General features: G+C 38.8%; 1 protein-coding gene across 1 annotated transcript; it reads left to right on the top strand.

Moving 5' to 3' along the window:
- The first annotated feature begins 5,206 nt into the window (after positions 1 to 5,206).
- On the top strand, positions 5,207 to 30,592 carry lrrc3b (leucine rich repeat containing 3B). The gene is made up of 2 exons (XM_084739047.1): positions 5,207 to 5,355; positions 28,843 to 30,592. Exon 2 carries the CDS (start codon positions 28,989 to 28,991, stop codon positions 29,769 to 29,771), a length of 783 nt encoding a protein of 260 aa, XP_084595173.1. The 5' UTR covers positions 5,207 to 5,355; positions 28,843 to 28,988; the 3' UTR covers positions 29,772 to 30,592.
- The last annotated feature ends 30,356 nt before the right edge of the window (positions 30,593 to 60,948 follow it).

Below are 60,948 nucleotides of genomic sequence, written 5' to 3'. Positions count from 1 at the left end.
GTTGAGCTCAGTGGAAAAGACTACTAGACTGTAAGACACACAGTGTCTATTTCTGTTCACTTGTTATTAATGAAGCTGCCTGTGTTCTCTGCCACAGAGCAGTCATTCAGAAGTGAGAGACAGCCAACTGAAACTAACAACTACGTAACTGATGTTTTTTTCCCTTTAAAGACCTGTAACATTAGCTAACAATTCTAGCTGACATATAACATTACTGGAATGCAAGATGCTGCTTATTGGTGCAACAGTTAAATCAACCTCTGAAAAAAAGATGCTTTTGGGTAACAAAGGGTATAATCATCATCATCATAATCATTTAAACAGTAATTATCATTTCGTTTCCAGTTATACACAAAAATTGTACAACAGCAGAACTGCTGTATACATGAGTCTTGCAGTGATAGATTTGACTGAGGGTGAAGACAGCCGCAGCCTGGATTGGTAAGAATGCGTGGCACTGTGACCTGGTTCTGTTTGGGTCACTGTGACTCGTGGAAACAGCAAGACAATTTAATGAGCAAATACCACTCAGAACTTTAATACTCCACAACACAGTTTCATATTCAGCTACAGGAATACAGCTCAGATCTTCTACTTACCAAAAATGACTCTGTTGTACTAACAAAATCTATCTATCTATCTATCTATCTATCTATCTATCTATCTATCTATCTATCTATGATGGTGAAATGAAATTCATTGTCATTAATGCATGTTTGCCTAATGATGACTTTCCATTCATTCAGTCTGCTCTCTACATGTTGAGCACCACAGTTGCATCAAGCCGCTGCTGTTATCCACAATAATACCAGGAAATCAGCTGATTCTGCTTTCAAAATAAAAGCAGACCATTTGCTACTTTGCAGACCATTTTTACCACTGTTTATCAAATAAACAGCCACCAAGCTACTATAGGACAAGGCAGCTGTCATTGACGGGGCTAATCCAAAAATAATAAAATTTGCTTTCAATGATTGTGTGTCAGTGATGGTATAAGAAGGGAACAGCAGCATGCAAAGTCTGTGGCATGACCACCACAGCATGAAGCCTCTGGTTTAAACAGTTGGCGAAGAGTACTGTAATAGTCAGAGTTAGCTAAAAGTAATGGTTAAAGGTTGGTAAATGTTAAAGGTTTTAAACTGTTAGCTAAACAAACAGATAAACGTTTGAAACACCTAACTATTAATAATGGATAAATAGTTAGATCAGTTAGCTTAAAGTATTGACTAACTGTTTTAAACTGTTAGCTAAACATAAATGGTTGAAACACTTAGCTAGAACTAATGGATAGATTTAAAACAATGACAGTTAAAGTGTATGAAAAATAAGTATTGTAACAATATACACTTTTATATAGGAATAGTGTTAAAAATAACATCCCATTTCATATAAATTCAAATTATTAAACAGACATAAAAGTCAGCAGATACTTCACTAAATTCATCAATACTTTCCCCCAGCTTTTACATGACTGTCAGTTATTAATATGTTAAATGTAATTATGGTCAGATGAGAAAAGACATGATGCATAATGACATCTGTACAGTTGTGATTAGATGTACAATTCATGAAAATAAATGGCACTTTTCTGTCTGAAAGGAGCAGCATACAAAATATTCAAGCATCCAGATATTGTGTGTTTCAGTATTTTAAAGTCAGACAGGAGAATGAGTCTGTGAAGGAGCTCACAGCTCTCATGGACAATCTGTCTGTCAAAGGATGGAGTGCTTACCCTCATGGGGGACCTCTCCCTCCATACACTCCAGGGTTGTTGAACGTGGACAGACTGGTGCTCTCGAATGGCTCAGTGACACAGAGGATGTCCTCGTGGAGGACCTCTCCTGCCAAAAGGCTCCTCCCTCTAACCACTCCAGGGCTGTGGATGATGAGTCAGTGGGGAATCCACCGAAGGCCCAATGAAAAGGAAGCTGGACGCTGTCACTGCAGCGAGCAGCAGCAGGTAGATGTCACACTGTATCACTTCTCTGTTGATGATTTACTCTGAGAAGAATTTATTTAGTCTTCACAAAAGCCCAGACAGGAAGAAAAGAAACTTTCACCTGGAGGCCAACAAAGAGGTGTGCCCTGTGTCTAGGAAGGACTGCAAGAGGACAGACAAAGTGGGAAGGACACAAGCTCAGGTAGGTTCTCTAATGGCAACACTTAGGGCATCTTCACACCTACCTTGGTGTTGGACTTTCAGACTTTTCAGTTTGATCCAGACCAAAATAACAGGTGTGAAAACTCCCTCAGACCATGGTTTGAACCAAAAAGCCAGACTTTGGTTCTGTGAAAAGAGGTGGTCTTGGTCTGGATCATACTAAACTATAGTTTGGTTTGTTTCTAGTGTGAAAACATTCTTTGGATGGTTTAGACTCATGGACCAATTACAGGAAATTACAACAGGATAAAGACAAAATAAGTCGCAGGAGTATGTGGGAACAGGAGGAGACCAGATGTTTAATTGACATCTGCTTGCTTTAGAGCACAGACCAGTCCAAGTTGAGAAGAGAGGAGAAGAGAGGACAGAGACAAAAGAAGAGGCACAGACAGGAACGTGCCAAGAGGAGAACAGACAGACTTGTAGAAACTGCCACCACGGCATCACATTCAACTTCAGCACGGAGGTGAAAGAACCAAATGTAAGAGGAACTACAGACCCAAATGGTCGCAGCAGATGTCTGCACACCTGAGAGCCTGGTTCTGCTTGAGATCTCTCCCTCATGAAATACAGTTTTTCCTCACCACTGTCCCGTCAGTGCTTGCTCTTGGTTGGAATCACTGGGTCTGTTAGTACAGTCTAGATCTGCTCCACATATAAAGTGCCCTGAGAGAATTACTGTTATATCATGCATCTTGGGATCACACCAGCCCGTCCACATGCTGGCATTAATCACTCCCGTCTTCAAACTCAGCTTTCATTTTGATCTCAGCTAAACACCTGTGAAGTTTCAGACTGTGTATTGCATGGTTGTAACTTTATCACCTTGACAGAATTTGTCCACAGATAAAAAGGCAAATATATAGGACCCTGTGGCCTGGTGGTTGCAGCTCATACCATAACTCTAACATCCCTGGTTTGATTTCATCCGGGGACCTTAATTGCATCTCACTGGTGCAGCAAAAGTGTCCACCTGGATACCCGTATGGAGCGTCCTCACATAGGAGGTCTTTGTATACTTCATATCAAAAGCTTAAAGATACAATAGAAACATTCAGTTTTATACAGTATGTCTCATGTCATACAGAGTCTTGCATCATCAGGTCACTAGAATGAAGGGCGCTACATTGCATAAGCAACAATGTCAATGTCACAAAAGCAGTTTGGACTTTATCCAAGGCTCAAGATATGTGTGTAGCAGACAGGCTGGCACTCCTAAAACAAATTATGAAACACTCTAACCTGAAGGGCACTGAGGCCTCTCAGGTCAGCAGGTCACAGGCTTACTTATACTTACACTCAAATAGGTATTAAAAGTTGTCTGATATTGACCAACCCTGGGTCCCTCAAAGTCAAGTTTAAGTTTTAAGACTTTTTCTTTAAACTAAGAAAGCAGTGGATATGATTGACTGCACTTCAAAAAGCTAAAGCTGTAGAATATGGTCCTTATTCTTAAATAAAGTTGTGCTCAACCAAATTACCATAACCTAAATGATTCTTTTGTGTGTCGGGTCGTGGAGCTTATATGGTGTCAGGGCACTGAGTCACTGAGCCATGTTTCAGGTCCCCTCAAAAAATCCTGAACACAGAAATCATCAACAACAGTTTAACGGTCAAACTCCATGATTCAGTCCTACATAGTCCTCAGTCTTCTTACATTTTCAGCAACTAAGTTCTAATATGTATAATGCATTTAGAAGGAAAACTCTGCTAACACCTGAAATACAGGACAGATTGGAACAGGACTGGCACTTAAAAAGGAAAACATCATGTTTTTATAACCTTTGGAGGGGCTCTCAGCGACCCAGTTTTGAAGTCCTTAAGGGATGCTGGGAGAGGGATATCGGTGAAGAGATAACTAGTGGAATATGGAGGGAAATTATTGAATCATGGTTTAAAGTATCAAGAGAAATGCAGGCACGCCTGATTAATTATAAAATTATCAATAGGATTTATTGGACCCCAAGTAAAATGGCGTGGTTAGGACTTATAAACTCTGATTTGTGTTAGAGATGTCACACCGCTGCTTGTGGCACCCTCTTACATATGTTGTACTCATGCCCCATCATAGATCTTTTATGATTTAAGATTACGTCCTTCATCAATACAGTGATGTCCTCTGCACTCATACAGATGCCAATGCTTTGTCTATTAGGTGTGCTGCCGAGAGGAAGTGGTTTTAGTACTCATCAAATCTCATGGTGCTGGATAGCACTTATCACTGGATGCAGGAGAGCGCTGCGACATTGGAAAACTAAAGGAGATAAATCAGTGAAGGAGTGGTTTGACAAAATGGCTAAAATCTCCTCCTATGAAAGACTATGTTACAAGTTGATGAGATCCGAGGTGTTAGCTGGTCTACATAATATGATGTACAGTTTGATATTTATGTATCTTGACCTGCTTTGTTGTAGTTTGTTGTGATTTTTTGATTCATTGATTGTCTCAGTGTGTTTTTTCTTTTGTTTATTTGTTTGAAAAAAGAAAATTATATATATATATTTTTTTTTTGGAAAAGAAGGAAAACTGGATTCCTTTTACAGCAACTTTAACACAGGAGAGCATCGCAACAAAGCTGGTGGCAATTTTATGCTATATTTTTAGAAAAACAAATATTTAACAACGAAAATTTCTTACATTATTTAACTGCATCTGCCCCAAACATCCAGTACTGGTCGGCCCACACAGAAGTCTCATAAGACAAGGAAAACACAACCATTCTTATTTTCAAGTGACCATACTATAATGAATACATAGTTGTGACTATTTCCATTTCTGACAAATTCTGATAAGAAATCTGTGTAAATCCTACACACTGGATCTTCCTTTTTCAGTTGGCTATTGTTTTAATTTTAAATCATGATTCTGACAAACATGACTAAATCGATTTTTTAAATTACATTTGTATTCGTGAGGACCAACTTAATATTAATAAGGTTTTATACTGAAGGTTGAAACAGGAAGTGGTGTCGCCCTGGTTACCCGGTGACTTCACACAGAGAACCCCTCCCTTTCTCCTCATTCACTCCTGTGCAGTGTTATATACTGAAAGGTAAAAGATGCGAATTCACACTGCGACTTGTGCATCAGTGAGCGGATACTCCAGCAGGCAGGCTGTCCTCTCAGTCTGTCTCTGCCGCTGCTTCATGTGATATGAACGTGTTCACTTGTGCAGCCAAGGACCGTGTCTGCAGGTGAGGAGACTTGTGTCGCCTGTTGCTCCTGCTGTCTGCTGTATTATGTTTGTGCGGTGTGTCTGCTGTGCCCGCTGCCTTGAACTGTTGCTTTGAGCAATTGTGTTTGAGACGTCCAGAATTCAGATATTAGATGACTGTGTATGTGTACTTGTGTTTGGCATTTTGCATTTTGTCACAATGAGAGAACATTCAGCTTTGATTTGGTGTCGGCAGCTCAGGTGGGCTGGTGCGTGATGTTTTCACAGGGAACCTCCTGCCAGACGCCATTTAAAAAATTCTATTTAATGTTTCTTTGCTTGTGACACAAGATATAAAATAGAACTAAATGTGAATTCTGAGTGTTTAAAGCCACGCATTAATTCGGCTTATTAAGAACCCTCAATCAGCTCTTAATTAATAGAGAAATTCCAACTTTATTCCGGCTTCTCCTGCAGTTTCTGGCGATCTTTTTCCAATAAAATGCACAGCGGAGGGCGGTAGCGACCAGTGCCAACCATTTTTAAAAGTTAAAATGATACATAAATAATTGCTGCTTGGTGTGTCCTGCGTGTGCCGAACTATAGTGTCTCTCCTGTAGATTCAGAATATGTTTAAAATTTTCCAATAAGTCTAACTGTTGATTGTCAATTAAGGGTGATATGTTAAATCACTAAATTTTTAAATGGGGTTTTGCGTGACGTTCTTATCATTTATAAGGCGCAGTTTATTCAGGCAGCGTTGGGTTTATTGGACTGGGGACGTGATAACATTATTATTTGTGGAGCTAATTGTTATGTTATCCGCTGTTTGCTCAGGTCATAGAAACGCCAGGCTGTGTTTGCAGAGCCGTGTCTGTCATATGAGAACACTGCTTTAAATGGATCGCATGCATGCGGCAATTAAATAGTTGTGTGGCAGGCAGGGAGACGGGATTTCCACATGTGAGGCAACAGCTGGATTGTTCAGGGATTCTCGGTGATTCCCTGCTGGACATGCAGACAAGATGTGGTGATTCCATCCAGCCTGTCAGTCACAGTCTCAAGGCGGCAACCAGACTCCTCACTGACGAGGTAAACCCCGCAACAGTTATGGAGTCCAGCTGTCTCAGATACAGAGAGGGTGATCAGACAAACTCAGTCCAAATCATTCAACCCTTTCCATGTTTTATTGATGAGGAGTGTCAGTGTATTCAGACCCAAATAGGTTAGCACTAAGTTTCAGAAATGTCTTTTTTTTTTCTTATGGACCCTGGTGTTGGTGAGATCATGGAATAACAGGGACAGATTATAAAATCCTGAACTGAAGAGGTTAAATCTTGAGCATGTTTTTCAGTCCCTGCTCAATATCTCAGCCTCTTCACCTCTATGATACAGTTTGTGCAGTGACATGTTCATGGCAGAATTGTTAATCTGCTTATTTGCAGGAGACTTATGATCACAGTTAGTTGTTTGGTCTACAAATTTGATTTGATTTCTAATAGACTTGGGCGGTATCTGTTTTTTCATATCTTAATACCTTCTGGACATTTCACCGGGGTGCATGGTATGTGGTGGTATTTGTGTGGAAAAAAACAAATTATTAAAAGCTGCTAATAGAAGTCAGTGTAGCATATATGACATTGTCTAGCTTACAGTGCTTTGTGTCTAATATGCAATTAACCTTCTTAGACAAATCTTACCGGGTTTAAATATATATGGCCCAAAGGCCAATGAATACACAGAAAATAAGTGTCTTTATTCCATAGATTCATGCTAAAGGACTTGATGACACTTGTTGCCGTGGATACCAACAAATTATGTCTGAACGGAGATGATTTATAGATATATCATACGGCTAATCCACTGCTTTTATAGTTGGAAGAAGTCATGTCAAAATTAAGGTGTATGTGACAATATTTTAATGATTCCTTATCTAGTTATATTTAATTAATTAGCAGGGAGACTGAGCCTATAGAGCAGAAATGACCAGCCAATTATTCATTTTCTACTTCCTAATAATTCATTCACAATGACAGTATTGTAAATCAAATCTTCTGGATTTCTAAATACCCTGGTATACAGAAATACCTTGATACCACCAAAGCCTTATATATAACATATATAAAATAGATACATATACAGGATACTTGGGGCCACTGCCAACTGATATAAAGATATAAGGGGTTCATGTTATTTGGTGCAACCAATAACAGCTATAGCTTTGTTGAATTCAAAATAAAAATGTGTTATATCTGTGGCTAGAATATTAATCACTCATACAGTACACTTAAGTGAATGCTATTTTTAAAAGTTTTCTGTCAGTGTTATATGATTCACAGGAAAAATAAGCATATCAGCTATAATTTAGAGGTGATATGACTTTATAAAACAAAAACACAAAAGAAATGCAACTACTTAGTTTCTAACACTTAAATATTACTGAGAACTTGAAATGAAAATGTTAAGGAAAGGAATTAATTTTAAGATAAATCACGGTCGGACCACATGACATTATAAGGCCAGGTCCGATTCATCTAGGTGAAAAACCACTAAAATCACTGAAATTCTAATATGAATTTATATGTACACAACATTCTTAGATGTGTATTAGATGTATTTACAGTGTGTGTATTTACCAACCTAATAGGGTTAGACAGATCTATCGCTTATCAACAATAAGGCAGAAACGATCGTCTGTTGGATTTTTTGGGCGATTTTGAGCCCCGCTCTGCACGCGATGAATGAAGGATTTATTAGGACAAAACAGAGCTGGTGGTTGTTGGGACAGTGGGCAGACTAACAAAGACAGTTTGGGTGAGTTTTACATGTTTTCCTGTCGAGTTTGAGCGATGTGTGTTTAACAAGGAGTTAACGAGCAAGTTAAGCTTGTCTTAGTTCGGTAAAAGAGAGAAACTTGATTTCAGAAGGTGTACGGTTATATTTCTCTGTTTTAAAAGGAAAATAGTTGTGATATTTAATTTCTTGACACTTTATGAATATTTTTATACTGGACGTAGTGAAGGTACGCAGTTTATGCAACATAGTGAATTCCCCGCTTACACACATGTCCCAGCTGACACTCAGGGGGACGGGAGGAGGTGGGAGTGGGGGATGAAGATATCACCAGTCACCAATAGATGGGCTGATGATGGTTGGCTGGAAAACTTTAACATATGTATGTGTATGTTAAAGTCCTGGGAATGAGACTCAATGATCAGTTATCTTCCTGGCACAAATTCTGCATATTCTACCTTTAATTAACAGTTGTCTGGCAGACGTAAAATATCTGTCCACTCACCAGTTATTCACCAACTTAAAGGACCAGTGTGTAGGATTTAGTGACCTCTAGAGGTGAGCTTGCAGATTGTAAATGCCTCCTTTTACTCTCTGCTTCCAAGCATGAAGGAAAACCTACAGTGGCTGTGAAAAACGCGAAAGGCTGCGTCTAAAGACAGTGTTTGGTTTGTCCACTCTGGGCTACTTTAACAGACTCCATACAAGAGGACCCACACCCTCTGTAGCTATGAAAAGCTCATTCAAAAGCAATGAAACAAATCAATTCTTATTATCAGGTGATTAAACACTAATGAAGACATATTTATGAATCTTATATTCACTTTCTTCCATATTCTGCAGACTGATCTCTGCAAATCTTCCACACTGGACCTTTAATGTTCCTCTTCTGTTGGGTGCTGAGCAGGTTGTGTGCAGTTATTTCATATAAGCAGCTACCTGCTAATCAGACTGAACCATCTAAAGCCTAAAAACTGGGCTGCTTGTGACACTGTTGTGATCTTTTTGCAATTTCTGACCTTAATAACTGCCTTATGATTAAGCTTATCAGTCTTTTCCTTAAATGCTGCAATCACCAGCGGAGTCACAGGTATCAGCTGATATTTTAGCCTGTTAGCTGGTGCACAGCATGTTATCCCTCATTCTCGCGGGCGAGGTGATCTGACCTTTCACGATCCAACCTGCAAAAGCAGTGGAGCAGCTCTGCTGTGAGGTTTTAGAGGTTGTAGTGCGTCTGTCCTTCCAGCTTTTCCTTGTGCTTTGTCCTGCTGAAAGAGCAGTACCGAGCAGAGGGACAGAACCCGCTTCTCACCGGCAGGCTAATGATTCTCTGATTGCGAGTTCCTCCTTTTGCAGAAAAAGCACAAACAGTCTGATTGCAGTCAACTACCCAGTGGCAGAATGCCTGAATGAACAGTGTGTATGAATAGTCAGACCTGTATATTGGTTTTATTTTGAGCTTGTTCTCATGTCATCACCATGTTGTCGGAATCATTATGCATGGTTTGAGTTTAAGGGTTTTCCAATAACTCAAAGGCTAAATCAGATTTTATTTTATTGTTACAATTAGGGCCGGCAACTAATGATTATTTCCAGTTGATTAATCTGTCGATTATTTTGTGGATTAATCGGTCAGGAAATGGTGAAAAATGTTGATTAGTGTCTCAAAGGCAAAAATGACTTCCATAAATGTCTTGTCTTGTTCAGTTTACTATCATAAAGGAGCAGAGAAACCAGAGAATATTCATACTGGAATCTTTTTCTTAAAATATGACTCTTTAATAATTGATTATTCAATCAATCGTTGCAGCTCAAGATACGATAATGTTGAGTGTGCGTGCATGAATGCATTAATTCATTTTATCACCTATTATCAATGGCACCTTTTTTCAGTACTTTACACTCTCTATGAGAACAAAAATGTCATTTATTTTGTAAAAAATAAGTTCAAACTTCTCAATTTCAAATGTGTTATTTCTTACAAATATTATGTTATTTATTTAGAGCAGTCTGCACACCACACGAAGTAGAAAGCCTCCCTACCTTTCTGTCCACAAACCCGTCACTGCAGCCTGCAGCCTGTCAGCCAGTCTGAGGAAGCACAGGGGATCTTCTCCCTGTTATGTTCTTGTCATCACCACCACTGTGTTTGCATGCTGTCAGATTTCCCAGTTAACAGTCTGTAATTCATGACTATTGGCTTCATACTAGGATTTCAGATTTTCAGAGTTGCTCGCCTGGCGCATAAGATGAAAAAGTTTTCTATCTCCCAGGTTTACTTCCTGGTTATACGGCCCACAGAGTATGTGCAGTAGTGTTTCCTCCCTTGCCCCTGCTCGCTCGTTCCCACTCAGCTCGTAGACTTTACATTATGACACTGTAGATTTGTAAATTGCATTTTAAGTCTTGAAGAAAGTTTTGCAAAATCTAAAATCTACATGGATCAAAAACTCATCATAGAAGTATCAGAGTCTTAAGACATCATAGAGTCTTAACTGAGCTTGTTTGCAGTTCGAGGTGTCCTATCAGTGTGATCAGTTTTCAAACATTAAAAAACAAGAAAATAAAAACACAAAATCCTCCATACTGCTCGTCTGGTGTAAGACAAGTCTTCTAAAGCCCCAGCATGTGTTTAGCCTGAATCTTCACTGTAGATCTTTAGCTTGGAGCCATGTTCATGTACATATGCACACTGTCTGAACTGTGTGTTATGATGGTGTGCAAATAGCATGTCAAGACTTTAGGAGACTTGGATTATGCCACACAAGCAGTATGGAGGCATTTTATGTTGTTTTTTTCCCCAGTTGTTTTTTATGTTTGAAAACTGGTCACCATTCACTTCCGTTGTTTGTGAGATCCTGCAGCACTGTCCTCCTGTCAAACTCCAGCAGTGTTTTGTGGACTAACAAAATAAACCTGACCCTCAATCAGCATGAGGGTGAGCAGACAATCACTGAATTTTCATTTTTGGGTGAACTATCCCTTTAATCATATAAAATGACAAAGCAAAATTGTATCAATTCCAACATTTTATTAAAAAAACAAAACAAAACAAACAAAAAAACACATACACAGACTAAGGTCTTTATTTGAAAAACAAAAAGCTAATATATGCTACATCGAGTACAAAAAATGTTTTAATAAAGTGCATACAGCAGGTCTTGTTACATTTTATCTCCAAACAAAAATCTGTTCAGGCCTTCATTTTAAACAAGCTGAACAGTTTAAATAACACTCGTCCATACACCAGTTGTGAGAGCAATTTTGCTGTTGACTTTTATGGCAGTCTTCACTCTCTGGAATGTCTCCTTGGACTTGGACTCCATCAGCTTGGTGAAGTGGGTCCTTGAGGGAAGAGTGTAACCAGTGTCCCTATTTGGCCTCAGCAGCATGTTCAGGATACCTTCAGTCAGAACAGCTGCTCGCTGTGGTGAGCAGATCTCCCTCAGAACACAGTCACTTATGTTGCTTTGAGACAACGTGAGCATAGTAGCAGAATTTACATGTAACTCCATACATGGCTTGATGTTTTAGTTAAAATTGCTGGTGTAAAAGGCAAATACAGACAAAGCCAGTGCTAAAAAAAGAAATTAAATCAATGCACATGGGAGATGCAGCCATGCACTGCAACTTGCACAAGTTTCTGCTGCAAAGATATACAGGATTCACTGTCTGTTAAAACTTCTTTTATGTTGTTTATTAAATTGGAACCTGTATCTGCATTGTTCCATCAAAATAGGCACAAATCTGCCAGCGACACACAACATCAGGCTCGTACAACAAATGAATACACCTCATTGAAAAATAATTAGAAACAGATGGACAGTAGATGGACGGACACAATGGACTAATGTACTAATTCACCAAAAGTCCCCTTCACCCATGGCTCATGACTGCATGCTCACACAGTGCTGTGCTGCAGCGCCATGCAAGATCAGTTTTGCACATTTTGCAACTATCATTCTTCTTTGAAGGCTTTAAAGTAAAGTGAGCCCATACTTCAGACGACATGGGTTGTACACTTTTCTCCACTGTCCAAGTTAGCCTTTGCCTTCTCACTTTTCTCCACGGTAACGGATAATAACTTTAGCCTCTGCACTTCTCCCTGCTATAACATTAGCCTCTGCCTCTGCAGTTTTCTCCACTATAACAGTGTTAGCCTCTGCACTTTTCTCTGCTATAACAATGATAGCTTCTGCCTCTGTAACTTTCTGCACTATAACATGTTAGCCTCTGCACCTTTCTGCAGTTTAACAACATTAGCCTCTGCCCTTTCTGTGCTATAACAATGTTAGCCTCCGCACTTCCTCTATTATAACAACCTTAGCCTCTGCCAGTGCACTTTTCTCTGCTATAACCAGGTTAGCCTCTGCCAGTGCACTTTTCTGCACTATTATAAAGTTAGCCTCTGCACTTTTCTGTGCTATAACAATGTTAGCTTCTGCACTTCTGCAGTATAACAACGTTCGTCTCTGCACTTTTCTCTGCTATGACGAGGTTAGCCTTTGCCTCCACACTTTTCTGTTCCATAACAATGGTAGTCTCTGTCTCTGCACTTTTCTCCAGTGTGTCCGTAGTTTCCGCCTCTGTCATTTTTCAATTTTTCTTTCTCCAGAATCAAAGGAGACGGCATTATTTCCTGTAATTTATCATGTGACCTACACAAGAGATAGCATTGGTTGATGTGTGCAGTGCATCATTATATACATCAATCGCTAATCAGTCATGAAACTGTTATTAATTTTAATCAATCAGCTGTTGTAGCCCGAACACCAGTGGTGGGATCAAGGGGCACTGTGTCCAACGATCTCTGTGACTTTATGAAAAAAAAACAAAAAACAAAAACAGTCTTGTTGGATGCCCACTTCATTCACAAGTTCTCCTCTTTTCATTCATCACACAACTACTTCCATACTTCCATCACTTTTGTGGCCCAGCTGAGTGCGAATGTGCACCGTTATCCCCATCTGTTCAAACCATCCAACCATGTCTCCTAGAAAGTATGCTCACTCCTGATTTGTTTTGCCAAATCATTTTTGAGGGAAGCGCAACTTCTGCCTAGAATATTCACTGGCAACAGTTTTTGAAGTAGCAGATCTGTGCCCTCGTGCTGTACCACAGGGGAGGCGTAGGGAGGTGTTGGGGTGGGTGAGTACACAAAACACAGGACTTCAGAGGCCGTTGTTCACTCCTTGAGTCCCCAGTGTGGAAAGGTTTAGGCCAGAAAAAATCTTTGGTTAAGTTGAAGCAAAGACTGTGGGTTTGGTTACTGTAAATACTGACTTGGTAAATCTGTCCTGTGTCATGCTCAGAATATCAGTACTTATTCCGGTTCTTTGCCAAGATAAACATGTATGACATGTACACATAACCATTACAATGTTCATCACAGTAGATTATAGCTGAGCTGAGTGAATATTGTTGACAAAACTAATGAAATACATTGTAATTTAACATTCTGAAAATGTGTTTTTCTTTGTTTAATATTCATTAAAAATGTTCCCTTATTGTGATGGGGACAAAAGTATTTGAAGCAGGATTACGTTACTCTTAAAGCAGTGCTGTTGCAGATTAGTTGTATACAACTGTGATATCTAGAACACAGAGGTTACTGATTACATCAGAAAGAGGTGATTTTATTTTTTTCACCTTCGTCACCTTCCCAGAGCTGATCATTATAGTGACGCTGTTAATTCACTGGCAACCTCAAACCTAAACTGTACATTTACTGCCAGACAGACAACTTCACTGCTCACCTTTGCCTCCGCTCAGTGTGTATTCTCCATCACTGTCTGCCACCATAGACAGTAATTCGTCTACCACGTTCCCTCAGTCATGCTCACTAAAGTTACACACTCACTACAACACTCTGTAGGGCTGCACAATCCTTCACAATCCTAATAAAATCGCAGTATGGCCAAGTATAATTGCAGAACCAGAACCAAATCGGAATTGTTTGAAAAAGGGAAAATGTGTGAGAATAGAGCATTATAATGAAGTACTGTAATGCTACAGAGATGACTTGACCTAAAAGTCTTTTTCTCCAGATAAAAGAAAACATGTTTGTTTGGTACAGACCTCAATAAATATTACATCATGGTCCCCCAACACTATATAAGCCCCATGGACCAACACATGAACGACACCAACTCCCCTTCCTCTCCCCTAACAGTCAGTTATAAACGTCCCTTCAGTGACTCTCTCAGTCCAAATAAGTCCAGCAGTTCACTTCAGCTCACTTCAGTTCCAACAACCCGACACAGAAGGAAAAAAATACCATCCTGTCACCGTCCTCTGGCTCTGGTGGCACAGACATGTTGGAGCGTCCATGTTTCAGGTTTTCAGGTCGTAGTGGTGTTTGACACTGAGACAGCAGAGCAGACACGCTCCCAGTGTTTCAGAGCAAACTGCTCATTTTATATAATTTGCGACACAATATTTTGTATTAATTTTTTCATTTGAAACATAAAGCACCTTGAATTGCCCTGTGTATGAATGGTGCTATATAAATAAAATTGCCTTGCCTTGCCTTACTGTGCCCTTAAGACAGGGACACTCCACTTGCTTTGTCTGATATTTATCAGATAAAATGAAAAACATTAAAAGGTCCATAACTCATCTGAAATCCTTTCTTTTCAAATGAACTAAACTTAGCAAGTTATTTAACTTATTTAACTTGGTGTAAGGAAATCAGATATTTGGCTACAATTAAAAGTTCTGATAACATTTGAAAGAGTTTATAGAAAATTAAACATGGCTGGAACGTCTTCCATTATATGATCCCCTAAATATTGGAATGATCCAGAGTAGGGATGCAACCAACAATAATTTTCATCATTGATTTATCTGTCTCAATTAATCAGTTATTAATTGATTAGTGGTTTGGTCTGTAAAATGTCAGAAAATGGTGAAAAATGGTGTTTTCCAAAACCCAAGCTGTCGTCCTCCAGTGTTTTGTTATGTCCAAAACACAAAGATATTCAGTTTATTGTCATAGGTGGAGTAAAGAAACTGAAATAGCTGAACAAACTGAAATCAGATTTTTTTAATTTAAAAAATGACTCAAAATGATTAATCAATAATTAAAATAGTTGGCAATTAATTTGATGATAGAGTAATAATCAATTAATCATTGTAGCTATAATCCAGAAACATAAATCATAATCATAAACAAAGAGTATATTTTCATTTATATTCATTTTATGTATTATGGGTCATATTCTAGTCATATTTTAGCTGTTTTAGTGTGAACTTCACATGTAAGGGATCAAAGTTATCAGTTCTCATTTGTGGCTTTTGTTCCTCCTCAGCTAAAAGTCGTCTTCTTCGGCTCACCATCTGATTTTTCTGCACTAATTTATCCCATCATACAAATCTGTCATATCTGTTCTTCATCTCTGGACAGAAAACAGTGTGAATCAATTCAGTTTCATTGTGAATTATAAAACGGTGGTAGGTGAGATGTAAGATGTAAGGTAGACGTCTAAAAACATCCTAATTTAATGCAGATTTAACCAAAATGTTGAGACGTCTTTTGTCCTGCAAATCACCAAACCAGAGCTTACTAATGAGCAGCCTTTATGCATATACAGTATATAATCTCTTTATTATGACCGTGCATTTGCTGCCAAATCTCATACATTAAAAGACGTTCACATAATGTGTGTGTAGGAGTCCCAGTGGATGTTTCACACCTCCAGCAGTCTGTATCATCTTGAAGTCAGGGTCTATCTAACATTCATGGAATCCAGCAAAAACAATTAAAATCTTAAACTGAGTACGTGGAGTTGTGACATCCCTTGGTAGCTTTTTTAATTATCCTCAGCAGCATTGTTCTGTCTCTGTGAATGGGACGTTGAATTGTTTTTCCCATGCCAGCTTTGAATCATTAGGCGCCTTAATTGACTGGTACATATTCAATGAATTACAGTGGGAGGTTTCATAACCCAGGCCAAGAATCCTCGAAATACTGGGAAGAGAAATTGAACTCTTGAGGAGGCGTTGCTCGAGAATCTCTGACCTGACACCGGAGATATCTTGGTTGCACGCACCGCTTGAAATTCTGTGTAGGAACACCGATTTCGTCCTACCTTTCAAAAACTTAAAAATTCACAGTATTATACAAATCCCTGTGTGTGAGGAGTCTGCTGCTAACCCTCCTGTAGTCAATTTGGGGCTCACCCAAAGGCTAGATGGAAGATTTTAGATACTGAAACATGGATTAGTTTTACACACAGCAGACGTTTGAGCTCGTCCAGCCTGTACACGAGATGAGATGGGGTGAGACAGTGGTTCACAAGGTTACACGAAATCATGCCTCTCGGGGAGGAAAGGGAGAGAGCAGAGCGTTCTGTCTCAAATGAGGGACGGGCCTCTCTCAGCTGGCACGGCCCAGTATTTTTAATGTCTAATATGAAATGCAGAGTGATAGAACAGAGGTTGTGGAGGTCACACTCCCCGACACTGGGCTGGGTTTGGAAGTTTCCTCATCTGCATCCTTCCTGTTCCACAGCAGGGTGGCTGGAATCTCTCATTCTTGAGAACTAGGACAAATCGTGTCTTACCAAAATAAATGAGTAAAATATTAATACCAACACTCTTAATTCAAATTTTTGGTGGAAATCTATCCTTTAAGGATTTACTGTATGTAATTAGGGCTGAACTAGAAAAAGATTTAATTGCTGTTATTTTGATTGATTTGTGAGTTTGAAATTCTGATTAATTGTGCAGCCCTATATGTAATATGTCATTTAAACTTGCTCCATGCCAGAAAACAGCCTTGTCCCAGACAAGCATTCACAGCTTCACACAGTTTAAAAATGTGTTTAAAGTCTTCAAAATCTAAAACTACCAATACCTGCTGATAAGACAGGTATAAAAATGTGCTATCATGATCATCTTTGTTTTAAAATATAATTTCTATGAAAATGTTGGCCCTTTAAAGTTGTGTTCCAGATTTCCATCAACTCAGAATTTTACAAAAATATGATTTAATCACGCTTAAAAAGGGTTAGCTACACTCTGAGGACCCCTGTCTCACTTCCTGGTTTAAAAAAGGCAGGAATACTGCTCAAACACTGGTAAACTTTCTATTTTTTGACAGATTCATTCATTTTAAATCAAAGCTAAATAAGAATTATGGTTTAAAAATCTGTATTTTGATTAGTATTAAGAGAACTCTGAGACACTTTAAAAAATAAAATGTTTGCTGACTATGACTATACTACGAAATGAACAAATGTAACATTGTGTCAACTCCATCAGATTTTCTCTCTGACTGGGCTGATTTCTACATTTAATGAAATATTAAATCATTAGCAGGCATTATTGTAGAGTAAAAATCAAACCTCCCTCAAAATACATTTTTGTCCTTATATTCAAGAATGAGTACATACAGTACAGTGCATACAGGTATGTCGTAAAGTATCTGGTAAAGCTTCTAGTGTCATTTCTGGCGGCCCTCTAGCATTATGTTTTGACATGGCTTTTGTATAACTTATATGACTTACTTACATAACAAACAAATTTTAATCCAAACCATGATATTTCCCTAAACCTGCCTAAACCTACTTAAGTAGTTTTGTGCCTTTATTTTGAAAGTCTACCTGGTTGTTGCATATTTGTTATCACTAACTTAACTGCGGAACCAAGCACGTGCAAAGCTGATGCCAGAGTGGTACCTTTAATGTTGTAGTTTATAGCGTACAGGACCACTGACCAAGCTGCCATATTTGACAAGTTGGGAGTGAGTGTTTGATTGGTTGATTCTAACAAATGGTTAGCTTAGCTTAGCATAAATACCTGAAGAAGGGGTGGAACAGCTAGCCTAGCCTAGCCTTGTCCATAATGAAGAAAGGCCATAACAACACCTAAGCTGACATTTTGTAACTGATTTGTTTAACCCAATAGCAAACAGCAATCTAACAGCAATTTCTGGTTTTCAAGGGAGTTACTGTTTATTAGTTAACAGTCTAACACAGTCACTGAATGCAGCTCCTCACAGTTTTTCCTCGCCACAGTCGCCTCAGTGCTTGCTCTTGGTGGGTTTGTGTTTATAAAGAGTATGGTATATTTGTAAAACGCCCTGAGTTAACTTTGTTATGATTTGGTGCTATTCAACTACAATTTAATTTACCTGAATCAAAAGTTTCCCAGTTTGGTACCATCTCTTTTGTCCCCCTGCTTTGAGTCTTTATGCTAAGCTAGGCTAACCACACCCTGACTCCAGCTCTGTACTTAATACACAGATGCTAGTTTGCTATCAGTCATTTCCTCTCACGTTTGGAAATCCTCATCTTGACTAAAATGCTGAATTTTTCCTTTAAGCATTTAAACAAAGTGTCCTGGTGACAATGACTTTAAAGAAAGACAATTCTAAAGCAACAAAGGCTGGTGTGGTTTCTAAGGACGTTCAGGTTAACTGTGTTGACTCCTCTCAAGTTATAGCTAAAAGTTTTAGTAGAGGCTCAAGGCAAACTATAGCAATTAAAGTAGCATTTGGGCTTTATATAAACTGCTGATATACTCTTTACTTTTCTCCTGAACAGCAACATTTAAGGCCTCATTAATGTTTATGACACCCATTTTTGGGTACCATTTCACAATGTTAGATAGTAGTTAATAGAGATTTGAAATTTGTTAAATCCTGCGGCACTCAGCCTCAAGCCCACTGAAGATGGAAATTCTTGGGTCACGAATGCAACATTCAAATAAAACTAGTTTCTTTCTTCTTTTTTTTAAGCAAGGCTGAGTAATATCTTAAAACAGCTGCCGTGTGTAGTTTTTGTCAAACATTAATCAAACAGAGAGAAATAGTGCATTTGTTTGGGACTATTTTCAGCGGTGGATTAATCTACACTTAGTGAGTATTTGGGCAGCAGGACGGTGTATGTGGGACACAGTGTGTTTGTTTATGGTAATGAAGGAACATTGATGGGTTTTCAGTAGTATAATGGAATTCAGTGGCACAGAGGAATACGACGTGTCAGCCTTTAATGCAGGGGCAGATCTAGAGGGGTGGCCTGGGGTGGCAGTTGCCACCCCTAAAAGATGCCTTGCCACCCCAGCTGCCACCCCAGTTTTAGACTGTTCTTGTTCAGAATATATCTACATGAAAAGTTGTGGCTAGATGGAAATTTACCAAGACTGAAACTCTGAAACCTGAGTGCAAGTGAATGCAGCAGGAGATGACGCTCTAACACATATAATTTAATGACCTATTCTGGCCACATCACCAGGCCAGGTGATGAACTTATGTTCAATTAAAAACAGACATGTGTGGAAAAATCTTTAAAGATATGAAAATTAAATTAGCATTTTTTACTATTTGCCACCTCTTAAAGTCTCCATGCCACCTTCTTTTCACCCCATGAATCTCTCCCTAGATCTGCCCCAGCTTTGATGCAAATGCAATACTTGTGCTGGTTTGGGTCTTTTCATGACTTTTTTTTCACAGTAAGAAAAATATCACCAGACTTATCCTTTCAAACATATATTGTCCAAGAGTATGCTACACATGAGTACACTAAAAACTAAAATAAGAAAGGTTTTAAAACTACATGTTGGCAAAAGGCCCATCTACAATCCCAGGGCTGTGGACCTTATTGTAGAGCAGAGCTGTTGGTTAAACAGACAGAAATAAGACTTCACACAGAAGCATATTCGTGTCATTTGAAAGGCCCCTCAAGCTAATGGCTTCAAATTCCATTTGACAGCTCAGTTTTTTTAGTCTTGCTGGCTGTGTGGCTTTAGGGATGGAAATGTTTTGTCATCCCTCAACCCTCCATCACTGGTCCAGACTGAAATATCTCAACAGCTACCGCATGGCTTCCCCTGACATTTTGTACACACATTTATTGTAGCCTGAAGGTGAATCTTAATGAATTTGGTGATTGCCTGACTTTTTCTGTAGCGCTACCAGTAGGTATAAAAAATTAATATTTATGTGATGTACTGACACAGTATTCTTTACAGACATTCACTGTTTCAGGATGAATCCTGATGACTTTGGTGACCTTCCCCCTGGTACCATGAGGTTAGCATCTGTAGTTGAATGTGAATTGTCTCAATATCTAGCAGAAGGTTTATCATGAAATTTATGTTCCTGTCAGGATGAATTGTAATACATTTATTGGTCCTCAGACTTTTTATCAAGTGGAATCATCAGGTCAGAATTTCAGTTCGACCAATACTTTTTACGACCAAATTCCTACAAAAGTAACGAAATTCCCATCAGCGTACTTGTCAACTTTGAGTCCTTGAAAACGGGGAGGATTTTCAAACCAAAGTCACAGGTGTGGGGTAGAGCTGCAACAATTAATTGATTATTAATTGATCATTCAAGTAATCATCAACAAGAAAAAATCAAAATTCTGATTTCTGCTTCTTAAAGTGAATATTTTTTGGTTTCTTTCTCTCTGACAGGAAACTAAATATCTTTGGGTTGTGTATGAAACAAAACATTTGAGGACGTCATCTCAGGTTCTGGTAAACACTGATTGATGTTTTTCATTTCAATTTTCTGACATTTTAAAACAAACAACTGTTAATCAATTAATCGAGAAAATAATTCACCAATTAATTGGCTATGAAATGAATCATTAGTTGCAGTCTTAGAATCTGAGTTTCATAGACTTTAGTTTTTGCATTCTGGTGACTTTAAAAATAACAAAATAATAAATACACATTTTGGCAAAGAAGTGCCTGCAAATAAGCTGAAACTGACACTGTACTGAAAAACATAATGTGATAACAAGATTCAACCTTACCTCGTCTAATTTTAAATTAGATTACAATAACAAATATTTTTGTCAGAGCATGTTAGTTAGGCCACTCTAAGAAAAAATGAACTCTTTTCCTTTAAAACTTTCTTTCTGAATGTCTGAAGTCTGCTCTCTTTCTTTTAGTACTCTCCATTCCTCTGTCCATCACTCACTCACGGTCATGTCTAGAAAGGAACACCAGACCCATGGAAGATCTTGGGAGAGTGACCATTTTTAACCCAAACCACATGATCTTTCTTTGTTTCCTGTCCATAAACTTATCCAGATTTTAAACACAGTGATGTCACATTATAAAATATAATAAGTTAAAGGAATAACTGTATAGCGCCAGAAATTTGTCATAAATAGGGAGAAATATCAGAAAATCTTGGGGGTTAGTAAGTCTACCCAGCAGCTTCAGCTGTAGCTTTGTGTTTACCGCCAATATGTAGGGCTGCAACAGAGGCTCTGTGTGGACACACACATACCCCCAATTTGTAGTGCGTGCAGACTTATCCATGTGGCTTCTTCAGACATTGATCCACTGCTCATGTGTTGACAGTGTCCTTCAAGCGGACTCCAGAAAGTAGTGTAAACAGACCTAATAGGCGTCTCTGGTGGTGGCACACGTCTGTTTATATGTCCACTTGAGAGTATAATCCAGCCCTATATGGTTTCAGTCATGGATGATTTGGCAACACCCCTGGTTACCATGGTAATATCAATCAATCGATCCCAATTATTATTAAAGACCACGCAACCAAGGTCGGTGGAATTAACTTTCGGTACAGCATTGTATGTGAGCTTAACACAGCAGTGTCAGGAACATTCAACACAGGCAGACATCAATATCACAACAAACAATATGCACAGATCACCACACACAAAAACGATTTACAAGTATTGTTTAGTTCTACAGGTCTCAGAGCAGAAAACTCTCTTTGAGCGGCCGCTTTGTCAGGAATCCAACAGAAGAACTATTGACTGACCCGTTCACACTGCAACCAAACAAACATGTTGTTTTAATAGAGAAGTCAGCCAATAATTGCCACAGCAATCAGATTTCATGCTGCACTCAGCGCCAGGAGTTTTCCACACAGCAGCAGGACACAGAAAAAGATGTTTACTTTGCTGAGTTGAGCAGTCTGTTGCCTGCAGCTCTTCATCTAACATCTCACTGTGGCTGCTTTTTATTCCATTACTCCCTGACATCTGCTGAGGAAAAATAAAAATAAAAATGAACATTGTTTTGGAGACATTTCTTATCATTATTTTCATGAAATAAATACAGAATCCAGTAAATGTCAGTGAAATTAGAGCATTGTATAAAGAACATAAATATAAGAATAAACTAAAGTTAAGTATGTGATAAAGTATAAGATATTAAGAATAATAGAATAGATGATTTGATGTACACAGCAAGTGAAAGCACAAGTGTGTTGCTGTGAGTGTGAGAACAAAGATGTGGTTTGCCTGACCTCCTCTGGGAAGGCGTTCCAGAAGGATGCGGCCCTGATAGCAAAGGTCTGGTTGCCGATAGTTTTCAGTCTGGTTCTTGGAATCACCAAAAGGGACCAACCAGAGGATCTCAGGCTACATATGGAATTCAACAGTCATTGATATACTCAGGGGCCGGACTCATCCATGCCTTAAAAGTGATAATTAAAATCTTAAAATAGTCTTTTGTTTGAATGTCCTGTCCAAATAAAGGCACAGAAAACCATCAAAAAGTGATTACTTGTGGTTTTTGGCCTTATGATAATGACTTAATTTGTTTGTGTTAAGTTGAAGGAAATTATTCAACAAAAGAACCCATTTTTATCTTAATTTAGGCATCCCCTAAAAGTAATTAATTGGTTGCTACTGGTTGGGTGGAAAGAGAAATAAAGCTGTGAGACATCAGCAAAAAACCCTAATATTGTTTCTGCAGATTATGTGTCCTAGTGGTAACCTAAATGGAGAAAAGCAAAGGGCCGAGGACTGACCCCTTAAGTTTTCCACAAAGCAAAGATCATGTGGAAGATCTGCTATCACCAATAGCAACATTAAAATAAAAGTGATAATTAAAATCTTAAAAGTGATTCTGAAACACACAGGTCCCCAGTGTGGTAGGCTAAAACTGGGCTTATATGTATTCTTTTGTCTGAATTAGTGAGGAGTCTAGCAGCAGCATTTTGAATTAAATTAAGTTTGGAAAGGTTGTATTTGCATAAAACATGAGTAGACTGAGTTACAGTGGTCTAGACGGGGTGTGATGAATACATGAATTACAATTTGCAGGTTCTTGGGAGACAGGACCAGACCTTAGATCTTAGAAGACTGTGCAAAGCTCAGTTACTGACTGTCAGTCCTCTGGAGCAGCCGTGGGTTCGATCTCCGGCTGTGACCCTTTGCTGCGTGCCCTTTGCTGTTGTACCTTTTGCCATCCTGTCCAAATAACGTCACAAAAAGCACACACAGAGTAATTGGTGGTTACTGGTGGGGTTGAAAGAGAAATAAAGCTGTGTCATCCGTGAAAAAAATGGATTATGTGCCTTACAGGTAATGTAAATGGAGAAAGGCAAAGGGCCGAGGATTGACCCTTGTGGTACTCCACAAAGCAAAGATTCTGAAGATAATCTGCTAGCACCAATAGCAACACTATAAATTGTATTTTGGAGATATGAATTAAACAAGTCTAACAGAGTGCCAGAGATGCCAACTAACTTTTTAAGACAATTAAAATTCAGCCCCCACTCTCTCCCCCATCTTGTCATACACTCTGCTATCCAGTGTAAATAAAGGCACAAAAGGGCCCCTTTCTCCCAAACAAGAAAACAACACCAAGATTTGATGAACCAAATTGTAGTGAGACGTGATTATGTGTGGTGTCTGAGCCCATGTTAATGACTTGATTTGTGTGTATTAAGTTGAAGGAAATTATTCAACAAAACAGACTTCAGTATTTAGTATCTGTTTGGCTGCTACTGGTGTGGTCGAAATAAAAGTAAAACTAACATTGTTTCTTCGGATTATGTGTCCAAATGGTATTGTAAATGGAGAAAAGCGGGGGGCCATGGATTGACCCCTGAGGTACTCCACAAAGCAAAGATTATGTTGCTATTGGTGATCTGCTATCACTAATAGCAACGCTACAAGTCCCATTTTGGACATATGAATAAAACCAGTCTAACACGGTGCTATAGATGCCAACCCATGTTTAAGATGCTAAATTAAAATCAAATCATCTACAGTATCAAGGGCATGTTGCATTAGTTACTATGAACAAGCAGCAATAGGAAATGCTGAGTTTGAATCAGCAGTAATCTATTAACATGAATTGATTATACTTTTAAAAACATTATGCATTGATTCCTTTGTATCCCTCGTGCATGTGAGAGCAATCTGAAGTCTTAACAAAAACCAATTAGCATTTAATATTTGAATGGTGAGATATTATTGAAGATATTGTGGCTGTTAGCCACTCCCTGTGGATCCACTTACAGCCTTTGTTATTCCCATTGTGGCGTGACTCCCCCTGATGAACAAACCAGTAACGTGAGGTGATTTATGAGGGGGTTTTGATGAACAGTAATAAGGAGGCCACATGTCTGAAAATCAGGCCTCCCATCCACAGTGCAGCTGTAATACATCCAGCACAAAGCCCATTTCCATTCAACAACAGGTTTCGCCTCTCGTGGCAGAGCAGCAGCTGGATAAACAGCTTGATGTGGGCCTGGAAGATGTAACTGGTCCTCTCTGTGCTGCAGAAAACAGATGATCCCTCGCCTCTCCACTTGCTCATAGGCTGTTGTTAGACATTACAGCATTGTCCTGTGCCAAGACAGAGAAATGGAAGATGCCTGTATGAGCAGTAAACAGCCTTTTCACAATCTATTTGCGGGAATGTGGTTAAAAGAAAGAGAGCAGCAATCTAGCTTTAATACTTCACATCTTTTCATCAGTGGAGGAAGAAGTACTCATCATTCATTTAGATCACTTACTTAGTAAAAATACAAAATAAAACAGAAAATATACTCTGTGGCAAGATGTGACAAAATTATTTGCATGAAAATATACCAAGATAGGGTCACCAGGTAAATCTGGGGGTCACTTTTTTTCACTTTTAGATCTTTTCTCTAATCTTAGATTTTTTCTGAGATATTGGATGATTTTATCTTTTGGGTCCCAAACAGTTATTTAAATGAAATTATGAGAGGTTTACAAGTTGGTACTGCTAACAACTAATGGACATCTGAAATGTATGGGGCTCCATGCACTAGGGCTGCTCCGACTAGAGATTTTCCTAGTCGACTATTAGTCATTAGTTAAAGCCAATAGTCAACAAGTCATCAGGTGCTCATTAATTATATTTTAGAGGCTTAATTTCTCTCAGAAGAATCTTCTAGGATATTTTCCGTCTTTCCACTTGTTTTGATTATTATCATTATTTTCATTTTTTGGTTCCAACCAACAGTCAAAAACCCAAAGACCCTTCATTTACAGTCATGAATGATGAAGGAAAGCAGCAAATCCTCACACTGAAGAAGCTGAAACCACAAATGTTTATCATTTTGCTTGAAAAATGACTGAGACCATTAATCAAATATCAAAATAGTTAGAGATGCACCGATTGCATCTTTCTTATCTGATTCTGATTTTCAATTTCTTCATAGGTGTGACCTGCTGCTTCCGATTTTAGCCACTTCAGATTTTCAGTATTTCTAAGAACTATACTTGACAGAATACACAAGCACTATTGTAAAGATGCAATGTAAATGTAAATTTGGTTCCATAATAAAACACTGAATATGAAATAACTTAAATTTCCTCCAGAAGTGCTCCAGGTTACAGCCTTATTATGTTATTATATTAAAATCATGTACCAGAACAACAAACAAAACAAACCACAGATTGATGCGGTGCAACATTTTTCTGTAGATTAGTAAAGCTTTTCAGTGAGAAAAACAGAAGCAGAAATGAAACATATCTGGATGAAAAAATGTTTGGGGAGATGTGTTAACACAGGTTGTTTGTTCTGTGGGTGGCTGTGGCTCAGTGATAGATTTTGATCGTCCACTAATTGGAAGACTGTCGTTTCAATCCCTAGAAGTATCCTTGGGAAAGATACTAAACCCCAAATTGCCCCCAAAGGCATAGCTATAAGTGTATGAATGTGTGTGACTGGTTACTTTCTGAGGAGCGGAGGCACCTTGCATGGCAGCCGCTGCAATTAGTGTATGAATGTGCATGTGAATGGGTAAATATGACAAGTGTTGTAAAGTGCTTTGAATGGGCGGAAGACTAGAAAAGCACTTTATGAATGCAGCCATTCATCCTTTAATTATTCTTCAGCCAGTAATGGAGGTAAGATTTGTGAGCAGCAGTCTGCTGCTGGCTACCATTCGCTGTTGTTCGGCGACACTGCCAGCTGCGCCATCTCTTTGTAGACTGTCTGTCTTCTCTGTATCCGGTTCTTGGAATCTATCGCTGACACAGACCTCATCCAAACATGTGTCTGAGAGTGTGTGCGGCTGTGAGCAGCGCTGTTGTGGCTGTGACGTTGCTGTCTGTGTCACTGCATGCGTGACGTGACCATCGTGTGGAACATACGTGTGAATTTGATCGGTACAGAATCGGATGTGTGGCGTTGACTGGCCGGTCACTCCTCAGGGCCAGTCACACTGAAAACCCTCCAGTACCAGTCTCTGTTCAGTTGATAGATGCATCCCCCAAAAAATAGTTGCCAAATACTGTTCTTTTGATCAGTTAATTGATTAATTAACTAATTGTTCTAGCACTAAAAGAGTGTTCTTCAGCTCAGCTCCTATGTATTCCAAACAAACTCACACTGCAAAACGTGTCATGTACACGTCACTTTCATGCTTCACATCCAATCTGACACGTGACGTTATGGCAAATTTTTTGCAACTCTTTGGGATTTTATTTTCGCACAATTCTTTTGTCTTTATACAACATTTGCACAGTCAGTATTTCCACAACTCATTTTTTTTTTCATATTAAACAATGTACATACATATACATAGATTTAGGGCTGTACTAGTGGAAATGATCAGTTTTGCAGTACAATGTTCACTGGAAAAAAAAAGAATCACAATGATGTCATACTTATTGAGATCTGTACCAAACAAACATTGTCTTTCATCTGGAGAAGAGGATTTTTAGCCCTGGTCATCTATGCAGTACTACAGTACTTACATACATTTTTCCTTTTTCAAAAATTTTGCAGTTTGGTTCTGGTTCTTTCATTTGGACATTGCACATGGTCACATTGTGAGACGTGTTTTATTGCAGTTATGATTAATTGTGCAGCCCTACATAGATTTTACATATTTGAATTGTTAATGTATATTTAAAATTAATGTCTCATGACCTATGCAGTACTTATTTCTTTCCTCTTTTGTTTAATTGTGGCCATTATGCAGCTTAACACCAAGGCAATGAGTTGAATGTGAAAACCTACTTGGCAATAAACCTGATCGTGTTTCTTATTCTGGAGTCACTCTCTGTTCACCAGTACATTTGTCTTGGAAAAGATCTAAGATGCTTATAGAACAGTCATTTGTAAAGCTTTCACTGAACAACTAAATGTTGAAACCTTGCACAATACAAGAACACATGAAAAGAAGAGCTGAACACATACATTACATGCTTGTCTTTATGAATGGTGGTACGAAGAACAATGCCGTGTTTGTGCTGAATGTGAACACCTCAGGTTATAGAGCTGTCGTCTCTTTGTGCTGTCTTGTGATCTGCTGTAAGAATGTGACTCACTCCTAACAGTAAGATGTGTCTGAGATCAGTGTGAGATGGCTGATGTGGAATTAGTCACCTTGGTTAACAACCTATCATAAAACATGTTATTTTCCTCCTTACAAATGATTATTAAGTGCATGAATGTGGAAATACAATCTGCAGGTGTTATGAATATAAACTAGACTTAAATTACCTTACCCATACCTTTCATAGATGGATGGTTACGATCGTTTTTTTTATCTAGTATTCATGATATACAAATGCATCATGGGCAGATGGTCACCGAGGGCACCAGCAGCTGGAGGGGCACCAAAAGGAAGGAATTTTATGCAATTAATTTCAAACACCTATTCTTTTTTCAAAGCTATTTCCCACTGATGTCTCTGCACACATTACATAGATAAGTAAAGCTAATGGTCACACTGCAATATACACCTGATATTGGTGCAGACAGACTCAGATGTTTGCTGTTATATTATTAAAGTCTGTTAAGTCTTTTCAATACATTGTTCATGTTAGAACTAAGTAGTACTGAATAATAGAGTAAAATGTTAAACTGTTGTTCATGATTTCTGTGTTCTGTGTTAACCGTAACCCAATACTAAATAAGTCCCACGTACCAATACAGCAACAATACCGCTTTCCCCTTCCCTTGCCCTTCCTTATGGTCAGTTACAAACATACCTTCAGTGACTCTCTCATTCCAAATCAGTCCAGCTGTTCACTTCAGTTCCAACAAACTGTCACGGAAGAAAAAAAGACTCCATCCTGTCAACGTCCTCTGGCTCTGGTGGCTTAAACATGTCTGGACATGTCCAATAAAGCTGCTCAACGTGAGCGTCCATGTTTCACATGGTTTCCGGTCGTAGTGGTGTTTAATGCTGAGACTGCAGAGCAGACACACCCCCAGTGTTGAGACATTTTTTTTAATCATCATTCAAATTTGGCTGGGTGGTTCATAACACATTTCTGTGGCATGACAAACTCAGAATACACATTTATAGTTGCTTTACATGACCTCTGAATGACTCTGACAGGGCCAAAATAACTTGATCGTGACATGCCTAGAAAAATGTGTTCCTGCCAGTTTGTCAGCAGTCACATAAAGATAACACAAGTATCCAAATTTGAAGTGCCTGCGATGGTGATATGTCACACTAGATAATATGTAGGAAACGTATTTGTTCACCCTGTCTCTCTTTTTGATCTTGTTTCAGGCCTCAAGGCAGCATGATAACATCTGTTCACACTCTATTATCTTCAGTGGACGGACAGTGAGGACCCGTCGTCACAATGCAATGTGTGTAAGGGACCAGTGGCGGTGTTGTGGCCCCAGGCGGGATGCTGCTGACGGCCAGTCAGTATGACTCTGCTGGACTTGTGGCTGTCGCGCTCCATCCCCATGTGCCTGCTCCTCCAGAGCCTTGTCCTCATGGCCCTGTGCTTCCCCTCGGCCAGCATGTGTCCAAAGGGCTGCATCTGCCAACGCGACCCCCACCTCCACGGCCTCAATGTTTCCTGCAGTCAGTCCCGCCTCAAAGAGATCCCTCCCAGCCTCCCGGTAGACACCGTCCTGCTGAGGCTGGACCACAACCAGATAGGCGCCGTGCCCGATCAAGCCTTCCATGGACTCAGGCTTTTGAGGGAGCTCAACCTTTCGTACAATGCGGTGGAGACATTAGGGGAAGGTGCCTTCAGTGGCATAGAGGCGACGTTACAGGTGCTGGACCTCTCCCACAACCGCATCACTAGCGTACACAAGGATGCCTTTGCTCGGCTCAAGGCCCGTGTCATTGTGGATGATAACCCCTGGCATTGTGACTGCGCCCTCCAGCAGGCCATCGGTGGAATGGCCCACAACCATGAGGCTGCCACCCGGGTTCTCTGCAGGAGCTCGGAGCTTCATGACCAGGAGGGACGACCTTTCTTGGCAGTGGATATGGACCTCTGTAATCTGGCCAAAAGGACCACAGACTACGCTATGCTGGTGACCATGTTCGGCTGGTTTGCCATGGTCATTTCATATGTGGTGTATTATGTCCGTCAGAACCAGGAGGATGCCCGACGCCACCTGGAGTACCTCAAGTCTCTCCCCAGCAAGCCCAAGAAACCCGACGAGGCTGACGACATAAGCACTGTGGTCTGACGGCAGTGTCAAAGTGACTGTGTCCTACACAACCCTAATGAACACCAAAATGTTTATGTAACAGGACCCAACTTTATAGTGTTTACTATTTTAAACTTTTAGGTGATGTGAGCATCAAATCTGCTGAGAATTCTTTGTATTATGGAAATTTTGTCGTATGTCCTTACCAGGGTTTGTTCATGACTGATCTGAGATGAGTTGAGAGGGGAGGCCACAGAGACTAAAAGTCAGCACCAACATTGTCTTTTCTACACAAATTGCATATGGAGTTTTAAAAAATTGAATCTCAGGTTTAAATATTGACATGATAATTGCTTTTTTAGATTAAAATTTGGAATATCTGATAAAAAGAAATATATTTGTAAGAGGTAACACCCTAAACTTCATTTCCCAGAGCCCTCATTTTGGTATCTCAAAGCCCCCAAGATTAAGTTTTGCAAACACTAAATCAACTACATCTTCCATACTTCTTGAAATTAAATGTAAAGTCCTACTGACAGTTTTGCACAGAAGTTTCAACATTTTGAATCCATGGCCTGCTTATGGAGATGATTTGATCTATATATTCTGTAATATTTTAGACCATAAAAGCTTGGAAGCCTGTGGTATACAGATATGAGATCTAAAGTACTCCTATCTTCCTATTAGTCTTGAGCTGTGGTGGCTTGTTTTTAAATGAACAAATCACAGTTAAGACAAATTTGATAGAGATGGGTAGACAATATTTCACCAAAATGGAGGACACAGTTAAGAAATAGTAAAACAAAATCATAGCTAACTTAAGCTAGCTTGTCAGTGGGACATGGCCATTATGAGCCAGGTTAGCTTAGAACCAGTGGTCTCCCAACCAGCGTTGAGAGTTGCAGTTTTGGCAATGTATTGGCATAAAACCCACCCAAAACTGACAAAACTACAATTATTAAAACTGTTGTGATAGTGATAGGAAGGCAAGATATCACTTAAAACATTAAGCAGTTTAAACCATGCCGCATTGCAGCTATGGAGGATACTGGAATCTATGGAGGTCCATTTCTGACAAAAAAAGAAATGAATAAAAGATTAGAAATAACAAAATTAAGAGATAGTAAAACAAAATCATAGCTAGTTTAAGCTAGTTTGTCAATGCTACGTCAACATTACGAGCTAGGTTAAATTAGCTTAGAACTAGTGGTTTCTTAAATATGGTTCAGGGTCACCATTCTGGCATAGTATTAGTATAAAGCACCAAAGAAGAATGGAAAACAACAGTTATTATAACTTTAGGCTATAACTTGTAGATTAACTCAGTGTTAAATTCATTTAACATGTGGTGCACTGAGGCAGATATTGAGATGGAATCAGCACATTAAGTATAAGAAGTGATTTCAGATCTTACAAGGCTAATCCTTGTTGGAGTAGTAATGTTCATTACAAGGTTGACAAAGACTGTACCATTACAAATTTTACATTTAAAGAATGTAATCCCCAGAATTCGAAGAAAACAGTTATATTTTAATCATCCTGTGGCCATGGTATAAGCAGGATAATACACTCCAACTTGTACAGATATTAAACAATAATGAACTCTGTTGAGGAAGATTTGGGTACATATATTAGGGTCGTTATGTGCTGACAGTTCAGTAAAGATTTACATGCCCTGCTTGCCCCATATGCACAAGGTTGTCCTGGCATACAAAATATTAACAATATAGCAAAATTTGCAGGCCAGAAATCTTCTAGTAGATATATGTAAATTATGTGCAGGGAAAGTATTTGATTTTGCAGCATATCGAGATTAATGTTTATTCATATTAGATTTATCTGCCTTGCAATGATAAACCTTTTCACTAACTTAACTTAAATGTATCAAAATTAATGTTATGTTTATCAAATGTAGAATATGTTACATGATGTAATTATTGACAATATATACACAGACCGAATTCTACAAAAAGCATCCATACAGGGTTGCATGTTTTAAATCTATGCCTGTGTTTAACCTTATTTTAACCTTTGAAGTACTTCAATTCCACCAAATATGCTCGTACAATGCAGAAATGTTTGAAATTGTAAAATTGGTATGTCCTTGTGTTGGAACCAGAATGGTACATTTGATATGACTTTATTTCATGGTGCTATGTATAGCAATTTACCATCGCTTTATTGTCAGTATGGCATTTCCCCCTTCTCTCTTTACAGTTGGTCTGAAAACTTGATAGTCTACAGTCAGCGCCTCGAATCCTTCCCAGTGACAGCTGGACTGCAGAAGTAAATTTGGTTCTTCAAAAAAAAACTAAATAAGTAAATATTAGCCCCTGAAAATCTTGTTTCTGCTGATCTCCAGCGGTTCAACTTTTCACCTTGCTGTTATTTAATTTAACACCAGGCTGAAAAGCAGTTTCCACTGCTCTGTCTAGTTGTAACTGTCAAGCCTGTTTCACCTCTGACCACACTCAGCATCACTGATGGGTATTAAATTAAATAACACTCCACGCCAAATAGACTTTTGCGCAGAGATGACAAAAAATAAAAGTACCATTGCAGTGTCCAACCCTAGTATCAGTCTCCTCTTGATTCTGCAGTTCAAGACCAAATATGTCATTGTGGGTCAACAAGGCATGGGCCATTCGAAAGATTCCTCCAAGAGTTTTTTTGGTAAAGTTACATGCAAGCAAATGGTGTCCAATGTATCCATGTATTTTGAATGGGAATTCTGGCTACTTAAATTACTATGGCAGAAAACTACAGTATATGCTTGGTGAAGGACTGTAATTGATGAATACCAAATGTGCTAAGGGTCACTCTTGACCTTGGGAATAGTGGTCTCACGATACCAGACAATCTGAGTTCTTGCCGCCCACTGATTGTTTGGGGATTGCTAAAAACAAGGCAGCTGCTGGAACGGCGGCGAGAACAGCCGCTAACAAACCTACGCCCCTTACATTTTTGTAATGACCCCCCACACCCACACCCCCGCCCCCATTAACCTCAGTAGTAAGCACATGACTTTGCCATGTGACTGCCCCAATATGAAGGGCCACGCTAAAGACTTAGCAAAGAAAGCTGGGGGATTGTCCTCAGTCTCCATTGAGTGAAGTGTTTAGAGACTGTCTTATTATGAGGGCATAGTAGTAGTAATCTTAACTCATGATCCAGTTGCTAGCTTTTTCCAGAACTTTTGATCTAATCTCTAGTCGTAATCAGCAAATAGAGTTGGCTTAATCGTCTCAATCTTGTGACGATCATGCAGTGGGCTGGTCACAGTGGTATTTACAAGGAGTGAATGATGACATTTCCTCCATAAGACCAGGATGCACACTGCTAAACTAATGGGGACTGCAAGAGGCATCACAGTGGGACCTGGGCTGCTGGAACATCCACTCAGTGTCGTAAAGTCACAGAGAGTCAGCACTTACCACAAACCCATCTGTTCCCCTAGATCTCTGGTGATACACCCTTAAGACAGGACTTGTATGGCATCCCAAGCAACAGTTACACTACACTGGTATAAGAGCAAGGACCTTTGGGCAGAACACTGAAGATGAACATCAATATCCAAAACTAGTCACAGTATTGACTGGGAAGGGGCCAAAGCCATTGACCAGGAGTCAGTAAAAGAGAGAGAGAGAGATTTAAGAGGACATTCATCCAATGCCAAAAAATCTTTGAACCAGCCCAGTACCCTAGATATTATTCCTACATTTGATTTCCCATACATTTCGACTGACATCCAACATAAACACTCACTGCCAGTTCAGGAAGTAGTGTGCCCTTTAGGTAGGTCAAGATGATGGATGGTTGATGCAGGAAAGGAGAGTTTGCGACCTACAGTCTTTGTCCATTTTCAAGCAGAACACAAAATGTCGGCTGCCTTGTCACAGTCGTTCTCATAGTACAGCTAAACAGTACACTAAAATGCATTTCTGAAAACATTTAAGGTGAAAAATAGGCATTGTAGTAACAGAATCTTGATCCATGTGATCAGCACTGCCTAATTTGACAGTTGTACCTGAGTTTCAGGAGCCTTTGTTTGAAAGCAAGACACAAAATGGTGGCTGCCTGGTGCCAACCTTTCTCATATTACAGGTAAACAGTACACTAAAATCAGTTTCTGAAAACATTTCAGATAAGAAACAGAACAGAACCTTGATTCATATTTAGTCTTCACTGCCTATTTTGACTGTTTCATGAGCCTGAGGCATTGCCTCTGGACGCAATTGGATAGACCTACAACCAATCAGAGCAATGAAATGTGCGACGTGACTTTTCAAATGTGAACCGGTCCCTCTCCTCTGTCAGTCATCTTATGGAACCCACCCCATGTCAAATAAACAGTTGTGATTGGCCCGACCAGATCCAAGGCTGGTGGAATTGCCAGTGCAAATGAAGACATGATCTTGGAAGGTTCCCAGGCTAGTTCCTTAGGTCACACAATGAGAAACAGAACTGACAACTGAGCAAAGTCCCTCTGCAGATGAAGACTGTGAGATTAACTGAAAACTCTGGAAAAGGCTAGAAAGCAGACATTGATTTGAGATTATTTTGTCAAAGAACCTGTGTGGCTAGGAGTGTCTTATTTGATGTTCTGGAATCTAAGGTTTGTGGTAATGGTTTAACTGTCGACAGACTGTTCCTGTGTCGTACTGTACATTTCTGCCTTCAGTTTGTGAAGTCTACGTTTGTTCCTGTTGTCTTTAGTCAGCTGGTGTCAATCAGAGTCAGTCTTTGTATATCTGTACTGATCAGAAGTAAGCACAAGACTATATGTCAGTTTCAGTGGACTCTTCTTGTTGGTGTTTTGTGATGACCCCAGTCCTTCAGAGTCAATGCTGTTACTGGTAATTGTTACAGTTTGCCTTTGCTCCGTTTTGTTCTTATCACGTCCTTTCAAGGGGAGGACAGATTTCTCAAATGCGGGGATGGCCCACTATACGATCAACTCAGTCATGACAAATCAACACAAACATCCCCATTCAAGCCTAGCTGCCGATGCATGCATCATTTCCCTTTAATAACACTGTGTACAGTAATGTCCCCGGCAGCGGGTGAAGAGAAAATTGATGCTGTCATTTTCTCAAATGGCTTCCCTGCCATCGCAGCTGCTGGAGCTCACTCAAACATAGGAGCAGAGGAAGCCAATGAAAAACCCACATGAAAGATGAGATTCATATGTAAAGGTCCAGGAAATTAGATTCGCACCAAAAAAACTCATTTCATTAATCACCCATTCTTGAGAATTGAGACCAATCACACCATATCAAAAAACTATTCTTTAAGGATTAATATATATGAAATATATGTAATTTACAAAATGTTTTTTTTATTTCTGAACTTGCTCTGTGCCAGAAAACACCCTAGTCCCAAACAAGAATTTGCAACTTCAAACAATTGAAAAATGTGTTAAAAGCCTTCAAAATCTAAAACTAACGATATCCACTGATAACATAGGTGTAAAAATGTGCCATTATAATCAAATTTGTTTTAAAATTGATTTTTTAATGAAAATGTTGGGCCTTTCAAGTTGTGTCCCAGATTTCTGTAACCTTCCTTAACAGAAGTCATCCTTAGAAACAGTTTGGAAAAGGGCAGGCACTTAAAAAAATGCTTGTAGGTGGTTGGATGAACCATCTGTCTTATCATATCTAACACAGGCTAACTTCAACCAGTCAGATCCAACACTTCCATGGATGCTACTTCCTGTCGTCACATGTCATGTAGCTGCCAGTAGTCCGTCCTAGGACGATGATTGGCTGCACCACAAACAGATAAATTGAAGCTTGGCAAGATGGATTCTCATGTCCAGGTTCCTCATAGGAGTAAAGCTTTCCATCAACTCTGTCAAATTTTTATAAAAACATTAAAAAGGGTTAGCTATATCCTTAAGAGCCCAGGCTCACTTCCTGGTTTAAAAGAAGGCAGAAATACTTTTTCTAATTAATTCAATAATATTATTATTAGATGTGTCTCAATCATCACTTGTCAACTCTGTAACCCTGCTAAATAAGCTAAGGTAAGCTAATAAGCTAAAAATGTGTATTTTAATTAACATTAAGAGAACTCTGAGTCACTTTAAAAAATGCTCTGCAGGACATCAGATTTCCCATCTCACAGAGCTGACATCTACATGTAATAAAAAAATTTAATCACAAGGTGGCTGGCCTCTTGCATGGTTTGATAGCCAAGAGTTTGATCTTTTAAAATATTTTTTCCAGCATAATTGAAGAATAAAAATCAAACCCCCCTCAAAACACAGCATTGTCCCAATTCTCAAGAATGAGTGCAGTACTACCTACTAAAATAATAACCTAAAGAAATCCTGGTGACATGTTGGATAGGTGACATTTTGTGAAATTTCCTTTCAGTTCATGTTTTAATTGTTTGTCACAGAATTTGTACAATAATGGTTGTTAAAATGACATCTTAGGGGATATGCAATGAGAATACGTAGGTAGAGAACACTAGGATCACATGTAAATAGGAACGTTGATGTTGTGTGAAATACTTGAAATCCCTTTAATTAGTTGTTTTTGAATGTGCTACACCCCTTAGCCTTGTATTGTAGAGGCAACCTCATACTCCTCATGACAGAATCAGGATAGGGTACAAGATGCATGAACAATGTAATGAAGCACAGTGTAGCCAAGGACTCGAGAGTATTTCTAAGTGCCTGAATACTTCTCTCACCATTTTATTTTTTTATTTACGTCTTCTTTCTCCACCTCTGGTCTTTGTTCTGAACACATAAGCCTCTCTTATAGGATTCTCACTGTTTAGTGGATTTAGTCAATTTAGGTTCATTTTGCAAGTTAGAAAAAAGAAAACGAATCAACCATGCTGATGTAAAGAGCTGTTAAACTAAATTATACTGTACCATATCACAGTTTTCCATGCACAGACAGGGTGTGACTAACTTGCACAGTTGAGACTGAAAATGTTAGCACTGACTATCATGGTTGTGTTGTAACGGCATGACATACAGAAAATGAAATAAAGGAGGTATGCTTTGGTTCATGGTATATTTTCTGTCTCTGTTGATTCAAAAATACACAGCTTTGAGCCGTAATGAGTAATGCAGTACAATGGTGTGATAGCTTTTTTTCAGGGATGGGTAGTGTAACACAAACACAGCATGCATGAAGCGTAGGTGAACTTTGTGTCTACACAGCCTGTGTCTTTCAGATGTGTTTTGTTTGAAGAAAGTTCACAGCTTCCAAGAGCAACATCCTGAATATCTTTTTTCAGAAATACCACAAGAAACAACTTTTATCAGTCGGTAGGAAGTAATAGTAAGTGAGTTAGAAGGTACCTGAGGTCAAGTACCATCTAAAAAGCCTTTCAAGTCTTTGAGATGCGAAGAAGCAGTATCGCTTTATTTGAAGGGGTGTGGATAACTCTGACATGATGCCGTCATAACCATGACATGCCACAGTCATTACCATGACATGAGTCTTTATGAATGTTAAAGACTGTTGTCACTGACAGTCATTTTTTATTTTTAATGTCACATTGTCATTGTTTGAGATACCTTTGTTATGATAACTTGACATTAACCAAGACAACAATGTCTTTGTTATGACCACTCAACATTAATCAAGACAACAATGTCTTTTTTATGACAACTTGACATTAACAATGACAGCAATATCTTTGTTTTGACCACTCAGCATTAATTAAGACATCTTTGTTATGACAACTTGACATTAAACAAGACAACATAGCCTAGCAATGTATTTGCTATGACAACTTGACATGACACCAAGATATCAATGTCATTGTAATAATTGTCTGACATTAACTAAGACAACATAACATGTTAATGTCTTTATGACAGCTTGACATTAACAAACACATCAAAGTGTCGTAACCATTCAATATTGGACCCAAAAATACGAGCACAGCCTGGAGACAGAGAAAGGTTTAGACAGTTCGTACTGTTGTGATTTAACTAGTTGGAGGACCCAAATGCAGACAACTGGAGAAGTTCTAGTTCAAAAAGGTTTAATTAAATAAAACAACAAAACAAAGAAACAAAGGCTTACACTGAAAAGCAGGGGGGTCAAAATCCAGAGTCCAGGGAAAACAGAATCCACAAAAGGCAACTCAAAAACCGTCCAGGGGAAAAAACACAGAAGGGAAACAAATGGGAGACACACAGAACGCAGACTGACATACATGGAAAACAAGCACGAACTGACAAAGACACAGAGAAACACAGGGACTAAGTAGGGAGAACTAACAAGACACAGGTGGGCAAACAGGTGAAACACATGACAATTACAAAGGCGGGAAACAGACAAAGACAGGAAGTAAAAACAGGAGACATGAGGGAGGACCAAAAACTACCAAAATAAAAGGAAAATAGGAAAATAACCAAAATCCCAAACCACGACACAAAGTCTTTGTTAATGCCATATGTGGTTGATTTTGACATTGGTCATGACACCATTATAACTGTGTAATGAATATTCTCCTTGATCTGAGCTACAGTTGTATATTATGAACTTGACATAAAGATGTTTTTAAGTGTTACACCTTTAAATGCTTTAATAACCATGTCATGAATAAATTCCTTAACCTCAACTACAGTGGATAAAATGTCAATTAATGACATCAGTCATTCATAAAAACCCCTTCATGTTCATGACAGGGGTCATGTCAGTCTTATGCATACCCTTTCAAATAAAGTGTTAGTGCTTCTTCTTACGTCAAAGACAGGCTTTTTAGAAGGCGTTGGACCTTCACCCTTTCAAACACAGTGTTACCAAAGAGCACAATGTCTGGTTAAAGGGTGACTGTAGCAGAATGGTCCTCAGTGAGTCAGACAGTGTTAATGGAGGAATGGGTTTGCATTAGGTTGAATGAAATGTTTCCACAGCCCATTACAACAACATTTCATTCATGAACATCAGTGTTGTATCACAGGCAGGGCAGACGGTCACACTGCCACCCAGAGCATCAACAAACATTTCTTAGCTGACACAAGGCAATAGTTTATAAATCATCTGTGAGCCAATGTGAGGTTGTTTTAAAGGGACTTTTACATGCACATAAAATTTATAATGTTCTCAACTTTTCAGCACTGAGTCACACAGTCGCTTTTCAGTGTGACAACTTCTGCTACAGAGCATGTGAGAGAGGGGAAATTGATCATGTCGTGATAGTTTAGGTAGAGGTAGGTTACTTTTCTTGAGAAGCTGGTGCTCCACAGATGTTTTGTCTGACACACGTCTGATTAGCCCAGGGATCTGCCTTTATTCTCAAAAGAGCCATTTTTGGCCAGAAAAATCTGTCAGGAGCCAAAGTTATTTCAATATTTTCCCCCTTAAGAGTACTTTCTCTCTTTTTTCTTTTGTTTTTGAAAATTGGAATTCATAACTGGCAAATGAAGAGGAAAAGACACCAAACCGGAGATGCAGGCTATGACGCACTTTGTAGTTGATGAAATATGAGTCCAAGAAGAGCTCTTTTTGATACACACATTTTTATAATTGGAGAACAGCAATGATGAATGAAAATCTAAATGTTAAAAAATATTCCTAATTTATTTAGATAAAATATCTTGTCAAAGCCATAGGGAGCCACTGGAGAGGGGCAACAGAGCCGCATGTGGCTCCAGAGTGGCAAGTTGCAGCCCCCTGGATTAACCCCTTACTCTCTCAGTACCACTAGCTGCCTGATATTACTTGACATGTTGCTACAGGTCAAGTTTGTTTACTGTGACATTCATTCCCTATAATGGAAGGGCATTGTCACACAAACTTGACAAATACTTGCTTCCCATTCACTTCCATTCTATGTGAGTAAAAAGGTGAATAAAACATTTGCTTTCGATGACAGAACAAAAACTGAAAATAACAGTAATGTATTGAGTGTCACTTTTTCTGTTAAAGAGTGTTGGGCAAGTTACTTTAACTTATCACTGCTTTAAAAGGTAATAATATTAATTTACTTATCAAAAGTAATATGTTATTTTATTATATTACTATTTTACTTTTGTTCCTTGTTGCACTCCAAAGTTGAAGTTAGTTTAGTTTTTCTGTTTACATGTCCCACATATTTACTGCAGTGATTATTACTGCACACATTGAAACAAAACTGAAAGCAGCCTCTCTGATCATTAGTAAAGAGTTAAAGAAAACACTCAGACATCAATGCAACACACAACAAAGAAATCACCTGGAAAGCTCACATTGCTTGACATCATTTAAAAGTTACTACAGCCTTCAGTGACGCACTGCTACTTGGATTAGTAATTGTAATATAATTACTGCTTCAAAAATTTTTATCTCTCATGGCCAGTAGACACTATATGCTTGAACAGCATGTGTGCCTGTTGGTTTTTATTTCAGCATTATTATTATTCTTTTCAGTTTCATTGTCTATATTTGTAGAATATGCCAATGATATGAAAAAATCCTGGCAGGGGAGCCTTCTTCTTCTCCCTCCCTTCCTGTATGAATGAGGATGACAATCACCAACTGCCTTTTTAAATTCAGTGTTACCACCAGACACTGCTGTTGAATAACAAGTAATCTCAGTACTTTTTCAACAAGTAAGAAGTACTGTGTAACTTATTAAATTTTTCAAGTAACTTGCAAACACTGGAAATGTATGTTGTTAAAAAACATAAATGACTTTCTTATATTTGTAGATTACTTCTTACTTTACTGACCTCTAAGCTATTTGCACAAAGCTGCTCTAATAGCAGTTTAGCAGCTCAGTTCTAATTGTATCTGAATCACACGTTTCCTTGGAGGCAAATAGTTTTCTCTGAGGAGTGAGACGTCTCCTCAGACATCTCCAAATGCAAAGTATCACATCATGAATAAAGGATGTGCTGATGAAGACGACGTTAATCAGTCCTGCATCTCAATGAGGACAATGGTGTCTGAAGTGAAGACAAGTGGACTCTTATCAGAGACTTCACTGATGTGGCGGCCCCACCTGCAGACACGCAACTGGATGTCTGGAACCTTGATGTACACACACACACACACACACACACACACACACACACACACTAGTTTTCTCTATAGTTTACATTTTATGTGTGGTATGGAAGACAGCTTGTGTTTTGTACTGGGTTGAGTAACTGGCCCCTTTCAGCATGCAGGGGACCATCTGTAATGATGATGCCATTTGTTACGGGGGGCCCATGGATGCAAAGATTTATAAGTGTGGGTTCAGAAGCAAAGCTGGGGCAATGGTAACTTCAAACAGATAAATCTGACATAAATCTAGATGAATCTGCTGATTTATGCCACCCACTGTACTTACGAGTTGGAGATGCTACTGGACAGCGAGGGACCAGAGGCCTCGTGGGCTGCAGCCAGAAGCTAAAACAGGACTGCTTTTTCCTGGGCTAGACCTTTACTTGGTGGTATATTACTCCTTCTACAGGACTTGAACTTTTTAACTTGAGTTTTTAAATCTTCTTTTTTAGTCAAAATAATGGCATATTTAACATCGAAATTGGAGTAATTGTAGACACACAAAGTCCTTGATTCTTTAGAGAAGTAAACAAAAGAATCTTCTCATTTCTAGCTGATGATGGTTAAAATAATGACTCACAAGCAGATTTCATAAGCGTAGCTAATGTAAGCTAACACTAACTCCTTGAGTAAGCTGAGAAATCTCCAGCTGATGTTTTAATGTTTCCATCTGACATGTCTTAAAACAAGAACGCTGTGAAAGTGTATTAAACATGTAAAGGTACCTAGCAGCTGCGTACATGATATAACGTTAATGCTAACAGACTGAGGCTAAAGCTAGCTTACATCTCAGCAATCATTGGTCAGATGGTAAAATACAGCAGGTATATCTACATGATAGATGACAGAAATACACTCATTAATGTGGGAAAAGGAAGCAAAGGAACTCGATCAGTGCAGGGGACCTTGAGATGGGTCACCCAACCAGACCAGCCGGGTTAAGAGCTAAGCTAACTCAGCTTAGACCTGAGACAGCGAGCCAGAGAGAGATGCATCAGCCCACTTTGATTCTGCATCAGCCCACATCCTCCTCCTCAAACCCCCACAGAACAAATTCAGATGCAGTGGGATCTAACAAGTTTGGCTGGAGGTAAAGTTACTGCACCTAGTAAGCTAGCATTAGTTAGCTGGACATGCTAACATTTGCGGCTTATGTCAGAGCGGATGAAGACAGATTTTAGTCTCATGCTGTCGTGTTTAACATCTTTGAGAGACTACAAGAAAGACGTCAACGTCCAGACTCATGAAACGTGAAACACTGATTATCGCTCTTCTCAGAGCCTCCTACACACCTTCAACATGTAGAGAAATGCAAAGTTTCACATTTAGAGAGCGGGACCAGGTGTGTAAATGGGTGCAGCAGTCAGGTGATGTAGAAAAGGAGGGAAAGTCGAAGGGAATCTAATGGACTGATGGAAAATCAGTCACAAAAGCAGACTGTGACAGAATTTTAATGAAACATATTTACAGTCTGGAACATAATTATGATCAGTTAACACAGTGCATGCTCTTTATTTGATCCACTGTGCACATCACACCATTTAAATAACAAGCTGCCTTTTAATTGAAATGCCCATCAAAAGGCAAAAACAGAACATTTTTATCCCCATCAAGGAAGACATGTTTTCAGCGCTGTCTATTTGTCAATGTGTTTTTCTATCAGCAGGATTAAAACTACTGGCCTGATTTTCAAGAAATTTCGTGGAAGGGTGTTAAATGAGCTGAGGAAGAACCCATTAAATTAACTAACTCACTAACAGGGAATGCTGGCAGGGACTGGTATCACAATGTCAAGCAACAACAGAATGGACCCAAGTGCAGACATGTAACAAGCTGAGGTGAAAATCCAGGGTTTATTGGAATACAAAAAACATACAAAACCAGCAGATCAGCAAACATGGCAAACCAAATCCATGTACAAGTTGGAGTCCAATAAACAGTCCAAAAAAAAACAAAACAAAGAGAAACAAAGAAAACTGTGAGTCCTGACCACAAAAATGAAGTTGAACTAGCAGCTGAAGAGGGGACAGACACGAGGTGATCAGGCACGGGTGAAAATAATCAGATGTCAAAAAGGTGTGAAAACAGACAAAGACAGGAAGAGAAGGCAACAAAGACACACAAGAAAATGAACTACAAAACCCAAAACCAACGGGCACAAGGCAAGTGGACAAAGTAACCAGGCTCAGCAGCAGATAACTCTACTACTGACTGTTGTCTGCACTCATGTTATTATAACAATACAGAGTGAAAATGATTTTGCCATTATTCATTGAAAGCATTTTCATTCAATGAATGTCCAAGTCATACATGATGGAAACATGGTATACTGTGTAATGTAGTGGCTATAGGAGACCTGGGTTGACCCATGACTTTATACTGAGACACAGCAGGGTTGGACGCAGACTTTGGGCCGGCTGGCCAGCTTCTAGACACAGATAATATAGAAATTAGGCTTGAGCGGTATTTATTTTGTCATACCTTCATACCTTCCTGACATTTCACTGGGGTATACGGTATATGAGTCATTCCCAAAGACTGGGTTGTGAGCCACAGGTGGGTCTCAGGAGATTTTATCTGAGTCCCCTAAAAATAAGATTATGGAAGAAATTCTGCAAAATTTTAGATTTTATATAAACATTTAAAATATGAATATTGTGACAGAAAAAACAAGAGCCTGTTAATTGTGCCTAAATGCACTTATTTAGTCTCATATACAAAGGAAGTTTAAGTTTTGAGCCCAACTCAAGCTGAAAAAAGTTTTACCAACTAGTAATGTTTTGCTGAGATAATATACATTTCTTCTTCAGATAAACTGAGTTTAAGAGCCCACCCAAAAAATTGTATTTCAAAAACTGAGTAAAGTGTTTAGGCGAGCTGCCATGAAGTTTTGAGTTATCTCAACTATTTTTCTGATATATTTTCTTGGTGAAGGGAAAAAACGATTTCAATGTCCTGCTATCTCAGCCTAAATGCATTTATTTTTATCTATTAAATATCTGTATGTGCGTCAAGATAATATAAGGTGATATGGAAATGTTAGTAAAAATGATCAGAAACATTCATTAATACACAAATTAACTTGATAAGGCTTGTTGTGAACTCTGTAACTATGGTTTATTGTTTTTAAAAATTGGGGAAAAAAGTTTGGGAAACACTGCAGTATATGACAGTATTTTTGCAAAAAACAAACTAACTTCAACATAAAAACTGAGCTGCTGGTGACAGGAGTCATTGTAACATGTATGACACTGTCTGACCTACAATCCTCTGTGTCTTAATATGATATTAGCCGACTTAGCAAAGTCTTCCTGGGTTTAAATGCTTATGGCCCACAGAGTAATGAATAAATAGGAAATAATTACACTTTGTCATGGCATTTAGTGACACATTAGTGGGATAAAGGGAAATTACATGCAGTTGGTGGTGGCCGACTAATTGAATGAAACCATGTGGCTAATAAACTGCTGAAAACTGTTAGAAGAAGTTATATGTGGTAATATTTCCATAACTTATAATTAATTGATTAGCTTGGAGATCTACAGAGCAGAAATGAACAGACAATTATAGTTTTTTTTAATTATAGCTTGGAGGAAATCTATTCAATATAAGTTAATACATAGATTTCATTTTACTCCTTCTAAGTTCTACAGGATGGGCTCATTGGCCAGTGATTTATGTTGGAAATGTCAGGCACAAATGGGAATATTTCCATGTGTAATCTGGGAATGTAAACTTGTTTACCCATTTTGGGAAAAAGTTCTAGAACACAGGGAAGTGACTAGGCACCACAGAACCTAAATCACCAAGACTGCATGATGCCAAACATGCCAAATATATCAAAATATGATTTGGCAGTGATAAATGTGGAGATCCTCAGATTTTGGAAAAGTACAGACTTTAAAAAAATAGATCAAATCTATGTTAGAAATAGTACCATAGGAACAAATGTTAGCTAGAGTTAGTGAACTTTAAGAGGTCATCAGACCAGTTCTTTTGCTCATAGTTCTGCAGGGTCACTGTGATTATCTGACTGTACTGCTGTGGTTGTTAAATTATTTGGATATAAATATCTGTATTCACCATATTTTACTGCCTATTAATCATGCTGTTTTGTATATTTAAATAAATAAAAACTTAAATTACAAAAAAGTCATTTTATAGTATATTCAAGGGGTTATGATCTATGTGGAGAAAGCTGGAAGAGAAAATCAAACCTTTTTTTCTCATTCTGTGTAGATGATAAACCTTTAAATACAGCTGCACTTTTTAAAATTTAAATGAATATTATAGTGGGGTTTTTTTTATGATAAAAGACACAGCCCCCCAGTCTCGACCTTGGAAAACGGCGGTACTGTTGATGTATAATCCAAATGCCAATGCAGCGTCTACGTATACATGTCTATGGTTAATTGTGTCCCTTTTGTATCTGCAGGACTGCATGTGTGAGGACGTGGCCGCTGCTGGAGGACTAAGGCTGAGCTGAGGACTGCTCATCTGTACATTCACTTTCTGTTATTAAATCATTTGAACTCCCTGCTTAGTTGCCTAGTCTGCATTTGGGTTCAAATTCCTGTCCCCGCTTGACAGCAGCCCCCTGTGTGACAGTTTCAGTTAGGCACAACCATATTTTGACATGCTGCAATTCTAATAGTTTTAAACATATTGTACCGTGTATATTTTCTATCATAGAAGAGTGGATTATTTGCCATTGTGGAGGTCTTTGTCCCTCTAGTTCTACAATGTTTCTTTGTCTGTGACCTGAAATGAAATGAAAAACAATGTTTCTCTGTCACAAAGACTCTGCTTCTGTATAAAATCAAATGAATATGAATGTGCTCTAAAATTCACTCTGCAGGAGAATTATTCAAAAGCTGGAATCGTTTCAACGGGTGATGTTCAGTTTGGTATTCAGCTGTTGGAAACGGTGACCTTCACAGACATGAAACTTTTCTCGGATATAACAATCGGCACAAATGAATTTTCTGTAGAATTCAGCTTTCCATTAATGTATAATTTGTGCTCATACTTGACAATATGAAGTCCTTACATTACCTCTAATTTCCTCTGAAATGAAGGACAAACTTCCTTCCTCAGCCAACAAGATAAGGACTTGCATTTACCTCTCAAGAGAAATTTCAGCCCTGTTTTAATTTTCTTTTGCCTCAGCACAGGAAACAGAATGTGCTCCTCTATCTTTTCTTAATTGCACTTCAAAACAGTATTTTATACCAAGTGTCTGCAGTAACTTGATATCTTACCTGAGGACAAGAACAGCTACTCGTCATTTTCTGCTGGTCCACCGGGATCGATTTATCTTCATGCAAACCCTAACGCAGAGCCTTGGAAATTAAATGAAAGACTAATTTTTCAGACAGAATGAGCAAAAGAAGTAGAGCGTGACTGTGCAGACTCTTAGAGTTTAGATAATCAGCATCTAAAAGAGAAAATATTTTATTTATATGTTCCCACATTTTTTTTATCGTGATCTTTGTTTTTCCTGCCCGTTTGACTGAGGCAGCTGCCTCCGTTTGTTATTGGATTTCAGAGAGATTAATATTGAATCCGAGCAGCTTTCTAGCTCTTGACTACCATGTGCGCCAACACTGACTGTTAAAATCTGTCACTAAGATGTAGAGTCGATCTCAGTTGATTGAGTGTTATTGAGTGTAATGACCACACTGAGCAATACAGCTGTAGAGGGCTGACACATGCCATTAATGTTACGTCCATACCATGTATTACAATTACATCTTTATTATACAGGAATCAGTCACTTCAGGCGATGGTTTCTGTATCCAGGGGGATACAGAAACCATCGCCAGGGGTTCTTGGACAATATATGAAATGGTCCCCTGCTACTGCTGAACCTGAGTCAGACTCTGTCTACTAGATAGTTGTCCCCACTGTGTACCGTCCACATATCCTATCTGTAGCACACGAAGGCCAGTGGTCCAGACACTTGGGCATAACAAAAACGTATCAAAACATACGCAAACATTTCTTTTGGCCCGGTCTTAAAACTGACATGTCCAAACATTGTCGTTGCTGTCATGTTTGCCAAATTGCAGGGAAACCAAATCAAAGCATTCCGACAGCCCCGCTGCATCCTATTCCTGCAATAGGCGGAACATTTGAAAGGGTATTAGTGGACTGTGTTGGTCCTTTATCCCACACTAAAAGTGGAAATCAATTCCTACTTACCATTATGTGCCTTGCCACTTATTTTCCCAAAGCTATTCCATTGCGAAAGATAACATCCAAATCTGTGGTTTATGCCTTAACAAAGTTAAGCATAACATGACCAAATATTTAAGAAGAAAAAAGCAGGCTATTAGTTACTTACTATTAGTGATAACGGTAGAGTTAACGATGCTGTGGTTGCTGTATAACAGTAACATGGCACTCAAACAAAATGATAAAAAATACTCAACGGATGGAAATATAACATTTATGACTGTTTAAGAGCTAGACTGAAAACATGAAGTAGTTAAGTAACTTACTTTGATGTTAAGTTGTCTCCTGATTCACCTGCTGGGGGCAGCTTTCCATCTGTCAGCAGCGACGTACGCAAAGACAATGAAGTTAAGTTGGCTACGTAGAAGTTACGTTGGTTACGTCCAATGTCACCCCGCGGCATGATTGGTCTCCTTCCAATTTGACATTAGACCTCGAGTATCATGATTGGCCCCAATCAAATGTGACAATGGACAGCGAGTATCATGATTGGATGATGATTTTTTTTTATTTTTGGGTGAACTATCTTTTTAAAGACAACTATTGACTCCATTTTTAAAAGCTATTGTTTCAGACAGTGACAGTGGTGATTTAGTACACTGGTTCCCAACCTGTGGGTCCTGACCCCCACTATGGGCTGCCAAAGATTCACAGAGGGTAACAAGGTCTTCTTGATTTTAAAGGGAAAACTTGCCATTGTCTTGTGAAGACTAATTAATTAATTTATCTTTAAAATTTAAAGTGCACTCTAAGATATAAACTTAAAAAATATCTGACAGGATAAAGACGGGGTGCAGACCTGAACATAAACTATATTCACAGAGACTTCACACTCTGATAAACAGCCTCATCCTGCATCAGAACAGTAGAAAAGAAAGAAGTAAGAAAAGAAAAAACTAAATTTGTCAAAAGAAAAGTTACCTACAATACTTAATAGGCCTAAAAACAAAACAAAAACATAATGCATCTATATTATAGAGTTGGAAAAAAATGTTATAAATATCAGGGAAAAAATATCTCTGATGCAATATTCACTGGAAAATATATGCTTAAATTTCAATAAAATCTCTCATTTTAAACTTCCTGCAGTGACTGTGTTCTTTATTTTGGTTAATTGTAAAGTTAAACAGTTGTTCTGTCTGGTTATTGTAGTGTATTGAATATAATATGAAACATGCTTAAATATGTCACTTAGTCAGGGTCTGGCAGGGAAAATGGTCAGGAAACACTGATTTAATATAGCAAGTACACTTTAAAAAGTCATTAAAAAATATTTTTTTTATATATGGATTTGTGACAAGATGGCTGCCGGTCCTTAAAAAGAAATAGAACTCTGACAGTGACATCACGTCAGGGTCAGTGACATCACAACGGAACCTTTTGCTCGTGTGTTTTGGTTTTATTGAAGTGTATTGTGCTCAGAAAGGAGTAAATGTATTTTCCTTGCATCATTATGTGAAGTAAATACATTTTTATGAGTTGCTTTCCAAATAACATTGCAGCAAAATGTACATTTTTTTGTCTGTAATCAGAGAAATGTAACTGCAGTTTTTGTTTCACACAACACAACTTAAACTAGTAAACTTGTTTTATTTGCTGTCTAAAATGCAAAATAGCATTGATATAGCATAATAGCATAAATGCATTTATAGTTTCTTCTTAATACTAGAGGAAATTTCATGTTGAGTGAAATGAATTGAAGAAAATGTAAGTAAATATTACTCCAAAATTCTTATTTTAAATCGCTGTTTGCAGTTTTTCAATGATTTTCATGTTTGATTAATTAAAAATTACTAATGCTGTTTATATTAGTGCTTCTTCCAGTGTCTGGCTCCACTTAGCTCACAGAATAGTCTGAAACTTGACTAATATTATCAACATATTTTAAAACTGTAATCAACTGTGACTGTTTTACATAATATGCTTTTATTTTTTTATTATTTTTAATGACAAAATATTGTAGAATGCACCTAGTAATAATTTGTCATGCTCTTTGTTTATATAAATGTATATTTACATATTTGGCAGATTATTATCAGCATTATTTGTTGCATTAATAGTCCAAGTTGCAAAAATAAGTGTTTATGTTAATAAATAGAATGATTTTAAATGTCCACTAATGTCAGTTACATTTGTACATTATTAATACTTGGTTTCAGTTTAAAACCAGCTAGTCTTTAGATGAAACCTTTTGGTCTTTATATGTTTCAGTGTTTTAGAGGGATATTTTCTGGTTGACCTGCCTTTATTCTCAATTCAGCGTACTGAAGGTCCAGTGTCTAAAATTTACTGGGATTTATTTGCAGATTATGGCAGACATTGAATATTTAAATTGTTTACTTTATGTTTATTTGATAGCATCAGTGAATGTTAATTAACATCAGTTCAAAAATACAAAATGTAAACATGCCAGATTACAGCAAAAATGCTAATTTTCATCTTTAATCCATAGGGTTACAACAACAAGAGACCTTACAATGACAATGTACAAATACAAATTTACAAAACAGGTTTTAAAAAAAGAAAAACTACAGTGTGTTTTATTTCATGTGTTCATTTAGAGGAGGTGGGGGCAGCCCACGCAAAAGTCTTAAATATAAAATAAGCATATTTAAAGTATTTAGAATTCTCAAAGCGAAACAAGTTATGTTTTCCCAGAATGTTGTGATGATGATTTTATGGCTTTCTTGAAAAGTGATTCTATTGGTTTACGTGTTGTGACATTTGTGAGTGACTAGTTAGTAAAACAATATTCGATATGGAACAAAATCATTGTGTGCAAAAATATTTGGGCAGCATTAAGTGTCAGAAACGGCCTAATCTATTTAGAATTTGGTCAATTTAATTTTACTGTGTTTTACTCCTTTTCACATGACTTTTAAAGGTTAATTTTGAGTCCAATGTGACTCCAAGATACTTCTCACATTTCAGTGAGTCACCTCTACTGATGGTTTTGTATAAATCATACAAAAAGTTTTTTTAAGTGTTCAATAACGTGGTTTAGTAAGACAGTCCTGAAAATGTGTCATTTGATGGTTTTGGAGCTGATAGTGTTTTCCAGTTGTGATTCTGTTATTTCCAGTATTTTAAAAACAGTCTGTGCATGATTAATAGGTCTATAGGTAATATCAAATGGAGTAAAAAGCTGGCTTATCTCACATAAAAAGTGTTAAATTTGGTGGCTAGGGTGGCAGATTTTGTTTTTTCTACCAATAAATTTGTTTTGTTATTTCCTTTTCAATAATATAAATGAAGAAATTTGCTTTGACCACAGCCACAGCCACCATATCTCTGAAATAGATTAATTCACCTCAATAAAACTCTTTCAGAGCTGCCTCAAAGCTGTGCTGCTAATTCTTTGGGACTGTGTCATATTAGGATTTGCATTTAAATAAATTTGAAAAGTGTACTTTTGTGAACTTTCTTGGTAAAAAAATAAAAATAAAGTCACATTAGCATTAGTGTATTATAACCTGAACATAAGAATCATTTGTAATATGTACAGAGTTTGTGGGTTCTCTTCCGTGGAGGCTGCCATGTTGTACCGCCATGTTTCTGCTGTAGCCCAGAATAGACAAAACAAACACTGGCCTCAGATACTGCTGTCTCATTTTTCACTTGTTTCACAGTCACTGTAGGTTGGAAGAGGAAAGTGAAGCAGGATGTTTGCAAACTGTTTATCAGTGAAATAATCAGTGTGTGTGTTTGTGTTTGCAGTTCTTCAAAGTTGGTTCTTGAACATACCATGAGTTCTGGAGTGAAATCCTTTGAGAGACCTCGGTCTCCAGGAGACCTCGGCCCTCTTACCATCATGGAGGAGCCTGGAGGAAGGGGTGGCAAACCTTTGTCTTCTGGAGGCCTCGTCCTTCTTTCCACCATGAAGGCGCACAAACAAAGGAGTGGCAGACCTTTGATTCGTGGAGGCTCAAAACCTTATACCACTGTGGGAGCGCACTGGCAAGGGGGTGGCAGACCTTTGCCTTGGGATGATGACACCAGCCCATCTACCACCATGAGGGCACCATGGCAAAGCAGTGGCAGACCTTTGTCATGGGATGGCAACCCATCGACCATCGCATGGGCACACAGGCAAAGGGGTGGCAGACCTTTGTCCTGTGACAGCACCAGCCCATCCACCACCATACAGGCACCGGGGCAAAGGGGTGAGAGCCCTTTGCCTCATGAGGACACCAGCCCATTTACCATTGCACAGGTAGACACCAGCACGTCTTGTCTCACACAGGAGCAGGAAGAGCTGGTCAAGGTCCAGAGTGGACAAGTACAAAAAGGGAAAAGGACAAGCTGAGGGAAGAAGAGGAAAAAAGAGAGCAGCAGGAGGCAAACAGGAGGTCTGAGAGGATAAGGGCTGCTGTCAAGGAGTTGCAAAAGAAGGAGCCTCCAATTTTAAGTGATGAAGAAAAGCAGGAGCTGGAAAAGAGAAGAGCCATAAGAATGGCCTTGATTCAGGAGCTCACCATAAAGAAGCTGATACAGAGAAGGCAGGAGGAAGAGGAGAGACGCAGACAGGAACAGGATGAGAGAACAAGGCTGGCCTGGTCCTTTGTCCTGGACTGGGCCAGGAGGAGGCCTGAGACACAGTCATCAGACAGCCAGCTGAGGGACGAGGGTGCAAGAAAGGAATCCCTGAAAGAATGGATGGCCAGAAAGAAAAAACAAATGAGAGAGGAGAAAGAGACATTCAAGCAGGAGGTGAAGGAGAAAAAAAGACAAGAGAAGGAGCAGAAAGAAGCACACAAGAGGGAGAAGAAAGAGAGAGAACGTCAAGAGAAAGAGGCATACAAGAGGAGGAAGGAGGAGCTAAAAAGACAAGAGAAAGAGGCAAAAGAGGCATACAAGAGGGAGAAGGAAGAGAGAAACACAAGAAAAAGAGGGGAAAAGGCACTCAAAAACGAGAAGGACAGAGAAAAGCAGGCAAAAGAGGAGAAAAAGCAGCAGAGGTCCAAAGCTCCAAAGGGCGGCCTGACTTGCTACCGCATCGTGCTGATATAGATGCCCAAGTCACCTCAGCTGACTCCTCTCGACATGGAGGAGCAGCGGCTCTACTCCGAGCTCCTCCCGAGTGACAGAGCTCCTCGCCCTATCTCTAAGGGAGCGCCCCGCCACCCTGTGGAGGAAACTCATTTCAGCCGCTTGTATCCGAGATCTTGTTCTTTCGGTCATGACCCAAAGTTCATGACCATAGGTGAGGGTAGGAACGTAGATTGACCGGAAGATCGAGAGCTTCGCCTTTTGGCTCAGCTCCTTCTTTCCCATGACAGACCAGCGCAACGACCGCATTACTGCTGCCGCTGCACCAATCCATCTGTCAATCTCGCATTCCATCCTCCAGCAACAGGCACCAATGAGACTCTGGCCGCCTCCTCCTATTGTAAGTATCTTAAAAACTTTACAATGAAATGTTAAGATTTTCTGCATCATTTTGAGAAATTAACATTTGGCTTGAGAAAAAATTAAGGATTGGACTGTATGTTTCACTTTATCTTTCCTCCACTCTAATTTTTAAGGCATCTCCTTCAATTCCTTCCTCACCATATCCATTGCCTCAGAAAAGATGCACGTTACACCTCGTCTGTAAACGTCTCCTCTGACCCTGAAAATTACACATCAAGGCACCAATGAGACCCTGGTCTCCTCCTCCTCTTGTAAGTATCTTTAAAAAACTCTCCAATGAAATGTTAAGATTTTCTGCATCATTTTGAGAAATTAAGGTTTTGGTTTGAGAAAAAAAAATAAGGATTGGACTGTATGTTTCATTTTATCTTTTGTCCACTCTAAATTCTTAAGGTACCTCATTGAATGCCGTCCTCACCATACCCATCGCCTCTGAAAAGACAAAGCTACGCCTCCTCTGTAAATGTCTCCTCTGACCTTGATGAATACACATCAAGGCCTCCTCTGATACTGGTGTCCAGCAACAGGCACCATTCAGCCTCTGGTTTCCTCCTCCTCTTGTAAGTATCTTATCTATTATGAAATGTTAACAATTCTTGCATCATTTTTAGAAATTATGGTTTTGGTTTGAGAAACATCTTAAGGATTTGGCTGGCTTTCCTCTGCAGACACAAGCTACAGCTCCTCCACAAACACCTCAGCTGACCTTCTCTCACACTGGTATCATCAACAAGCTCCTGTGAGCCTCTGGCCTCCTCCTGCTGCTGTAAGTATCTCAGTTTAATCCTACATTCATTAAGAAGTAAAGATATGTGTCTGATATAAATTAATTCATGATGTTGTGCCACTCTACAGGAACAACGCCCAGCCTGTTCACAGATACAGAAGTGTTTGCTCCTGTACTCCCAGACTAAGGAGCAGCTTCTTTCCTCAGGCTGACAGACTGCCTCAGTCATCCTCAGCTCTCTGCCACGCAACATCCAACTACAACAAAACCTCGCTATGCAACTCTGTGTTGTATAATTGTAAATAAGTCTGTCTTGCCTTTTGTACCTCTTGTGTTGAATTTATTTGTCCGAAAAATGGGTTATGGAACTGAACTGAAAATCTTTACTGAAGTACAAGTACTGTTGCATTGCTAAAATATTACTCAATTACAAGAAGAAGTACGGTGTTAGAAAAATACTCAAGTAAAAGTACAGAGTACTTGTTGCAAAAATTACTCAGAGTATTAGTTACTTTTAACTGTTAATGTCATGTCACCTCTCCAGACTAGGGTTGCAAATTTTGTGTTATCCTACAATTGATTAATCATGAATAATTTATAAGTCTTAAAACATGTTTATTTCCTGATACTGGCTGTGCCCAGTCTCTGCAGTCCCAAATTGTCCACACTGTCCCAGGGACACTGGGATTTGTTGAGGTCAAACTGTCAGATGAGATGGTGACGGTGCTGGATGGGAGCCGGGAGAAAAGAGAAATTACATATATGGTGTGATACAAAATGAGACATTCTATGAGAGGCATAACGATACAAATTATTCAAACACATTTTAAAAATTTCAATACAAAGTCATTTATCATATTAGATAAACTTTCATGTATCACAATGGATAAGATAATAAAGTGAGGTGAAATGAAACCAGACACTATGAGATTCACAGAATTTGGAAGAGATACACAACAGCAGATCCTAGTTTTTCTTTAAGTATTGTAAATAACATTAGAAAATGGTTACCACATTCATAAGCCAATATATGGAATCGTACCTGAGGTTTCTGGAGAGGCTGAGGTTAGGCTTGAGTGCAGCACTCTGTGACTTGACAAACTGGGGAAAGATAAAATATCACAAATTTAACAACAACTGAGGTGCACAGGTCAAGCTATATACATGTATTTAAAAAGTGGAACTTAATCATTGTGTAAGCTTCTGATTTTGATTTTGATTTGAAGGCTTAGTTTGGGTCCAACGTGACTTGTAGAAGAAGAGGCTGCAGCATTAGATGGAGAAACTGCAGCAGAGCTGGACCAGCAGCAGCAGCTCTGACTGCGTGCTCCTGAGGTGTCTGAAAAAATAACAACAATCAAACCCCTGTATGCAAATATGTTATGAAACCACCAATAGTCATCCCTACAATAGCACCACAAGATTGATATTGAGGTATTTGGGCAAAATATTTTGACATTTGATTTTGTCTATATCACCCAGTGCTGCTTTATATAGTAGTAGACTTTATTTCTGTCCAACCTCTGATCTCAGACTGCTGTGATTTTCAGACTCTTCATTGGGATCAACCCAGAGAGAGGAACCATGGCCAGCCGGGGCAAGATTGTCTTCAAGAGGACAGGGAGAGACGTTCAGAAGAAGTCTGTCACAGTCAGTCCCTGTGTGTCCACTCTTCTGAAGAACTTCATAGACTTTGAGTGGAATTTCATATAGGTCAGTGAAGGCTCTCTACCCAGGCACTTGACATGAACGCAGCCACAATTATTTCCCATTGTTTGTGCAGTGTATTTCACTTTTGCAAAAATCTTGATTATCAAACACTTTTAAAATTTGAACATGGGTGTGTGAGCTGTTGTTAGTGAGGTATAGGCACTGGGAGCCCTGTGATTTCATAGCATATATAAGTGACATATATGAAATAAATGTGTGCAATAGGCAATATAGGTAGAAGTATTTAGTTAAAAATATTGTGCTATTTGATTTTGTCCATATCACCCATTCCTAGTTTTAAGGAATGATGTATCTTGTCAATGTGTTGTGAAATGTATTGTATTATAGGGATTTCTCTGATTGAAGCACTCTAATTTTGTGTAAAAGATCACTGGCTAAATTTTCCATCATTTAGATTATAATAATAAAAAAAAAACAACACACATTTTTATTATTTTTCAATCTCACTGACAAAGTGTGCATTTTGTATCAAAAAGGCAGTGATAGTCACAGTGGTTAGATACATCATTCCCCAAAGTTTATTAGAAAGTTTATTAGTGTTACCACATTTGATTGACAAATAGACTGCCTTGTATTGGAAAAAACAGTTTGTTTGTATCAACAAATGAAGTATTTCAGTTGGTGCTGCCTTTTAAAAAATAAATGCTGGGTTACATTATTTATGTCATATTTTCTAAGTTTCTTCTTTTCCATAGTTTTTTTTATTACTGCATTTTAGTTAACAAAGTCATTCAGCATATGTTCAATATATCACATTGAAATTGCTAGTCAAGGTTACAGGTAAGGCAATGTTTACTTTATAATGATTGACTGTCATCAATACCGCCAGTAATCTGCTCTTTTTTAGAAAAATTACTACATGGTACTGTATTTGGGATCATGGTGAAATTCCATTACTATTTTGGAAAAAAAAATATTGTGGACCCTGCCACAAGTATACTGTAAATTCAACAAAATACAGAACTATACTGTGTTTCAGTACATGGTATTATAACAGCAATAAAATGTAAATCCGTATACAGTAAGCAAACTAGAAAAACACGGTAATTTACTGGCAACCCTGCTGCCAGTATTTTACTGTTAATCTACATGACAAGTTTTTACAGTGTAGGAAGCCTGCAAGAGCTAGTCTAAACTGTGTCTTTGTAAGTCCAACTGGCAGAAGAATGAAAATACTTAAAATATGAGAGCACTGAAATGTAATTTAAAATAAGTTTTGTCTTTCCTGTAATATTTTTGTTGCAGCCTCCTGCGTAGTCACGTCCATGCATGTAATGCACGCATACATCATTTTCCAGAATGTTCAGGAACGGTTAGTTGAACGTTCCCCCTTAACGTTCCCTGGATGTCATAAAGAGAGTTTTTACAAAACAGTAAAAGTTAGGTGGTTACTTTCCGAGAATGTTCCCCTCTGCCAAAATATTACTTCATGTGATTATTAGAATGTAATGTTCAACAAAGACATTTGCACAGCATTCTTAGAACATTGTGAGAGGGTTACCAAAAAGGTTACCAGTGGAGAACCTCAGGGGAATGTTACAAAAATGACCCCTCCCAAAAATGTTACTTTATGTGGATATTAGAAACACATTTGCACTTTCTTAGAACGTTGTGGGAGGGTTACCACGTAGAAACCTGTCAGGAACGTTCTGGGAATGTTATGGGAACGTTCCTGGTAGAATTTGTTGCAGTAATATTACTGATTAATAATGTTTGCCTATGTAAATATTGAATTTTATATTGCAACAATATGTCAGCTGACATCATCATCACTGCAAAAACATCAGTATATTGGCTTTTAGAAACATTTGAGCCACCATCATGAAGCTTTCACTTCAGACACATTGGTATTTTATTATCAGCGGCACAAGCTGCATATTAAACTACTGTGACTCACTGACTGTGATGTGATGTGATGCGAAAGCGAGGTCTTTCTCTGTCAGGTGGTGATAAACAGTGGCAGGTCCAGTCAGCACATCAGCCAACAATCCCACGGGGCCTCCATCCATCAGAACGGCGGGTGACATGCGCTGGCCTCCAGTGATTTAACAGAAGGGGCCCAGCAGTTCAGAGCTGATACCGAGAGCACTGCAGGATAATTACACCTAATGCATAATTTATTTATTATGATTCCTGATCATGTTCAATGTGCTGTCTTAAGTTGTGAAACTGCACTGCCAAACTACAAACCCCAATTTCAAAAATGTTGGAATGTGTAAAACGTGAATAAAAACACATTTGCAACAGCTGCTCAAGCTATTTTCTGTGGAATACAGTACAAAACAAGCTATGTAATGTTCATACTGATAAACTTTATTGTTTTTTGTAATAATACCTAATACCTAATAATTCCTTTAACTACATTCAGTCAGCCTTTATGAACTGAGGACACTGATTGTTGAAGTTTTAAAGTGAAATTCTTTCTCATTCTTGCTTGATATACGACTTCAGCTGCTCAACAGTTCAGGGTCTCTGTTGTTGTATTTTGTGCTTCATAATGCACCATATATTTTCAATGGAAGCCACGCTGTTTGAACACGTGTACAATGTGTCTTGGCATCGTCTCGCTGAAATAAGCAAGAATATCCCAGAAGAAGATGTCTGGATGGCAGCATATGTTGCTCCAAAACCTGTATGTACCTTCAGCATTAATGGGGTCTTCACAGATGTGACAGTTACCCATGATGCCATGGGCACTAACACACCCCCATACCATCACAGATGCTGTCTTTTAAAGTTAGTGCTGGTAACAATCTGGATGGTCCTTTTCCTCTTTAAATGAAATGAAATGTTGACTCATGAGACCCCAGAGGAGGAAAAGGTGAAAATCAAATCATTGCATTCTGTTTTTATTTATGCAGGAGGTGATTTCAGGAAATGTTAGCTCAGGAGGAAAACACTTCTTACTTATTAAATTACACATGAAAACATGAAAACATACTCTAAAGCATGAAATTCTACATGTGTGCATAACAGTTTGCATTCCAGTATAAAATACAATGCCCATAACCAAGTTGGTGAAGCATGAAATTGCAATAGATTAGACCGTGAAATGAAAATGCCATTCAAGTTGCAGTTTTGATGCTGAAGATCTGCTGGTTAGGGCTGGAACCTGCTGGAAAGGGCTTGTTTGTACTTAACAGCACAACATCGCCTGCCTAATGGCAGTGAGGTGAAAGCAGTGAGGGCAGAGTGGGCACTGTGGTCCACTCTGCAGGCTTCTTTATAATACAGACAGACTTAGACAGCACTTTGAAGCTGGATCTCCTCAACACTCTGCAGGTCAGTGTCAAACACTCTCCTCATGTAACAGGCGAGCCTTTGAAAGGAGCTGAGTTACTGTGGCCTGTAACATCATGCAGCATCAGCTACCCCACCATGACTGTATTTAAAAGATGTCACCTTTGACCGAGTTAAAATCATTCCTTGGACCAATATTACTGAGTCACTAATGTCCTGACAGTAAAAACTACAAATACTATGGCCATGGGAGAAGTTTGAACTGTAAGATTGGAGGTTCACAACAAAAAGAAAAAAAGAAAAAGTTCCTCTGTAACTGAACCTGTTCTTCTGCAAATGTCTCCCATATTCTGCTATTTTTTTTTTTTTACTTTTAAACTCTTTCTTTTAATATTTTTTATGAGGACCTGTATCAGGGAATGTTTTGTTATATAAAAAAATAAAAACTTAAATAAAAGGTTTCCCCCCAGAAGAAAAACACAATATAGAGGAAATGGAATATGTACAATACAGTTTTTAAAATACAAAAATTAATAATCAGGATACCAGCAGGAGCATTTTCATATCTCGACTATCACACCAGATGAGTGATAGAATATTGTGAGAATCTGAACCCACACAAACCGCAAAACATGACAGTGGCACAGACCCCAGCTGTTAGTGTTTCTCCTGAGATTAGCCTGCAGGCTCTCTCTCTCTCTCACACACACATGCACACACAGATGATTCATTCTTCACATCTTACCGATGAATTTCAACAGAATCTTCATGCCTTCATGTGGAGGTCTGCACTGCCTTTACAGCCTGGTGTTGGGCTGCACTGTGCAGAGAAAGAATGGAGTCAGCAGTTCAAGGATGGAGGTTTCGACACACTCTAAGCTGAGATGCACTGGTTGCTGTGCACATCACTGCAGCAACATGTGTGTGTGTTTGAGAGATGGAGGGAGTGACCAAGAGGGCAGGAGAAAGTGGGACATGGACTATTGCACACAATGTTTTTTTAAGTTATTAATAACTTACTTGGACTGTTGTTTTGTCACTTGACCCACCTGCGTGAACCTGTAATATTATGTGGCAGGTCGACCCGCAACCCGCGGGTCCCTCGACCCGTGCATCACTTCAGATAATCATACCATATTATCAGACTAGAATCAATGTTCCACAAGGGCAGTGTCCCAAAGTGTGGCTCATCGTCCATAACGGTGTTGTGGGTAGGCTGCGAGAAATCATTAAAAACATATACATTTTTAATTTTCAATTCTGTAACTAAATTTGAAATGATCACAAAATATTTCTAGTTAAATATTTGCATTGAAAAATGTAATCAGAGCTAATAAAACAAAGCCATGGGATTCAAATAACGTGCTATTTATCATTTATCTGACCTATTGTAACAGGTGGTACATCATATTTGATGAATGCTCAAATTAATGCTGCAATATATCTGATAAATCAGTCAGTCTCAGTCAGTGGTGGGGGGATAATAGTTGATAGAATACCTCATCATTGGTGGGACAAGAGTTGAAGGAAAGCGCACGGAAAGATATGCAAATTTATAACATGATACATGTATGCGGACAGATTATTAATTTGCACTACACTGCCATACGTCCATGTTCACATAGAATTGTTCTCTTTATAAAATAAGAAATATATGATGAAATGTATGATCTTAGTCTGGTTCAGTGATCAAAGTTGTGATTAAAAGTTTGTATGGGCCGCAGAAGATTTTCAGATTTCAAATTGGGCCGTGGCATTCTTCAGTTTGGGACTGGCTGCACTAGGGGGTTTAGTGAGCCCCCTGAACCAATGCAAACTGCACCAGTGGTTATAACTTGGTATTGACAGGTCATTAGCCAGACTCACTGCTTCATTTTAGACAACAGCACAGTGGGAATGCGACTGGATGCAGGAGCTGTGAGAAGCAGCTGTCCTGTTGGTGAGCATCTTTTCAATATGCTAGTGAACTCTGTTCTACTTATACTAAAACATTTTATATTGTTTAGATGACCAGGAAAATGACCTTAAAACAGAGCCCATTTGCTAATTCTGTAACCCCTCGAGAGGTGTCATGATAGAGCACACAACTGGGCTGCTGAAGGGCTGTCGTATGTGTTTGGACACAGCCGGGGCCAAGCTCCTTTATACCCCTGAGAAGGTGTCAGGGTCATTCTGGGATGCTGTGTCCTTCACTGCACTGCAACAGCTCATGGCGTTCCTCGACCACCTGGAGCAGAACTGCAACTACACTTCAGACCACATGACACATGACAAAATGTGGGACCTCCCTGCAGGGCTGCAGTTCAGGTTCACCATGACGTAATGCAGTGTCTATTACCACAGTAAGTTAAAATACCTCATTTGAGTTTGGCAATATGTATGGCAAATCATACTGTTATGAAATACCTGGGTTTTCCATGTTGGACACTTAAACATGTTCCAGAACTTTGCTACCATACTGTACCTAGAGCATATCTACATTTGGTGAGCAAATGAAACACGTAACACTTCAAAACATCCATCCATCCATCCATCCATCCATCCATCCATCCATCCATCCATCCATTTTCTTCCACTTACCCAGACTTGTGTCACAGTGGCAGCAGGCTAAGCAGGGTATTCCATACATCCCTCGCCCCAGTCACACTTTCCGGCTCCTCCTGGGGGATTCCAAGGTATTCCAAGGCCAGATGACACATGTAATCCCTCCAGCGGGTTCCGGGTCTACCTTGGAGTCTCCTCCCAGTGGGGTGTGCTTATTAATAACAAAAAAGCACAGACATGTAAAACATCCTCTTACAATAATGAAATGAATTACCTCTGAGTGAAAGTTCTTGCTGGATGCCGTCACTTTCACCCT

The sequence above is a fragment of the Lutjanus erythropterus genome, chromosome 16 (genome assembly GCF_056507025.1).
Source record: "Lutjanus erythropterus isolate fLutEry1 chromosome 16, fLutEry1.hap2, whole genome shotgun sequence".
Taxonomy (NCBI): Eukaryota; Metazoa; Chordata; class Actinopteri; order Lutjaniformes; family Lutjanidae; genus Lutjanus; species Lutjanus erythropterus.
The sequence above is the reverse complement of the archived record's forward strand: the minus strand, read 5'-3'. Positions and strand labels throughout refer to the sequence as shown.

Coding starts and splice junctions, on each gene's coding strand:
- lrrc3b (XM_084739047.1), top strand. CDS start 28,989: ATGACTCTGCTGGACTTGTGGCTGTCGCGCTCCATCCCCATGTGCCTG.